The sequence below is a fragment of the Dreissena polymorpha genome, chromosome 6, assembly GCF_020536995.1.
Source record: "Dreissena polymorpha isolate Duluth1 chromosome 6, UMN_Dpol_1.0, whole genome shotgun sequence".
NCBI lineage: Eukaryota > Metazoa > Mollusca > Bivalvia > Myida > Dreissenidae > Dreissena > Dreissena polymorpha.
The window spans coordinates 86101344-86173432 of NC_068360.1; the positions used below are offsets into that span (position 1 = coordinate 86101344).

General features: G+C 35.1%; 4 protein-coding genes across 6 annotated transcripts in view; 2 read left to right on the plus strand and 2 right to left on the minus strand.

Annotated features, from left to right (window-relative positions):
* LOC127833301 (uncharacterized) overlaps positions 1-3393 on the minus strand; it is a 13750-nt gene extending 10357 nt beyond the window's left edge. The window contains exons 1-6 of the mRNA XM_052358481.1: positions 3261-3393; positions 2572-2625; positions 1634-1740; positions 961-1134; positions 539-650; positions 43-126 (exon numbers count right to left, since the gene is read on the minus strand). Coding sequence (XP_052214441.1) covers positions 43-126; positions 539-650; positions 961-1134; positions 1634-1740; positions 2572-2625; positions 3261-3299 — 570 coding nt within the window. The 5' untranslated portion in view covers positions 3300-3393. The remainder of the gene's footprint in view (positions 1-42; positions 127-538; positions 651-960; positions 1135-1633; positions 1741-2571; positions 2626-3260) is intronic.
* A 6174-nt stretch (positions 3394-9567) lies between these two features.
* Positions 9568-34233, plus strand: LOC127833307 (uncharacterized). Of its 3 annotated transcripts, none has more exons than XM_052358490.1 (5): positions 9568-9699; positions 26390-26510; positions 28344-28478; positions 30864-30980; positions 33066-34233. In XM_052358490.1, exons 2-5 carry the CDS (start codon positions 26406-26408, stop codon positions 33180-33182), a joined length of 474 nt encoding a protein of 157 aa, XP_052214450.1. In that variant the 5' UTR covers positions 9568-9699; positions 26390-26405; the 3' UTR covers positions 33183-34233. The 3 variants fall into 3 exon arrangements, with proteins under 3 accessions (XP_052214450.1, XP_052214451.1, XP_052214452.1); XM_052358491.1 differs by lacking the exon at positions 9568-9699 and adding an exon at positions 23842-24115; XM_052358492.1 differs by lacking the exon at positions 9568-9699 and adding an exon at positions 23842-24071.
* Positions 34234-46413: 12180 nt separating this feature from the next.
* On the minus strand, positions 46414-49281 carry LOC127833308 (histone H2A-like). The gene is made up of 2 exons (XM_052358493.1): positions 48801-49281; positions 46414-46633 (listed from the first exon to the last, which is right to left on the minus strand). Exon 1 carries the CDS (start codon positions 49215-49217, stop codon positions 48801-48803), a length of 417 nt encoding a protein of 138 aa, XP_052214453.1. The 5' UTR covers positions 49218-49281; the 3' UTR covers positions 46414-46633.
* A 131-nt stretch (positions 49282-49412) lies between these two features.
* Positions 49413-72089, plus strand: part of LOC127833299 (UDP-N-acetylglucosamine--dolichyl-phosphate N-acetylglucosaminephosphotransferase-like) — a 33247-nt gene continuing 10570 nt past the window's right edge. The window contains exons 1-7 of the mRNA XM_052358479.1: positions 49413-49453; positions 52500-52695; positions 65819-65939; positions 67501-67714; positions 68964-69110; positions 70313-70397; positions 70738-70926. Coding sequence (XP_052214439.1) covers positions 52538-52695; positions 65819-65939; positions 67501-67714; positions 68964-69110; positions 70313-70397; positions 70738-70926 — 914 coding nt within the window. The 5' untranslated portion in view covers positions 49413-49453; positions 52500-52537. The remainder of the gene's footprint in view (positions 49454-52499; positions 52696-65818; positions 65940-67500; positions 67715-68963; positions 69111-70312; positions 70398-70737; positions 70927-72089) is intronic.

Sequence of the window (72089 nt, forward strand, 5' to 3'; positions counted from 1 at the left end):
TAAATACGTATCTAAGTGGTGAAGGGTTAAAAAGTGTGATACCATGAGGTCAATGTCAGTAAGCTCGTAGAAGATCATGAGCTTCACTCTGATAAGGGCGTCATCAGCGGTCCGTACCTCGTCCACCTGTAGGAAAGGCATCAGAACGTCACAATGAACTACACAAACATGCTGCACTTTTAGCCCTTTCCAACTAAGAAGCAAAGTAAAAATGGCTAAATGCAACCAGCATTAAACCAGAGTAGCCTGCGACTAATTCACAGTCTGTTCAGGTTTAATGCTGTTTGCTGCTCATCAGTATCTTAGGGATGGAAATGAAGCCTTTAAAACTAGGATTTGTTATATTAAGAAAGGTCTTCAACTTAATTTTATTTTCTAAGGAACTACAAACGCCTCAAACTGCATAATATCCGAGTAGTAATGGGTTAAGCAATATTTAAAAAAAAACATCCTATAGTTTTATCCAATAATAGCTTCAAAATAAAAATGAACATTTTTTAAATAAAAACATCAGCTGTGACTTTACAATTGTACACACATTATAGTAGAACTGATCCGGTATGATCTGTAGACGTTCAAATTTATTCTGGTTTGGATTAAGTCGAGTCTTGTTGTCAGGGTCTGTGCCGTGCCATGAGAATTTGTGTAGCCTGAAAACGACAACAATTCTGAAGCAAAACAATAGCAGCCATTATTTCTTTAAAGAAGACATTCACAACATACATTTAACTGCTATTGTTACCATGTCTATAGATCCTGCCAAAAAATATAGTATTCCAGATTGAACATGATTCACATACTCAAACAAATATTTGTTAATGCAAAAATGACAAACAGTTATATAACTTTAAATATTTGTTGTTGTTTTTTTAATTTGTACATACATGGTATTAACCATTAAGAGTTGTTTCAGTTTTGTAACAGATTAATGTATGTATAGCATTCCTCATAAAGTCTTACCATTCATGGGCCATTGGCATAAACATTGTGGGTCCATACTTGATGTAACGCTTCACCTTATTGGTTGACGCGTCCTGGCTGTACACTACCAAGGCTTCATTAGCATCCAATGAAATCATGTCTTGCTTGGTTATGCTTTTGTATGCAAGTGTGTTCAGAAACATAACACATGGTCTGAAAATCAAAAGACACTATCATTATCATATCTTAATAATAATGTTATATACATAGCATATCCAATGAATATTACATCATTCTATAACTACTTCAAACAATAAGTTGGTTAACATATTGAACAAATATTAGTATTTTAATACAATATCTGATTTTAGAGTAAAAAACAAAACATCAACCACATTGAATTAAAAACATCAATTATTAGGATGAGTAGCTATCATCCCTTATTGTTTTTAGTGACACAGTCTTGAATTTGGAATTTATTGGGACATGCTCAGCTAGTTGGGCTAATGTCCGTTGGAACTAGACAAATCTTTTGCAAATAAATTATTAGGATGAGTAGATATCATCACTTGTGTTTTTATAATGGCTGTCATGCCAGGCTATATCCTCAATCTTATTTACTTACGCGTGCTAATGCTCTATGCAACCGTCTCTATGTTAACTTACCTATGGCATGCTTATGCTCTTTGCGACCGTTTCTATGTTTACTTACCCATGCTTATGCTCTATCTGACCGTCTCTATGTTTGACAACCAAGTACTCATTCTGATTGGCGGTGTACCTCTGTAGTACCGTCATACGCTCACGAAACAAAAACAGCTGAATAAAAATAGATTTATTATTTTTCATGAATAAATATTTTTCCTCCATGATTGGCCATGAAGGGATGAAATGAAACCAAATTTATTAAATAATGGTGTATGAAATTACAGTTCTAATATTAATAAAAACAACTTTTGCTAATGGACTGCTAAAGCTCTATTCAGTCTAACATATTATGATCAGGTTAGTAGAGCTGGGGTTTAAAAATCTGTTAAACACCACTTGCCCTGAAGGGATGACCTTGCTTACTTTGTAGTTTCTAACATTTTATGTTTTGTCAGTCATTCTTACTAAGACATTATTTCTTCTCAATATTAATTAGGAATATCAAGCTACTTTGATATTTTGTGAGAAAATAAAGGGCGTCAATGTTCAAATAAATCCCAACCCCGAACATTGACTGGTTACTGTAATAAACACAACATTGTATGTATTGACACAATCTTATATGTGGCCCCCAAGACAAGCACCTTATCCTGTTACAAAATAAAGTGGCAGACTAGACTAATAATTTGTTAACTCTATTGGGCGAGTATTTTGGACATCACAGGGCTCCCCCTGGCTCAAAATTTTCCTTAGTAAAATTTACCGTAGAACATCGAATTTCTTCACATTTTATCACTTTAATGAGGTTTTATGAAGAAAGTTTTAGACAAATGAAAATGTCTAATTTTCTTATTTGTAGCCATTTGGTAATTTGGCACATGGCACAGCAGGTCCTGCATTATAAGTGCCCAGATGAACATTTTAGTCACCACTTTGAGAAGGAATTGGATTTTAACACCCCTGTAGTGGATAATACAATTACAGGACTGGAAATAGACATACCCTTTTCGGACCATCTTCAATTCTTGCTTGCCCTTCATGATTATACACCAGTGCCTGCACACACAAAAATAAATAAAGCAAGTGTTGATTTTTCCGGCTTATCAGAACGATGCAAACAATATAACAATTTTATGAATAAGTTTGATGATACAAGTCAGTACAGTATTAAAGGCAAATATAGAAAAGAATTTAATCGCATGATGATGTGCCATTGTGCAGAAGAGTATGTCAGTCTCAAGAACAAAACTTGTAAGCAGCAGCAATCATATCATCGGTCTACATCTTTATCAGTCTCATTCTCATACACAGTGTTTTTTTTTGTTCAAATTTATTTCCGGTATGAAACCCATTCCGAATGAATAAAAGTATATATTTTTCGCAAATGGGACATAAAAATTCCAATAAAAATGAGTCAAAACATTTAATTTCAAATGCAGCTCTATAAGCTGAACCTTAGTATTTTTTTAGCAAAAAATCAACAACACCAATTAACCAATTCAATCAAAGAAACCCGTCCCCATTTCCAAAATTGTGAAAAAACAACACTGTTACAAGTTTATCTTCAAGTTCAATGCGTGTCACAAATGAAAAGAGGTTACCGCACCCGCACTGGCCGCAGGGAAGTATTGCGATTGTATGATGAATTAAAGTTTTTACTTTGTCTTTAACCGTTAATAACATTAATTAACCTGCTCTCCAACATTCAATGTTCTCCAGCCGACCGTCATATTGGTTCTTGTATACAAATATGTCAATATATTTAAGCGACGATTTCACAATCTTATTATTTATAGCGTTTACATGTTGTTGTTGTTTGTTTTGAAATACGCACGGTTACTTGCCTTGAGGTTACAATATACTAAATATTTTGGAGTGCTATACTCTCTCAAAACATGAACATCATTTATAAGAAGAAGCAATTCTCTGTAGGGGCACTTGCCACGGCTTTAATTTAGAATGTTTCTTTGTGCATGTGGTAGGGAAAACATTGATGTTTAACAAAAATTTACTCTTTTGCATGAAGGTTGGAGACTACATGAGACTTTGACAGATGGCGGGAAACCCTTCTCAACTGATACGAAGCCGGTAAATAGATGGCCATAAAACAGTAACCGCTGATTCGCGTCGAGTTCTTTCTTGCATAACGTATGACCCCCCCTTTTTATTGTTTAAATCATTGCGGCTTGGAATGCTCTTTAAGAAAAGGTGTGGTAAGCGGATGTCTATGCGCAAAAGTTTGACTTTATTTTTTGTTAAAGTTATTGCTTTCACATTGAATTTGTGTAGGAAATCTTTGAGTATATTGTGACCTTGACTCAATCTCCACGGGGCAGGTATAAAACCCGGAAATATCCGGAAAACCCGGAAATCTTTTAGGTAAAACCCGGAAAAGATATAAATGGTTATAAATGCATTATTATTCGTCTGATAATAATTATAACGGTACCGTTGTAAAGATGATCCTCCACAGTTTCTAACCATGTCAAAATATTATATGGCAGGGTCGTAGTCGGCCTGTAAATCGCGGACAAAGTCGGCCTGTTTTAACGGGTTTTTTTACACACGCAAATGCCGTAAAGAAAATCCGGGAAAGGTAAAAGGGGTTTTAAAAACATTATTATTAGTCCGATATTAATTGTAATGGTACCGTTGTAAAGAAGATCCTCCACAGTTTCTAACCATATATAAAATATTTTATGGCAGGGTCAGAGTCGGCCTGTAAATCGCGGAAAAAAGTCGGCCTGTTTTAACGTTTTTTTTTTACACACGCAAATGCCGTAAAAACAACCCCAAAAAGGTAAAAGGGGTTATAATGTTATTCGTCCGATATTAATTATAATGGTACCGTTGCAAAGAAGAACCTCCATAAGTTCAAATGATGTTAATATATTTTATGGCAGGGTCAGTGTAAACCTGTAAATCGCGGTAAAAGTTGACCGAAAAATATCGTCTTTGTACACAGAACAATGTCTTGAGGAAAACACGGAAAAGCTAAAAGGGGTTATAAAAGGATCCTTTTTCCAACCGACCATACATTTTTGGTCATTTGGTTATTCAAATCGAATAAGGAACTGGCATTTTCATGCTTAACAAAATATTAAAATGAACCAAAGAGACCAAAAAATCAATGAAAATCATTGTAAATGTAGGTTGGGTATAAAAAACATAAATTGTAGCACATCTCTACTCAGTTTCATTTTATGATAACCTAGTTCCTTATTCTGATTGAAAAAGGAATAAGGAACTGGTTCCTTATTCCTTATTCAAATCGATTAAGGAACTGGCATTTTCATACTAAACGAAATATTAAAATATACCAAAGAGACCAAAAAATCAATGAAAATCATTGTAAATGTAGGTTGGGTATCAAAAACATCAATTGCAGCACATCTCTTCTAAGTTTCATTTAATGATAACCTAGTTCCTTATTCGGATTGAAAAAGGAATAAGGAAATGGTTCCTTATTCCTTATTCAAACCGAATAAGGAACTATGTTATCATTTAATAAAATAAAGCAGAAATGTACTGCAATTAATATTTTTTACACCCGACATGCATTAGCAATATTTTTCGTTGAATTATTCGTCTCGTAAGTTCATTTTGATTTATAATTTATAGAAAGAACTTTCTAGATCCTTATTCGATTTGAATAAGGAACCAGTTCCTTATTCCTTATTCAAACTGAATAAGGAACTGGATTATCATCACTTAAAACTTAGCAGAAATGTATTGCAATTAGTATTTTATATATACAACCAATATGTAAATAATATGTTCATTTATATGTGGTTAACTTTGGATCAATTTCATTGCTGTTTAACTAAGAAAATGCCAGTTCCTTATAAGGCTTGAATGAGAAATAAGGAACTGGTTCCTTTTTCCTTATTCAGCTGCAAATAAGGAACTGGATTATACATAAAAACAAACGTGTTTAAATTTACAAGATTGCACTTTTATATCGCATACATGTAAAATAAAAGTATATGCTTTAGGTTATGTTGATGTGAAGTTAGTATTCGAATTCGAAAATATCAGTTCGGTTTAAACAAGAAATCCTATGCAAGCGCGAAAAAGAAACATGAATATGTAACGTAGTACGTAAAGTAAATGTATTCGAGTTATTTTGTTTTGATTCAATTCAGAAATGTTTGCATTATTTTTCTTTAAAACCCTTTAACAAATATGTAACGCGTGAATATGGAATAAGGAACAGTTCCTTATTCCTTATTCGAATTAGGAATAAAGAACAGTTCCTTACTCCTTATTCGAATAAGGAATAAGGAACTATGAAAAAGGAACCAACTTATCACTCATCATGAATTTTAATATACTAGTAATTTATAAAAGTCATTGTTATTTGCTAAAGCATATGCACATAATAAGCAGTATATATGATCCCAAGTTGCCTTCATGAATTCATGCAAATCATAAATAAAATACAAGTAACGCATGTGTAATGTCGAAGGTCTGCACATAATTACAGCACACTATATACAAAGTTAAGCACATAGTCTTATGTTGGGGCTCAGGGGGCTTAACTTGTCGACCTGATCTAGTTGATGTTATTCGTGGTTCAATAGAATATTGTTTTTGTTTCTCTGGGCCTTTATCATTCGGAAGTTCTATGGGAGGTAATTCTGGTGCATCAAAGAATTGTTCATTTTCTAGCTTTTCCTCCCTTGAAGTATAGAGTTCTGGTGTTTCTTAGATGGTCGCGATTTCTATTGATGACGCCACCAGATTCTGTTCTTACATCATAAGAAGGAATTTGAGGGGTTGCCTAAATTGTTCCCATTTCCCATATTGTGTTCCGTTCCGTTGGTTGTATGCGAACGGAGTCACCGACGTGTAATGGCTTTATGTCACTTGCATTGAGGTTGTAGTAATGCGCTTGACGTTCTTTACTTTCCTTGAGCTTTCGGTGTACGTCATTGGGTACTTCAGGATGAAACTTCGAAGACTTGATGGGTAACAGTGTTCTTGTCGCTCGATTGAACAACGGTTGCGCTGGGCTATAGCGAGTAGATTGTTGCGGAGTATTCCGGAAATTTATAAATTCTATCATAGGATCAGTGTTCGAGTGTTTCGCTTTTTACATTATGTTCTTGGCCAGTTTTACAGCATTCTCGGCTTTTCCGTTCCTCTGGGTAAATCGAGCTGACGAGTATGAGTGAGTAATGTCCCATTCATTTTCAAAAGCTTTGAACTGCTCAGACTTGAACACTGTAGCTTGATTTTACACAGGCGTTTCCGGTATTCCGTGTCTGGCGAAGTGTTGCTTAAGCTTTCTGATGAATTTTGGACGTGGCTTGTTCCAATTAATCAATTTCAAAGAAATTGCTGAAATAGTCCACTGTCACTAAGTACATGTACTCTTTGTTGTTTGTTGTGAACACGTCCGTTGCTACTTTAGCCCATGGACGATCGGGTACGTTGTGGCTGATAAGCGGTTGCTTACACTGCCTCCTACCAAACGACTGGCATGTTTCACACTTGCTTTTTTTTTTTTAACGTCTCATTGCCTGGCTAAGCCTTTATTTGTCAGTCAGCATTCCGCTGAAACATGACTGGCATGCATGTGCCCCGACCCGGGATCGAACCCGGGACCTCTGGATTGCAACGCAAGCGCCTTATCCATTGAGCTACGGAGGCTGACGTAATCCTTTATTTCATACGTTATTTTCGGCCAATAAACACTGTTGTGTGCTCTTGCTAGACATCCTTTAACTCCAGTGTGAGAATGAATATGTTCTAGCGCTCGTTTTCGCATCGATTTCGGCACCACTACGCGATCTATAGTAATTCCATTTGCATGTGAATTCATCGCGCACTGATACATATGGCTTGGCTTCTCTTGGCGTATTTGACCATCCGTTGCCTATTTGATCAATCACGATTCTTAAGGTATGGTCTGCTAGTGTTTGCTTGCATAGATTGTCTTGTTTTGCTTGAGAAAGCACAAGATAGTCCGTCATTTTTGTACTTTCAATCTCTTTTTCGTACTCCGAGTAGAACGCCGTCGAGTTTCGTTGAACCATGGCCACGATAAGATATATATACTAACAAAGTGGGTAATACTCATGTCTTCAATTTTATTGACAATGATTGTTCCCGCGCCAGCGAAACAGGTAAACATTAAAGAAGCATCTCTCCAATACACTACATAACTAGAGGTTTACAACTGTTGAATGGGGTTATAAAGTATTCTCAACAATTGGCCATGCTTATCAGCAACGGTAATAAATAATCAATTAACACCACATAATCACACATGCATGAAGAATTTGCCATCTGCAGGTCAAGAACCTGGTTTTATCCTAAGAATATAATTTAATAAATGTTTAAAGCCCAGTTAAAGCATTTATTGATTCTTAGTTTTAATTCTATCTTCTCTTGTAATTTACATAATCATGTTATCTACATAATTTTATTTAATTTTCTTGTTATTAACATAATCTTGTAATTTGTATAATTAAATGAATCATAAGAATATAATTTAATAAATGTTAAAAGCCCTAATTAAGAATTTATTGATTCTTAGTTTTAATACTGCCTTTCTTATAATTTACATTATCTTGTAATTTACATAATATAATAAATGTTAAAAGCCTTCATCCTAAGAATGTAATTTAATAACTGTTAAAAGCCCCGTTTAAGCATTTATTGATTCTTTGTTTTAATGCCATCTTTTCTTGTAATTTACATTATATTGTAATTTACATAATCTTGTAATGTACATAATTTAATAAATGTTAAAAGCCTACATATTAAGAAAATAATTTAATACATGTTAAAAGCCCTGATTAAGCATTTATTGATTCTTAGTTGTACTACTATCTTTTCTTGTAATCACATTATCTTGTAATTTACATAATTTAATAAATATTCTTGTAATTTACATAACTTGTAATTTACATAATTTAATAAATGTTTAAAGCCTTCATCCTAAGAATGTAATTTAATAACTGTTAAAAGCCCTGTTTAAGCATTTATTGATTCTTAGTTTTAATACCATTTTTTCTTGTAATTTACATAATCTTGTAATTAACACAATCTTGTAATGAACATAATTGAACAAGACTATTGCCAAGCAATATATGTCCCCTACCGGCTCCACCATTGTCAGATTATTATTTTTTATTGGTTGCCTTGTCAACCAGAATTTTTGACGTAGGAAGAAAATGAAATGACGTGCATAATGTCCATATTGCAATCTGTCCATGTTTCAAGTTTCATGAAAAAATATGAAGAACTTTAAAGGTATCGCAGGATCCAGAAAAGTGCGACCGACTCACAGACTCACGGACTGACAGACTGACGGACAAACAGAGTGCAAACCATAAGTCCCCTCCGGTGAAACCGGTAGAGGACAATAAATGTTAAAAGCCTACATCCTAAGAATATGATTTAATAAATGTTAAAAGCCCTGATTAAGTATTTATTGATTCTTAGTTTTAATACTATCTTTTCTTGTAATTTACATTATCTTGTCATTTACATAATTTAATAAATTTTGTTGTAATTTACATAATCTTGTAATTTACATTATTTAATAAATGTTAAAAGCCTTCAACCTAAGCATTTAATTCAATAAATGTTTAAAGCCCTGTTTAAGAATTAATTGATTCTTAGTTTTAATTCTATTTTTTTGTAATTTACATAATCTGGTAATTTACATATTTTAATAAATGTTCTTGTAATTTACATACTCGTGTAATTTAAATAATTTAATAAATGTTCAAAGCTCAGTTTAAACATTTATTGATTCATACTTTTAATACTATCATTTTTTGTTATTTTTTATTACATACATATGTTCTGAAACTTAACGGTAGATTGCTTCATTTGTGTTTCTTAAGCATAAATTTGGTCTTTCGATTAAAAAATAATTAATTACATTGAAACATTTTCATCAAATCCTGAAGCTTGGCAATTCGGAACTGTCGATACTGCCAGTGTATACTTTTTAATACAATTTACATCTCATCTCATCATTACATTTGCGTCTATAAACGTTTACTTGGGAACCCCGCAAAGTCACGTGATCCTCTCGAAATTTCGATATACAGGGTAGATTGAGGGTAAATTACGCTTAATTATTTGGACTAGTAGTAGCTGTACTGCGAGGTATGATATGTAAATATTTTATTTTGAGCCGTAAACAATGTTATAATCATAAATGAAAACATTAATTTTAAAAAGCAGATTAGAGTGATAGGCATAACAATGTTTGGCAATTTGGGAACTTTGAAATAATGTGTGAGCTCATATGATCTATCTATGTAATAAATATGAAATTTTCAAACAACATCGTCGTCATTGTTCAACAATTAAGAATTTATAGAAAAAATGCTTTTGGAGATTATTTAATGGTTATGAGAACATGACATAAATGTCTACGGAATGTGTGAATTCATTTTCTGAAATTTGAAAATGTTTATTTATAGTCAGCATCCTTATTTTCGGTATTTCAATTTCGACGCCATTTTTGTTTTGCCTCCGTTTGATACATAAGCGACATCCGTTGATGTTATCAAATAACCGATTTTATGGTACGCACAATTTACTACAGTTGTTGTTCCTTATGTGAAAAATAGCTGTTTCAAAGGTAAGACATGGTTGATTGGTTTGCAATTGATGTATTTTAATGTATTTTACTTAATATGCACAACGTTTGAACACTACACCCAATTTTCTTTGCAAATAAGACCTTGGGACAATACATCGATTGTATCTGCAAAAGCTCACTGTTTTCATTCATAAGTCACGTGACTTTGAAGGAACAAAACATCGTATGTATAAATAGATTTATTTTCACTACGAATCAAAGCGCTGAAGGCACTAAAGTTGTTCGGTATTGCATAATCTTATACGCAACTCAGTTTTCAAAATTATGTTATAGCTTTTTATATCGCAAGTTTGAAATGTACACAACCCATTCAAATTTATAGAGTGTGTCTTAAAGCACAGGTCGAGATGCGTGTGGACTGTTTATCCTCATGTTTATCTTAAAGAGATAACCTCGTCAAAATAAAAACAATATGTCTCTTTTTTCACAATAGGTTGCTGCACTGGCAACCATCTTTAGAATTTTGGTTTCCTTGCTCAAGAATAACAAGTCTAGAATCATGTACATGTTGTGTTATGTGTATCTAATACTGTATCTTTTTTCTTAGAATTATTGAGCAACAAGTTTTCCGACATGACAGACTTTAATGCATCATGTCTTGTTGTGAGCCGGAATTGAATCATTTCCTAGGCCTAATTGATCCACAGTCGCCAATTTGTATTCTATGTTTAATTGGATCGAGTTGTTCAAGCTTTGAAAAAGCTATTTGCCCTGCTTTTTAGCCCAACTGTAACCCTCTTTTGAAATTCAGTTTCCTGGGATTCAATCTACTGGCCCCAGGCTAACAGGCAACCACTAAACCTGTAAGTTATTCATGATTTAAGATCTAACAGTGTATTGAACTCATTCAATTTGCAAGTCTGAAAATATTAAAGGGACCTTTTCACGTTTTTGTAAATTGACAAAATTAAACGCTTTAATAATTTGGAGAGTAATGTTGTTGTAGATATATTTTTTCATCTTCATACATCTCTCATTGTATGAGCAAGGATGGCCGAGTGGTCTAAACGATAGACTTTTATTCCAGGGGCCAGTGGTTCGAGCCCAGTTGAGGGTAACTGTTTTTTGTTTTTTTAATTTAATTTTAGTTTTTTTTAATGGAGCTTTTAATATCCAATGTTTATATTTATCAATATTAAGCATTTAATGACAAACTGTGAAAAGGTTCCATTTACATGTTTACTAAAAATGCCACAAGGTAAAAATTTATAACTGATTGGTTTTTTATTTGATTTAAAAGTGATTTGGTTTCTTTGCCTTGTCAGCGAGGTTACTTTGAAGTCAATATCACTTTATCTTTTTTCAAATCATTTATAAAAAAGATAATTTAAGCTTCATTTTGGGAAAACAGGTCTTACTGCATACGCATTAATTGTCATCCCAGTACCAGAGACTCTCTTTAAACGAAAAACCATAAAATCAGAAAGGGTCGTTCTTGATTAGCTTGAGCGCATTGCACAGGCTAATCAGTTTGCACAGGCTAATCTTATTTGACATGCATTAAGCCCCGTTGTACCTAAAAAGCAGCCAGTATGTACAGATTTCAATGATAAACTTGCCAATGTCGTCGCACAAGCTGTAAAACATTAGACTGACCAATGTCATCACACAAGCTGTTTAACACTATTGATTACATACACACATTTTGCTGTCTGCAGTGTACCAGTGAAGTATAAACAGGCAGACGCGGTGGTTATCGTTCCTAGCGTTGTTAACAGCAGACTGACTTGCAAAACTCCATCTACATTAGTTGCCCGCTAGCGCGACCAACTAAAAAGGTGTATGCGTTAAATTTAATTTGAAGTCCGGATATTTTGGGGGGATATGCTAAATAAAATTGTAACTAGAAGCGTTATGCTGGTAATATCATGTTATGTTTGTTACTTATTTTCATTAAATGATTACTATTTGTAGGTTTCACAAAAGAAGCACAGGTGCTATTCATCTTCTTTCATGAACAAAGTTAATGACAAGGTGTTGCTGACAGGGGCCCTATTAAAACCGCTGCCAGAGATTAGAGGATGTTAGGTTCATCGTATATAGGAACATGAATATGATCAAAACAAAAAGACAAAGTCACAGAAATTGAGCAAAACTAACAACCTGGACCTTGTGGAACTATTAAAGCATTATCACCTGCTCTTGTCTTTGGAGGTTGAGACCGACTTCACGAAAACAAGCAATCAGCTTTCGTCATTTATACAAACCGATTGTACAACATTTCACAGTGTTGGACGCATGTGCATCCAATACACTCCATACTGGGTGTTGCGACTTTAACGATGATTTCAAAATATAATTGATAGTACGAAGGATTTACACATTGATATATATGTTTGTAGTGTACCTCCCTTTGTTAACACTGTGACTGGTGTGCAGCCTTTGCTTATTTTTTTTTTGTATTAACTGCGCGGCAACCTACCCTTTTATAACAGAAGTTACAACATTCTTCAACAGTTTTGAGCACTGCGCCGATCATTGGTTTTTAAACGCAATTTTAACTACCATCCTCCCTCTCCTCCTTTATTATTACGTTGTGTTTTGTTAGTCGATTTCATGGTGATTGTCCTTTTTGTCCCCTACCGGTTTCACCGGATGGGACTTATGGTTTGCGCTCTGTGTTTCCGTCAGTATGTCAGTCCGTGAGTCTGTCACACTTTTCTGGATCGTGCGATAACTTTAAAAGTTCTTAATATTTTTTCATGAAACTTGAAACATAGATAGATGGCAATATGGACATTATGCACGTCATTTCATTGTGTCTTGTTTTACTTTGTTTCTTACTTTGCAATGTATGTCCATAATATATTTAGTCCTTACATAATATATATGTTGATAGTGTATGTCATGCTATATTTCTTGCTTGCATACATGTGGATATTATCATTATTCTCAGGACGCTGTTGTTCGTCCAATTTTATCATTATTTATTGACTTGGTTGTTTGTCCAACTTTATGAGACTATTTTGTCTATTGTTAATGTTTCCTGATCAATAACTGCTTGGCATTAGACAAGTAATAAATGCCGGTTGGCGCTTCTGGGCAAGCCTTTTTCAATCCATTTATTGATAAGTTTTTTTTGTCCCACAAATGAAGTAGGAAATTTGGAGAGCAACAATATTAAAGTCTTTATTGAAAACATCCTTCACGAACAACTGATATATTGATTATATATGAACTAGACCTTTTACAGATCATTGAAAATGCAGTTAAATTACATTAAATCATTGATAGAATAAATATTCAGATTCATATATAAGAGACTATGTCTTGATGAACAAGATGTTTTCAACTTGCGCATCATAACGTCATTAATCCATTTATTCCTAGCGTCTAGAAAAAAGGCCTTGGCAAACAGCGTAGCATCAGGGTCTGCGCTGTTTACGTAAAGGAATTTCTGTAATAAATATTCTAAATATAGAAATAAATATACTAGACATCCCTAATTTTGGAAATAAATTGATTCAATTTAGAATGATGGGAGAGTCCACTAGGCATAAATGGGTTTATCGCAGCAGAATTTTAGCTGCTGTACTCATTGAAATAAACCATTGTATTGCACAAAGCGCTGTTAACCCATTTTCGGTGACAAAATTTCAAGGAATTTCTGTAATAAATATTCTAAATATAGAAATAAATATACTAGACATCCCTTATTTTGGAAATAAATTGACCCAATTTAGAATGATGGTAGAGTCCACTAGGCATAAATGGGTTTAACGCAGAATTTTAGCTGCTGTACTCATTGAAATAAACCATTGTATTGCACAAAGCGCTGTTAACCCATTTTCGGTGACAAAATTTCACGTTGCATGAAACATAACGGTATAAATGAATGCAGTACACATATAATTTTTTAACAAGAACACATGCTTATTAAATAAAGTAAGTCTAATGTATCGCACATTACCATAAGCAGCATACAAATCTGTCTTTTATGCACTAGTTGAAATTCTTAACAAAAATTATTTTAAAAAGTTATTCGGAAAAAAGCACCACTTACCGGTGTGTTTACGTCCATTAACGTTTAATTGGGAACCCCACAACGTGATCCTGCACCCCGTGAACCTTGTCTCAAAAACTAATATTTAAGATAGAAATTATGAAAAACTGAGTAACTTACCTTTCGCGTGTGGTTTTGTTTGCCTCTGTTATTGAAAATCCATTATAGCGCAGCGTATTGATCTCAACTGATGTCACTGCACGAAACCCATTGTCGGACACCCCCGGTCTATTCATTACGTTACTCTCGTGATGTATGAGCGGAGCGTAATCAGCAGCCGTGGGTATCCGACGATGCACGAAACCATAACAGGGCGCAAGTTTACTCGGGATCCATAACCCCAATTTCTGGGTAGAGGTCATATAATGGAGAGCTTATCTGTGCTTTTTGGTTTAATTTGTTGCTGTCTGATCCAAATTGAAGTCTCGAATATTTTCTTTTAAATGTGCTTGATTGAAATAACATTCTAATTTTATGTTTATTCAAATGCATCTGGAAGATGCTTCCTGTGTTGTAACCGTTTTTTTTGTCGTTAGTTTCTTTAGATTTATTTTTCCGATGTTAAAAAAATAACACGTACTTAAAGCGGATGTTTTTTCCCGCATTTACAAAAAATATAGTCTTAACCCTTATCCCCTCACGGTGTAAGTAATTTAACGTTTGTTTTGTTGAAATATGATCTCGTTATGACTTTGTTAGTATAGAAATGTCTAAGGAACCCGTATAAGTAAATGTTTTAGCCAATAATGTTTCGTACCCTGATTTCGTACTTATCGTTTCGCTCCTTTATTTTCATAATATGATGCATTACTTGACTATCATTGTATCGTTTAGAATTAATAATAAGGTTTTAATGTATTTCTTTTCTCTTTGTATATTTTCAGCTTTTTACCATACAACATTCGATGTAAAATAAAGGGTTAACTGAACTGTTATGTAAATTCAGCAATTGGATCAATTTCTACCCTATTGAGGAATCCTTTGTAGACAAACAAATCAATAAATTGTGTGTTAAAAAAGCAACAGGTTATGAGAGACTTTCATCTAAATTGGTCAAACCAGCTAAGCCATCTATTGTCAAACCACTAACAAATATTATTAATACATCTTTTAAAATGTCATCATTTCCAGATAGTCTTAAAACTGCACAAGTAACTTTAATCCATAAAAAGAAAAGCACTGTAGACAAAGGTAACTATATACCGTTCCAGAATCGATAAATTGACTGCCACCATATTGTCAGTCACGTGACTGTCCGCCATTACACTGCTGCTAACTTCCCTTGTCAATTTAAAACGCACTTTTTACCAAAACACGCATTTAGCGCACTTAAAAGTGCGTTAATTCTGTGTTTTTTGTTAATATATGCGTTTTCAGTGTTCAAAAGTGCATTTAAGTGCGCATTTTGTGCGTTTTTTGCTTTTCAAGTGCGTTATTTAAGTGAAACAGTTTGTTTTTGTGTGTGTTTCTTCATCTGTAAGTGCGCTTTTGCGTGTAGATGTGAGCAAAATGTGTTTTTTTATCTAAGAAGTGCGTCTTTTATCTAGGAATTGCGTCTTTTATCTAAGAAGTGTGTTTTAAGATTTACAGATGTGGGTTTATTCTCACAAAAGTGCGTTTTTCTTTTTGATGTGCGTCTTTTTTAAGCATAAGTTAGTCTTTTATTTCATTAGTGCGTCTTTATCATATGATCGGTTTTTAACGGATGTACCTAAAAAGACACATGTTTAACACACTTCTTAAAAAGTGCGTCTTTAATAACCGTTTAGCAAATGTTGTACAGAAATTGCCCAAGAAACAAAATTGTTGCAGGCTCTAACAATTTATTTGCATCAAATGAATAAACATAGGCATATACCTCAGTAACCTGTTATAATATAAGGTGCAGTTTTAATTCAAAGCGGTTACTGGTTGTGCATATGAACCTGTTTAATGTTTATATACTTATAATACAATTTCAATGCATATAACATTGCTTTCTTTTTAATCTCAAACATTTCTAAAAATTTCCACCTAAATCAGACTGTGGGTAACTAATTAAAAATATTGAAAGTGTCAAAAAATTATGTGGGCTTGATAGTATCAATTATATTTCCTCAACATAAAAAATAAGTATATGAACTTTCTTATACTGATATTTATACCCCAATACAATTAATGTCTACCACATTGACTATTAACATACATTTTAAAAGGTAATTAAAATAATATTGATAATATTACTATTATTTGCTAACACCATTCAGCATGTTATATTAAAATATTCACAATTAAATATAGTATGCTAATGGTGCTGTGTATTATTCAATAAATATTTTGGTGTTGAAGTGTGCCTATCAGTGGATACATGTATTTCCCAGATTGAGTAATTGGCTGAGACAGTAGATCAGATAAGAGATTAGCATCATAAACATAAATCCCTATCAGTGCTCCATCTAAGCCTAACAAAGGGGTGTTGATAGACTTTTGATTGGTTGAGGTACCATCTATTTCGAAACAAGCGACTTTTGATTTGTTGAAGTGCAGGAAGCTATTGAAAACAAACTTGTTTCAGCCACTGACTTTCTTTGAGTTAAAATTTAAGGTATCATACAATTTTGAGCAACATTAAGACATATAATTCTAGTGTTAATGTCTTGAAATACTTTCAGCGTGAAGTAGTGTGTGATGAAAACAAAGTGTATTTACTACAGTCCACTCTCGTTATCTCGACATCGGATATCTCGATATTCTCGATATGTACAATTTGTAAATCAACAATATGTTTGTTGCAAAGGAGATTCAAAGTGGGTGGTAAAGACATATAAAGTGATATGGTCTAGTTCAACAACTGCCTGTACTTTGGAATACTGAAGAACAGTCTGTTGTAACAGGTTTGTATTTTCAATTCTGCAACCCCTTTTTTATTAAGTTATATAAGTTATAATATAAGGTGCAGTTTTAATTCAAAGCGGTTACTGGTTGTGCATATGAACCTGTTTAATGTTTATATACTTATAATACAATTTCAATGCATATAACATTGCTTTCTTTTTAATCTCAAACATTTCTAAAAATTTCCACCTAAATCAGACTGTGGGTAACTAATTAAAAATATTGAAAGTGTCAAAAAATTATGTGGGCTTGATAGTATCAATTATATTTCCTCAACATAAAAAATAAGTATATGAACTTTCTTATACTGATATTTATATTAAAATATTCACAATTAAATATAGTATGCTAATGGTGCTGTGTATTATTCAATAAATATTTTGGTGTTGAAGTGTGCCTATCAGTGGATACATGTATTTCCCAGATTGAGTAATTGGCTGAGACAGTAGATCAGATAAGAGATTAGCATCATAAACATAAATCCCTATCAGTGCTCCATCTAAGCCTAACAAAGGGGTGTTGATAGACTTTTGATTGGTTGAGGTACCATCTATTTCGAAACAAGCGACTTTTGATTTGTTGAAGTGCAGGAAGCTATTGAAAACAAACTTGTTTCAGCCACTGACTTTCTTTGAGTTAAAATTTAAGGTATCATACAATTTTGAGCAACATTAAGACATATAATTCTAGTGTTAATGTCTTGAAATACTTTCAGCGTGAAGTAGTGTGTGATGAAAACAAAGTGTATTTACTACAGTCCACTCTCGTTATCTCGACATCGGATATCTCGATATTCTCGATATGTACAATGTGTAAATCAACAATATGTTTGTTGCAAAGGAGATTCAAAGTGGGTGGTAAAGACATATAAAGTGATATGGTCTAGTTCAACAACTGCCTGTACTTTGGAATACTGAAGAACAGTCTGTTGTAACAGGTTTGTATTTTCAATTCTGCAACCCCTTTTTTATTAAGTTTATTGAATTAATTATGATCATTATCATATTTATGTATTGTCACTGGGAAATGTAAATTGATGAGTAAATGCAATGCAATTTTAAGGAAAAACAACACCATTTGAATTATTATGGCTGTATGTTATGGTTATTGTCATCTTAAATGTTATTTATACCTATTTTTGGTCATTAATGAACATATTTTTTCCCCATATTAAATGAGAACTGATATATTTTAAATTTAAAGGTTAAACCCCATGGTGACCGTGAAATTTACATTGATTAGAAGATCCTTTGGAAAGAATGTGCATCATCGCATCGCCTGCCAAAAAAGGGAGCAAAAGGGAGACTACCTGATGTATTGACTTGAATACCAGGTTTACCCTGCACAAGCTGGCCAACATGAGGAGATCAGGAGTGGGAAAGCCACGCCCTCTCCTTGACCAAGAAAAGCTGGATTTGTTAAGAGGTAAAACTATACAGGGTACTGGTTATTGCATGTTAAAGGCGTCACACTTCCGACCAGTCCACACAGCCAAATGAGACCACGTATCTTGGTACATTTTCAAACAGTATTTTCTACCAAACGTATTTATTTATAAAAAGCGTTAAGTCACATGTGATCAGGGGATTAAAATTGCAAAAAAACCCAAAAACAACAAGCAAACAAACTAGTTTTGATTTGAATTTATAATTTTTATAGCAACGAGATTACCATAACAGCAATGTTCAACACTTACATTATAAAATATCTTTCAGGACCTGATCAAATGAGATCATGCACGAGACACACCGGGCAAAGGCCATGACAATATAATAGTTGCAAAGAAGTTTGACCGGCTGGTGGCAGACGTGGACAGAAAGATGAGAGCCGCACTCCGCCGCCTCAAAGAAATGACAGGCCTTGATTGATTCTCATCTTTTTTATGTATATAGATGTTCCTGTGTATATACTGTACATGTTATTTATTAGTATGCTATTATGTTTTGTTTATTTATAATCTAATTAAGTTTATATTTATTTCATCAAATTGTCATTGATATTTAATTACTCATGTATCTTAACAAATGTTGGTGTACATTAAAGTATAAAATTGAATTATCTTGTAATTATTTAAAATACACAAATATATTTGTGTATAATTTTTGGTTTTTATTGCGTATCTGAATTAAAAAAAACTTTTAACAGCATATAATTAAATCAACTGTTAAGGCAAAAGATGCACCTTTAACGCACATGTGTGCTTTTTGTGAGTGCGTTTTTGACTGCCATTCATGTGCGTAAATTGTGCGTTTTATGTAGGTTAAAACTGCGCTTTAAATCGTGTTAAATGTGCGCTTTTTAAAATAAAAAAGCGCACATTTAACTCGCTGAAAAGCGCAGTTTTAACCCACTTAAAAGCGCACATTTTACACACATAAATGGCAGTCAAAAAAGCATTTATAAAAAGCGCACGTTTAACCCACATAAAAGCGCACATTTGACACACATGTTTGTTTTTATGTGGGTTATAAATGCGCTTTAAGTGAGTTAAATGTGCGCTTTTTAAATAAAACAGCGCACATTTAACTCGCGAAAAGCGCTGTGTAAATGACATGATTAATATTTTATGTAAATCTGTCACCATTACAACATGTTAAAACTATCGCAAGGGAAGGATCCCCGATAATGTTGAAGAACTTCAGGTCTAATCCTTTTTCCATTTTGTATGTATGGACCAATGTATATATTTGTATAATGTCATTATCTGGAAATAAGATATGTTTAAAGTCAAAAGCGCTGTTTTAACCCACTTAAAAGCGCACATTTTACACACATAAATGGCAGTCAAAACGCACTTATAAAAAGCGCACGTTTAACCCACATAAAAGCGCACGTTTACCCACAAAAAGCGCACAGTTTTTTGTTTGTTTGTTTTTGTTAAAAACTCACTCGATAAGAAAAGGCGCACATAAAACGCAGTGCCAATACCGCCACGTTTAACGCGCGCAAAACGTACTTAAAACGTACATTTCACACACTTTTTTGAGAAGACTTGTGCGAGTCTGCGATTCCAAAAGCCAAAGACGTAGAGAATACCCGCTTCACCGTTGTCGGATAAATACATTACTTAATAAATTAATGTGAGGCGATAATCACATTTTTGTTGTTATAATGAGTGTTTGAAGTTGAGATTGATTGTTACAAATAAAATGTTTAAGATGCTTTTGTGTTGTTTTTTTTTTTGTCTGTCATCAAGTGGTAATCATCGGCGAAAATTTGCCGGTTCAGTCGCTCATATTATGTCTTTGATTAGACTTGTTACTTTTAACGTTTCACAAACAATTCACGCATGTATTGTTGTGTTGATTTTAATAGCCGCAACATCAAGCAGATTATATTTTAATTAATACTTATAAAAGATTCTCGCGCAATTAATTACCGCTAATTGTTTGTTATTGGTCGCAATTGGTAAAAATCTACATTCCAAAATCAAAACTTATTATATTAAGTATGACATTTTTGATACGCCTTCCATTATTTTTCATGTTCTAACTGATATCAGAGATAAAAAAAATTTGGTTGAATTTATATTATTTTTTTGAGATTGAATTTTTTCACGTTAAAAAACAAGCTTTTTATCATAAGAGAGTGATATTGATCTAGACGATCTTTATGTGATCATACGGAAGATGAAGAGAATGTGATCTATGTGATATATCTAGTTAAATAGATTTTCATCTTGGAATCATTTAACAGCTATAAAGCTAAAAATACTAAAAAATGTATTTTATAGGTCTTTGAAGTAACGCAAAACATATGGATAACGACACCAAATGTTAAGTCAGTTAATCCACACACAAAAAATCCGAAAAAAAAACCACCTAAATAATATTTTAAAAACATATTATTTAGTGCCAAACGAATTTATTAATACATTTATTTGCAACTTTAAAAACGCGGCATTAGCATCAAAGTAAAGATTATCTGAAGACTGAACGGCCGACAATTTGACACAGCAAAGAGCTCTATGCATAAGCCGGTATATTTTTTGGCAGAAAAGCTTCAATAAATTACAATAGATATACATCTTATTATAAAATTATAATTATCAATGGCATGAGTACGCTAGTGTGATAAACAAATGAGTGATAGAAAGTATAAGGAGTGCTTTGAAAATAAACATACTACAAGGACCTATTAAAAGAAAAGGGCATGACAGTATTTACATGTAATTTTAATTTGATGGGTTTTGTACATAGAATGACGCTATTGAGGAATATACAACTGAAAAAACACATCTTCACATGATGTTAATTGAACTGTGTACTCATGTATATTGAAAACTCGTTACTAGTGAGTATGAGTGACAAATATCTAACATTTTAACACACATATATTTATATACATATATTTTTTAAAAATATGTTTTTACCTCTGGTGTCAAATGTAATTTCTTGTTTTTATGATATCGTTCGTGCATTTCCGTAACATCAAATCTTCATACGGAATGACGTAGTTTTAATTAACCGATACCCGCTAAATACGTTTAATGTTTTTACGTAAATTTTATAATTTTATAAAATACTTTATTTTTTCATAAATAAAATGGGCTTGTATCTTTACGGTGTACAATTTCTGATATTCTATATTGGACTTAACTTTTAATTTGTAAAATATGTAACATATAAAATTTACGCAACTGTTAAGTATGTCGGAGATAAATTATCTAACCAAATGACTGCTTAATACTACCTGAAAGATGAGACATGGTGGCATCATTAATTGTGTTTAATGACCAGACTGTCATCTGCCACCCAGTGTGGTTTATGACACCAAGTGGTTAGTTAAGACAATATCTGATCAAAACGGATAATCGGATTATGCAGAACAAAGCGGCAATTAAACACTGGAATGCAAAGGCATACACGATTTTAAGATTGATGCAAAAAATCAAATGAAATATATTGCATTTAATTTTATTAATGCTTTTTTAATGTGTCAATGTGTTAGTTTTCCTAGACAACCAAGACCATGTAATGACGGCCTTAGAATTTAGAAAGAAATTCATCCGTTGAATAATCGGTGCTCTCTTATATATGTTACCGATTGTTAAGCAGCAGTGTAATGGCGGACGCGGAGAGTATTCAGGGGAGATAATTATGTAATGACTTAATTCTGGAACGGTCTATAGACCAATGAGTATCCTACCAGTAATCTCAAAAATTTTTGAAAGTGCAATAAATGAACAACTATCAGATTTTCTTTCCTCCCACTTTAATAGTTACCTATCAGCGTTTAGACCAGGTTACGGATGCGAGAGCACTCTTCTTAAAATAATTGAAAACTGGAAACTTGCATGTAACCAAAACAAATTTGTTGTTGCAGTCTTAATGGATTTATCTAAGGCGTTTGACTATCTGCCACACGATTTTCTTCTACTAAAATTGAAATTGTATGGTCTACCAGAATCTGCTTTAAACTAAATACATAGCTACTTAAGCAACAGAAAGCAATGTGTCAAAATAGGTCCTCTAACTTGTGATTTTAAAGAACTACATAAGGGTGTTCCACAGGGCTCCATATAAGGACCTGTCGTTTTCAACATCTTCAATGACATTTTTCATTTTGTAAATAATGGGAGTTTAAACAACTATGCAGATGATCAGGGCTTACTCTGCCATTCGCCAATTTAGCCAATGGCTACAAAATGACCTATTTGGCTTAAGAAAATTCTATTTGGCTACAACCTTTTCTTCATTAAAACCATTAAAGTAGCCCAAAATAGAAGAATTAAGCAATAGCAAGACAAATTCGGCTAAAAAAATTGAGCCAGGGGAAGCCCTGGATGATAACACACCGTCTCATGCGGATTCTGATATAAAAAATGTGGTAAAAACGCTAGAAAAAGATAGCATGTCTCTTATAAATTGGTTTCAGAACAACCAAATGAAAGCTAATCCTGATAAGTTCCAGGCCATTGGTAATAAAACCAAAAAAGAAAACATAACATTTAACCTTGATGATATTAAAATTCAATGTGATGATAGTGTGGTACTCCTCGGCGTCACTATTGATTTCAGACTCAAATTTGATGTACATGTTTCAAATATAGGTAAAACGGCTTCAAGACAACTTATTATATTAAAATGAATCCGAAAATATTTGTGTAGATAAGAAAAATTAAGTATATATTATTCTTTCATCCTGTCAAATTTTAATTACTGCCCTCTTACTTGGCACTTTTGTGGGGAGCATAATACCAAAAAGATTGAAAAGATACAGGAAAGGGCCCTGCGTTTCATTTACAGTGATTGCAATTCTGACTATCAAACCCTTTTATCTCGGTCCAAAATGCCCTCTATTAAATTAAGAAGTATGAGGACTATGGCACTTAAAGCCTTTAAGATTATTAATAAACAAGGACCAACATACTTACATGATCTCCTTAATAAGAAAAACAAAATTACTCTTAGGTACACTGGAACAGCTGATTTACCACAGGTGAGAACCACTGGTTATGGCACCAACTCCTTCCGCTCCTATGCTGCCAAACTATGGAATAAGCTCCCTCAACACTAGGGATGAAAGTAATTTCAATCAGTTTAAAAGCCTGATAAGCTCATGGAGTGAAGAGAGTTGTACCTGTACTTTTTGCTTTGACCATGCCTAGTTACATTTCATGCACCCTGTTTATAAATTCAGTATCTGAGTTGTTCTGCCTTTCTTTTTTATACATCCTATGTTAATCTGCTAGATTAGTTCATTCTCCCTTGTTTGTTTTATGCTTAGTTTTTTATTTTGCCTTTTATTCTTTTTTATGCAGGGGCTGGGTCCGCACTCCCTCTTGTAGGTATGCCGAAAGGTTGAGTACCCACTCCCTTTCATAAGACATATTGGGAATAGGGACGCTCCAAACCCCCAGCTCTGAAAAGATCTTGTCAGATGAGGGGGCGGGGAGAGCCCCTGGCATCCCTGGGGGTCTCCATGTTGCCAGGGGAGGTGCTCTGATTGACTTCAGGATACCAGAGTGGAGGCTCTGCTCCTGTTGTGCATGTATGCTATTCAGGATATGAACACACACTCACATTATATCTTAAGTGAGTCTATGTAATACACTATGTATTTATGTATGTGCTTTGTGAGGTAGATGCTGATCAGTTCCTCGCAGATCTGATCTGAGGGGATAGTAGTTTTTATGCTCCCCGAAATATTTTCGGTGGAGCATTATAGTTGCCAGTTTGTAGTTCCTTCCTTCCGTAACACTTTTTTGACAGTTTCTCATAGCACCTTCAATACTTTACCGATCTCTTTCATATTTGGCATGTATGTACCTTGCATAGACCTCTAACTTTTAATGACGTTTGAGGTCACTGGGGTAAAGGTAAAGGTCCCTGAGGCTAATAATAGATTTTTTAGGTGGTTATTAACACATAGATTGACAAAGCGCATCATCGGTGAGCATCCATCAGTTTCACTGATATTCTTGTCTTAAATCCATTTTGTATCTGTTGCATTTTTTGTGCCAATATTTATGCCTACCTTCGAAGAAGAGGTGGTATATTGTTTTGCACATGTCTGTCGGTCAGTCCGTCGGTCGGTCTGTCGGTCCGTCCACCGAATGGTTTCCGGATGATAACTCAAGAACGCTTACGCCATTGATCATGACTTGCAAATGACCCCTATTGATTTTCAGGTCACTAGGTCAAAGGTCACGGTATCTCGACACAGAAAAATCGTTTCCGGATGATAACTCAAGAATGCTTATGCCTAGGATCATGAAACTTCATAGCTACATTGATCATGACTCGCAGATGACCCCTATTGATTTTCAGGTCACTAGGTCAAAGGTCAAGGTCACGTTGACTCGAACCTGTAAAATGGTTTCCAGATGATAACTCAAGAACGCTTACGCCTAGGATCATGAAACTTCATAGGTACATTGATCATGACTCGCAAATGACCCCTATTGGTTTTCAAGTCACTAGGTCAAAGATCAAGGTTACGGTGACTCGACACAGAAAAATGGTTTCCGGCTGATAACTCAACGCTTACGCCTAGGATCATGAAACTTCATAGGTACATTGATCATGACTCGCAGATGACCCCTATTGATTTTCAGATCACTAGGTCAAAGGTCAAGGTCACGGAGACTCGACACAGAAAAATGGTTTCCGGATGATAACTCAAGAACGCTTACACCTAGGATCATGACACTTCATAGGTACATTGATCATGACTGGCAGATGACCCCTATTGATTTTCAGGTCACTAGTTCTTATTCAGTTTTTATCCTCATTCTCTTAAGGCAGCTTTTATACATTTATAAGTCAAGATCAGCAGGTACAACACATATTTTTAATCGTACAATGTATTTATGTTCTTTTTTTAAAACCTACCTTAGATCTTTCATTTCAGTATACGATACTCTTTATGTTTTATAGTTATTTATTTATTCTTATTGAATTTCGCACATGCTAATTGTTACATGTTACGTTGTTATGATATGTCGGTAAATAGCCATACATAGCTAATGTTATATTTTTAGCTCACCTGATTGCTTTTGTGACCGGTCTTTGTCCGTCGTCAGTCGTCCGTCCACATTTGTTCGTAAACACTCTAGAGGCCACATTTATTGTCCGATCTTCATGTCAGAAGCTTTGTCCCAATGAAATCTCTGTCGAGTTTGAAACTGGGTCGTGCCGGGTCAAAACTAGGTCACTAGGTCAAAAAAAACAACAACTTGTAAACACTGTAGAAGTCACATTTCATGCCCAATCTTCATGTAACTTTGTCAAAATGTTTGCCTTAATGATATGTTGGTTGAGTTCAAAAGTGGTTCCGGTCCATTGAAAAACATGGCAGCCAGTGGGCGGGGCAGTTTTCCTTATTTGGCTATAGAGAAACATTGTAAACACTCTAGAAGTCACAATTTTTGCCCAATCATCATGAAAGTTGGTCAAAACATTGGTTTTATTGATATCTCGGACGAGTTCGAAAATGATCCAGATCGGTGAAAAAACATGGCCGCCAGTTGGCGGGGCATTTTTCTCTATATGTATATACTAAGTGAAAACATGTGAACACTCTAGAAGTCACATTTTTGGCCCAATTTTCATGAAATTTGGTCAGAACATTTGTTTCCTTGATATGAGAGTTGAGTTTGAAAATCGTTCCGGTCAGTTGAATAACATGGCTGCCAGGGGGGGCAGTTTTCTTATACACTTAAACTTTGTACATGTATTGTTGTATTGTATTGTATTGTTTTTCGTCTTGGCAGTGACTCTTCCTATTATGTCAACAAATATGAATGCATTTTATTCTCATTGATGCAGAACTTAATATTATGAAGTGAAAATTTTCTTGTGTTGTAGATAGAAAAGTAGAGTAATGCCTCCCAAAAGACCACTACTAAAGCGTCGCAGGAGCTCCTATGACTTTTTTGAGCTAAACACACCAAAAGAAGAAAGGAAGGAGTTAAGGGATAAGTGGAAAGTATGTCCGAATACTCTACAGAAACCTAATTACCATGCATATCCAGTAAGGATAAATATAAATTAACACAGAATAAGTTTCAATCATTTCTGCTATATTTCGCCTAAAGAGGCTTTTTCAAAGTCTGTTTTAACAAATTAACTACATTTTCTTTCTATTTCTTAACAACACAACAATTTTATATTGACGTTAAAAAACAAATAAACAGGAAATGACGTGAAATGGCCGTGACGCAAATTAGCGCCAGAAACACATGCATGTACAAATTCACTGTAACAATAGTGATGATAATAAAAATGTAATAATTTTTATAATGAGATAATTAATCATAAACTCATTATGAAAACATCTATTATAATAATAATAAGAAGAAGAATAACCAATAATAATAATAATTCAAATGATAAATATTAATAATTATAATGAGATCAATAATTGTATTAATAACGTCACTAATATTGTATAATCACAAGTATCATTATTAAAAAAATACATATATTTTACTTCTTACAAAAATACAACAAATGATTACAAAAAATTAAATAAATAAAAACCCTATTAATTATAATTATAAATCAATTATCAAATAAATAAGAACTATAGTACTGCTTAAAATGATAATTCATGTTTGTGTTACAATAATTATTATAATAACATTAATTATAATAAAAAATAATATACAAGTAATACTATTACTAACAATAATGCCAAACTTCATTATCATTAAACTTATCATCATCATCATCATCATTACCTAACTATATCATCACATTACTTATATGTATTAAGACTCTTATAGTTATCATCATCATCATATTATTAACAATTGAAAATTCTTGATTAATTGAATATTATTCTTGTGATACAAAACATGCACCAGTATCTGACATTTAATTTCACTGTCTATATTCTTGCCATAGTATTTCGGAGGTTGATTTCGTATTCAGTCCATTGTGAACCTCTGTTTTGAGTTTTTGGATCCATGACAATTCTTTTAGTTTTCGATACGATCCCGAATCATCCCGAATACACTGGAGTATGCTGACACCCATGTCGTCCATACTATGTTCGAGGGAGTTGAAATGCTCGGCGACTGGTATTTCCCTTTGGAGTCTGACATCCGCTACAAAGACTGAAAGAACACGAAGCGGATGTCAGACTCCTAATTTGGTTTGAAGTTGTGTCTAAATGATATCTAGGTCAAGTTCAAATATGGATCATGCCGGGTCAAAAACTAGATCACGGGGTCACTTAGTGCATTTCAAGTTCATACCCAGGGCATGGTTGCTCAAAACTTGGACGGCTAATTGAGCTAACAGGTGTTAATTTTTTGGATGACTTCAGTACTTACATTTCTAAATATATTATGTGCTATTTGTAAACACATTTATTTGCTCGAATAATTTGAAAATGTCTTATAAAAGTATGGCTTTACAAAATAATTGTATTTGGGTCTAAACTTAACAGACTGGCGTTTAAAGTTTTGAGCAACAAGGCCCCGGTAAGTTTGAACTCAGTAAATATAATATTGGAAACACTTGTATTGTCAATTTAAATGCTCTTGTTAGCAAATTAACAAATTCAATGTCCCAATTTTTTAAAAAACTATATGATTTTCCCCCATCCAAAGGGCCTTGGCCATTCCTAAAATGACACTTGAATATTTATCCGTTTAATATCCAGGCTCAGTTTTAATCTGGGTTCATGCCTCCTGAAACTAGGCCACAAGGTCGAAACCACAAAAAACCTTGTAACCATTCTTGAGGCCAAATTCATGGAAACAACATTTTTACGACTTAATTTTTTACGAAATAATTCATTTTTTCCTTCCAGTTAATGTCACCAGAGGAAAAGAGCCCTTATCAGATAATGGCTGAGAAAGAAGATGAAAACTATAAAAACAAGCGGTCGTCGGGTAAATATGTAATACAATCCACTGGCAGTGGCAAGGAGAGGACCAATGATCATGTAAGGCCCATGTCCCTATAGTTCCTATTTTGTGGAGTACTGCCGAGCAGAACACAAAAAGAAGAGAGAATGTGTTTTTGCAGAAATACTGATAATTTAATGTATAAGTGGAAGGTGCACCTGTCTTTCATTAACATATTGGTATATATTGTTTTTTTTAAGTTCACTATTTCAAAAGAAAAAAAACACACATAAAAATAATTGCACAAACATTTTTACGTCGTAAATAGAAAACAAATTGTTAAGTTAAATTAACATTAAAAAACGGGGTAGAAAGACCGGCTTAAATTTTTTCTTTAACGTTTTATTCTCTATGTGCTCATTGTGAGCATTTATGGTTAACCAGTGTCAATAATTGTGCATTGAATGTCATCAAATTGTAGCTTTATTCTAATCTCTAGGCTACATTGTTACACGTATTACCTACAATTCGTAGAAAAATCTTATAACCATGCTTGAAGCTACATGTATGACTTCATCTTGATGAAACTTGGTCAGAATGTTTATCTAAACACTATTTTAGACCCAGTTTCATTCCGAGTCACGTACATCCAAAAGAATATAAAAATGCAATTTCGCTGTTTTTGTCAAATTTGGGGCCAAATTTTTGTCTATTCCCAATCTCATTATGTTTATATTTGACCTAAATGAATGCCCTAAATTCCCATTTGAAAGTTTCATTTTTTATGTCCCCCTGTATATACTGGGGGACAAGTGTTTTTGCCCTGTCTGTAAGTTTGTTGGTTTGCGTCAAACTTTAATATTTGCCATAACTTTTGCAATATATAAGATAGCCACTTCATATTTGACATGCATGTGTATCTCATGGAGCTGCATATTTTGAGTGGTGAAAGGTCAAGGTCATCCTTCAATGTCAAAGGTCAAATATATGGGTCAAATCGTCAAACTTTAACATTTGCCATAACTTTTGCAATATTATAGATAGCAACTTGATATTTGGCTTGCATGTGTATCTCATGGAGCTGCACATGTTGAGTGGTTCAATGTCAAGGTCATGCATCAAGGTCAAAGGTCAAATATATGGGGGGGGGGGACATAGAGTTTCACAAACACATATTGTTTTACATTTGTTTCAATTCCCTATTCAGCTCTGTAAGTTAAACCTTAGAAAGTATAATATTGGAAGCACTTATATTAAAAATTTTATAGGATTTAATATCAAAAAGAAAAAACTCATTTTCCAAATTTTGTCAAAACAACAGGATTTTTAGCTCACCTGATTACTCAGGTGAGCTTTTGTGACTGGTCTTTGTCTATCGTCTGTCTGTCTGTCTGTCCACATTTGTTCGTAAACACTCTAGAGGCCACATTTATTGTCCGATCTTCAAGAAACTTGATCAGAAGCTTCGTCCCAATGAAATCTCGGTTGAGTTCGAAACTGGGTCGTGCCGGGTCAAAAATTAAATTAATGGCTCAAACAGGATGAAACTTATAATGTTTTTATTGACAATATAAAGGCCAAGTTTGATTATAGGTCATTCGCATCCAAAATTTTAAGTCACCAGGTCAAATCATAACAATCATCACATAACCTTGTAACCAATCTGGACTCCGTATTTACGATTGAACCTTGATGGCATTTGTCCCAATGGTTATCTTGACTTGTTATATCTTGGCCAGGTTCTAATCTGGTTCGCGTTAGACTTTAAATTAGGTCACCATGTCAAATGCTAAAAAAAGTGTACCACTCTAGTACAGATATGTATCACATACTCTTGATGAAACGTGGTCAGAATCTTCATGTTGACAGTATGAATTCCATGTTTATATCCGGGTAATGTGGGGGTAAAAAAGACAAACACTATTTTCAGGTCAAGTCTTCAACAACCTGTGTTTCGTGAACTCATGTGAGCACTTTAAGGCTATTAATAATAAATGGCCCTCTTTTTTTGACATACGCGAGTTTCTTCCTATAAGCAAAAATAAGTGCCATGACAAAAATCTTCCAAACCTCTATGCAAGTTTCCAGACTCCGCGAATTCCAGGAGACAAAACGGACAAAAATGTTACTATGTCTGGAAAACATGTTGGCACTGTCACACACAATGTATGCTAAGAAATTTGAGATGTTTGCATGTAGCAAGTTTGAGTGTGTGACATTTTGACCAAATGTCTGAACAGATTTCAATTTATGTGTCTGTCAGTTTATCCAATGGTTTCAAAGAGTCTGAGTTCTGTGTGTAAATGTTTATTTGGCAAATTGAAAATAACAAAAAGTGAGTGAACTTAACCTGGAAAACCAAAATAAAATTACGGTCTGCACTAAAAATAAGGTTCAGTCCGATTAATTGAAACAATATTTGTACGCCCTGTAAAAATTGAAATATAATATCATTAATATCATTAATGCACTGGGCCTTGCAGGAGATGAAACTCAGGAAGAAGAGACCTCGTGATGTGGCTGAGACCTATGCCCAATCATCCTCATCAACCGATGTCCCATCATCCAAACCGATCGGCAAAGGCAAGAGAAGGGCCAAAGTAAGAGCCATGTTTGTAAAGTTCAAGCTCTCACTTTGTTCACTTAGGGACAAATTTCAAAATTGAAAACTATACAGCTTTGGACTGAAACATTTTTTCATGCATTTTTAAAAGTAACTTGTCGCAACTCATAGGTATTCCATAGGCGTGGAAATACAATAATTGTATACATGTCCATCTACAAGTGAAACTGAAGAATCAACTTATCCGGTTTTATTATACTAAAAATTGATAATGTGTAATTGTGTAAATATATTCAAGAAACAATATAATAAACAAGCAAAATGTTAGTTTATTTCGCCCATTTTGAACCACAGCTCCTTGTATCAAACTTGACTTTTCACTTGTTAATTTAGTACAACCTAAAGATTTGACATTAAAATGTTTAGATCCGCAACACATGACATGGAGATGTAATGCAGTTGAATAGCTCATGTATCAAACACGGTTAACACGGTCAAAAAATCTTATTTTTATTATTGTTTTCACTGCGAATATAAAAGATTAAAACTGTCATGAAAATAAACATGACAAAAAAATCATGATGTAATTGTTTTCTTCATTACTCTGTAGGAACAGAATTATTGACTGACGTTAAATGATTTTGTATATCTTAAAAACTATGTATTCAACTGAAATGAAAAAATCAGAACAATTAATTTTACGCATTTTCTAAAATGCTTTCAGAAGAATCGGTTTGCCAAGTAGTGATTGTGTATTGCAATAATTATGTTTGATATCATTTACTTTTCTAATTGTCTGCAGAATAGATGAAAAAGTTGGATATTTTGATCCCTTATATTCATTGGAAACTTTCAATACTTGTTTTCTATCAACAAGGTAGTATATACATATAAACCTGGTATGTTTATTGATAGAGTTGTCTTATCTGTCCATTTTTATTTGGAAACATTGTCATAAAATTGAAACCTAAGTTTCTATGGTGCTGACACAATTCTGCAGACAAGAAGAGATTCCTCTCTTGTGGGATGTGTTATCCCTTAGACATTTTGTTTCAGGTAAAATTGCCAATAACCTGAGAATATCAAGTTATTGAAACTTTCTAGATTGGTATATTATTGAAGACCTTACTTTGTATTGCATACGGAATGAATTGGGTCAATGGCACTGTCACTTGACAGAGAAGAACAGTTTCCTCTCCGGTACTGGAACAAGGATTGAGATATTCCTACGAAACTTTACATCAAGAGTAAAACAACTTTTTTACTTAAAAGTGTGTATCCTTTCGGGCAATTAAACCTTATCATTGTAAACTTTAGAAATCTGATGAAAAATATTTTTTATATTACCCGGTATCAACTTTTAAAATCTCTTGAAGTTTCCAAATTGTAGGCAGAAATATCTCTTGAAATATCTGATTTTATGTTAATGACACCGGCAGCAGGGGGTGGGGGGGGGGGCAAATTTATGATACTGCTGCCTGTGGTTAATGACAAGCATTTTAATCAACTTGATCATTACAATCTTTTAAGCATAAAAATATGCATACCGGTATGTACCGAGGGTGATAAAACTTTGATAAGTCAGGGGGGGGGGGGGGGGGTCAAAGTCACTGTTATGAAATTTGAACATGTTACCGGTATTTTCCACTTTGTAATTACAGGGGTGAGAATGTTTAGGGGAATTTTGAAGTATCCTGGACCATTTTTTAAGATCGATTTAAATTGGAGGAGAGAATTTTAGTGGGATAAGGTAACTCCAAAGACGATTTGTAATTTGAAGATACCATCTTTGTGAAAGTGACTAGTTATATGCAGAATTATTAAGATCATTGAACTTGCAATTTTAATACTGGCTAAGATGTTCATATTTTTCTTCAAAATTTTCGATGTTCATTTTTTTCTTCAAAATTTTCATTCTCAGCCCTGTAAACTAGAGAACAAATTTATAATTGTGTTATTGCCTCTATTATACTAGCAGGTAAACAGAATTTGTTGTAGAAAAATTACCAACATTTTTAACTTATATAAGTTTGTATAAGAACGGTTTAGCATGCTGTTCTCCAAAAAAATGTCTTCTCGTAGGCAATAGTCAGAATATTTTTATTTTGGTTTTTAATTTAAGGACGGAGGTGCTTGCGGAGGTGGTGGAGATGGTGGCGCAAGCCTATCCAAGAAGGCAAAACCTGTAGCGAAAGTTGAAGACATAGAGGAAGAAGGAGAAGAGGAGGAGGTGGCGTAGCATAATCGTCAATGTTCATATGACAATCCAATCTGTTTGCTTTATAGTGTATTGGAAAATTCCGTATTATTCGAATTTGGTCATAAAACTGCTTGAACATTCATTTATCACCCATAATTTGGCGATATATCTATGGCTTTCACAATGATTTGGTATAAATGTAAACCATCATGAGACGACACACATGATAACTTAGTAAATTGTCTCCTTAGCTCAAATGTCAAGGTCACACTTAGAGGCATAAGGCCATAAAACTGCTTAAAAATTTCTTTCTCAGCCATAATTTTGCAATATATTGATCGATTTCAAAATAACTTGGTACAAATTTAAACCATCATAAAAGGACTTGTCCTTTGAAACACCCAACCTAAGTTCAAAGTCACACTTACAGATCATTTGTCATTAAACAGCTGGTCCGGATTGGACCTTTGTCATTCATCATGCAATTTTTAACTGACTTAACACAAATCACCACCATAAGGTGACGCCGTGTTGTGTGTGTCATCATTCTTTTACCTCAATGGTCAGTCACACTTAGAGGTCAACAGTCAACTTTGGCCATTAAATTATGTTTAGTTAGTGAAATTTTGACACGACAGCGGAATGTAGGAGCATTCGTGCCTTATTCACACATGCCTTGTTCTGTTGAGAATTTTAACAGATTTTGTCATTTATTATTTGAATACTTTTATATGATTGTCAGTAGAAATGAACATACCAATGTAGTCAAATTGGTAAATACAAAATTGAGAAATCTGAATACATGTACTCAAAAACAAAATGCAAAGCACTTTATAGTAAATTGTGTTTTTTTGAAATGTTTGCCTAGTGTATATTTTATATTCAATGATGAAAATGAACAATGATACAGTACAAACATTTCTTTATGCAAATTCATTATATTATTTAAATAAGACATAATTAATGTCCTAAATCTATGTTACTTTTACTGCTTTACAACTTGACACTGCAAAATTTCTTATCTTAAAATAATGAACAAGCAATATACATATAGCAATAATAAACAACTAACCCGTCTGATTGAAATTGATCTTTTTGTGTTTGTTAATTTTTTTTTTAAGTGTGGTTTGTTTCGCAAGCTTGCGGTTTACAATAAATGTATTATTATATTAACTCACTTTCAGTATAAAGTTCGTACATGGCAAAGCTCTTGGGTTTTACCGAAGGAACGTGCCTGGTTCTTGGTTGTGACGCAAAATAAAATTATACAGGGGTACCAAAATAGAACACAAATGTTACCGAACTTCCTTCTGTGAATAAGAACTTACATGGGCGTACTTTCATTCAGCACTGCTAATCGCTGAGATTTACCCCCACGTTGCTTTTGTTCATATTTCAAGCAATAAGTTGGTTATTTTCCTAAGATTTCGAAACATCTGGAAAACAAGGAGTCAATGGCCATTAAAAATAAATTTTGAGAATTCAACAGACATTTTCGCGATTTGAACAATAAGTCGTGATAAGTCTGTATATATTTATTGCGGTTTTGATATCTGTTTAAAAGCATTTTATTTAATACTTAAGCAATAACACCGTCTGAATGTAAAAGAAAAGCTTTTCAGAAACATTTGAATCAAAATGATTCAAGGCAAATGATTGGCTCGAGTCAACGAAGAAAAATTGAAAAATGCTTCCATCATTAAGCTGCTTCAAGTGAAATCCATTCTGCCCGATGCCAACAAAAGTGCAATTTGTTACAAAGATGAGGCCGTCAGTTTTTTGTTTGTTTGATAATTAAGATTGTAATAGTTCTGAACAATTCTTGTATATTTCCTTTGACCAAAGGGCTTGGTTATTGCGCGCGCAACTCCGTCTCAGTATGCTTAATTGAAATTGTTTTGACATTGATGCAGGAGCCTGCTGTGTTACGTTTTGGTAATCTTTTTGAAAATATGACCTTGAACCGCGATCATATTCTTGGGCTTGACACCATTTACATTCTGCTCGTCACTTATGTGAAGTTTGTTTGCTTGTGAACAGTCTTTATCTTTGTTCTTTACCTTATTCCACTCTTAGGAAATAGGATAAAAACTATTCTTATATTTAACTTAAATGTGTGATTGTGCATTACGACGGTTGCCGACTAGACGATTGTAAAAGCAGCCATGCAGTTGCACACAAAATGTATCGCACATACAAATGTATATATGTTTGTAGAACACAATTTTCACATCACGGATAACGAATGTTGCACTGCCATCAAAATTACCCCAGTCAGAAATTGAAAAACATTGGTAACGAGTTAAAGATTTGTGTAATGACACCGCCTTCAACCATTTGTAGTTCGGACACTCTAATGGAACCGTATTTAGCAGACAATTGTGAAGCGAGCCGACCGATTTCGTGAGGCCGCCACCGATCGCACATAGCGCGGCCTCTCAATGTCGATGAGCCTTCCGAAACCCTCGGAAGGCCACTTACAAATTACAATATAATTAAATGATATCCCTCAGGCTGCCTGCCTTTTGATTAGAAAATTAAAAAGTGATCAAGTCGCCACGAATATTAACAGTGCGACTAACAGGGGCCCGTTTCCTTCAATGAAGCTTTTGCATTCAATTAACCTCTAGCTATTCGTCACCCCAAGGCCCAAGTTGAAACGTCTACCACCTCGTACGACTTCCGTAGACTCCAACCCTCTAAACTTGCAACATGAACTTCGCAGCCCGGGCAGCACCATTTGAAGTCAACGTTATTATCCAAATGCTCCAGAAAATGTTCTCTAGAGTACCGTACCCTTTCTTCAGATGTTGTCCCGCTCGCACCCGCAGGAGAAGTGACCAACTTGCCTATTTGCAAGCCTTTATATACTGGCTAACAGAGCGCCACAAAGCCGACGGAAAGACACGATCCGGAAACTACCGACGTTACTTAACTTCCTTCGCTTTTGACAAAGCTTACCGATTGCCCTCCGAACGGAGATTACATACTTTCAATTCCTCCTACACTGTTACAGAAACGAGCCGAATATATATGTAGGATTTTATTAGAAACATTCCTAATATTATATACTATACACATGGTTAATAAATCGTTTTTTACACGAAAATTAAATTACTGTGTTATTTGATTAAGGGGCCTTTTCACAGATTTTGCCATGTTTTGAAGTTAGTCAGTAAATTCTTTATATTGATGATTGTAAACGTTTGATATAAAAAGCTCAAGTAAAAAATCAAGAATATTTTTTTAAGAAAAAAAAAGCTAACCCCAGCAGGGCTTGAACCACTGACCCCTAGAGTAAAGTCTACGACTTAGACCAGTCGACCATCCTTCTGTTTACAATTTTGGGCGTATTTTAAACATTATATAAGCAATCCTCGTAGTTTCACAAAATACAACGACAACAGCAGAACTCTTCAATCGTTTCAAACGCTTTATCATTTTCGAGTTTTAAAATTGTCAAAATATGCATATAATGGCTATTTTAGAGCATGGTAAATGTTCAGTATTACAGTTTCCTCACAAACATCATAACGAAAACGAAAATTTGCGAATCTGAAACAACTTTTTAAATTGTGTCATTTTACCCAAACGTGAAAAGGCCCCTTTTACATCTCAATTATTGTTTGCTTCGAAAAGATTAACTAAGGTTATTTTAATGTAACCGTGAAGGAGTGTGAATCGTCTAATTCGAACCCAAAACCTTTTCGTCACACAAGTGAATCCAAATGCTATTGAACTCCGCAAGAAACAAGAGCTGTCTCCAAAGGATGACATATGTCCCCGAAAAACGCTTTGAAAGTTATGCAAGACAGCTAAATAACAGAACAAATTTTCGAAACCTAAATGCCGACCCTAACTTCAAGGTCATTGGCCACATGGGTCAAGATTTGTGTGCGTATGGAAAGGCCTTGTCCATATTCACATGCATAGCGTATGTAGGGTGCAGCCCTTCCTTAATCCCCCACCCCCAAACGGCCTCGGGGCGTCTGAAAAAAATCCTGTGGAAGCCCTGATTATGAAGGTTTCATCTGAAGCGACATAGAAGTTATGAGCATTTTTCGAAACCTAAACGCGGACCCTAAGTTCAAGGTCAAGTTGAAATGGGCCAAAATCTGTGTGCGTATGGAAAGGCCTTGTCCATATACACATGCATTCCAAATATGAAGGTTACATATGAAGCGACAAAGAAGTTATGAGCATTTTTCGAAACCTAAACGCAGATTTCGAAACCTAAACGTGGACCCGAAGTTCAATGTGAAAGGGGTCAAAATGTGTGTGCGTGTGGAAAGGCCTTGTCCATATGCACATACATTCCAAATTTAAAGGTTACATGTAAAGCGACATAGAAGTTATGAGCATTTTTCGAAACCTAAACGCAGATTTCGAAACCTAAACGCGGATCCTAGGTTCAATGTCAAAATGTGTGTCAGTATGGAAAGACCATGTCCATATACACATGCATACCAAATTTAAAGGTTATATCTGAAGCGACATAGAAGTTATGAGCATTTTTCGAAACCTAAACGCAGATATCGAAACCTAAACGCGGACCCTAAGTTCAAGGTGAAACGGGTAAAAATCTGTGTGCGTATGAAAAGGCTTTGTCCATATACACATGCATACCAAATATGAAGGTTACATGGGACATAGAAGTTATGAGCATTTCTCAAAACAGTGTGACGGACAGACAGTGCGATCACTATATGCCCACCTTCGGGATCATAACAATCGATATCGCAAATAGGTGGTCAATGAATGTTCATTTTAAAATAATTGTCAAATGACATTACGAGGTTAAAAATACTACATTAATGTAAATTAGGCATGTTTAAAACCATTAAACATAACTTCACGTATTCATGTCGTAGAATCGCTGTGTTCTTGTGCATGCATGCTTGATTCATTTAAGGCCGTACGCGGCAGTTTAGTTTCACGCAAATATTTTTTTACTGAAACACCGGTTGCGAAATAAGTGCCATATATTTCGGATATTTGGATAAAAAAGAAATTAAACAGTATTAGAAAGAAAGAACAACAAAACATCCTTAAAATGAACGCAAGGCAGCAGTATCATAAATTTGCCCCCCCCCCCCCCGAGCTTACCCCAGGGGTTCCAGATTGTTAAATGTACACCTATTGTGGATGGTTTGACTTTTCAACAACGAATATTGACAAAAATACACAGTTTGAAAAAATAACCCTCGTATAGGTACATGTATTTTGATATATGTTTACGTAATTCCTTTAGAATACATTATTTTCACAATAAATATTGGCTTTGATCTAAATATAATCTGAAAAATACGATTTCGCGATTTCTTCAAAGATCGAAGAGCCTTTTTACCAGTTTACTTATGGATACCTAACAAGAAATATCTTTCAAAAAGATATACGGCGTTGATTGTGGTTGCAGTTAATGAAAGGTAAAGACTTCAATGAATGAGATCAAAGATAGCGAATGTCTTTTTCTGTGCAGTTCTTAGCTGCAGCAAACGCAGTACGGGATGATACGCGGAGTTTTCGCGGCTTATTTTACATTATTACATATTGCTGGTCATAAACGTATAGATACAAAACAGAAAACCAAAAGAAGAATGGAAGTGAAATTAATTAATATGAGTCAACCGGCCACACGCGAAGTATCCGTACATATTTTAAATATTTATACGCGCGTTCTTCGAACAAACCTGTTTTAGTGGTTTGTCTGGCGTTGCTATTTGATTCGATTATTAACAGTATCGAGAATCATTGCGCTCATGCTTAATTCATTAGTCAATATGATGGCATAATTCTTGTTAAATTAATTAAAAATAATATTTATCATGGTATTGTTGTAAAACACATTAAGAATCTATTATTGACATACCATATGATATCGCTGGATATCTTCATTTAACATCTGTCTGGTCTAAAGAAAATTCCAGTTCACCTAGTTCACGCTATAGCGTCTTTATTATGTAACGATTATTTTCCTGGCCGCGAACTCCGATCAGCACATAGGGTAGAGACGCAGTTATGACCTGTATGTAAACTCTGACATTCACACACAGTGGCCGCAAATTGACCCGCTATACCTTGCGAGTTGAAATGCAATGCATTTAAGTGAGTCTTCGCTTCCACTGCTCTCTATACTTACTATACAAGAATATGGAAGTTAGTACTAAATATGAGAACATAGCCTTTAAATGCAAACGTTCTCGCGCTGAAAATCTTCTGAAAATAAAAGATGGACGCACAAACTGTATTGATGTCGAGATTGAGTGTTAAACTGTTCTATCTATAAAGCCTTTTCATTAGATATAAAATTGTTTCGTGCTAGACACGCAGTAAAACAGTGTTACAAAGACGCGCAAAGACGCGGACATGTTTCCAATGTTCTGGTCGTTTTCTCAATTCAGCCAATGCAGTCAATGAAGTGTATTCATCTGTACTTGGCGCGGGAAGTTTTATTTTAATTCTATCGGACTCTAACAAAGGTCAGGCTAAGGTGAAAAGCTGGCGTATACAGCTAACGCCGAAAATCAAAGTACTGAAAGTACTGGTTTGACGATGCTTTTAAAGAGGATGGATATATAGAAGATATTTGTTGGATTCGGTGGCATATCGATTTTCCCAGAAAAAATGCGAAAAATATCGATATCTTCACTGTTATTTTTCACTGTTTAAAAAACTGTCGAGATCCAGAAAGTGCTTCATTCACATTGAATATATCCTTCGAATTCCATTAATTGTTGCATTACTAAATAGCAAAACAAGCCGATTGAAGCTGCAAGAAAGTTTTGACAGGAGTGTTATTAAGTCTCTTATGGGCGAAGCCATAGAAAGTGATCCATTCACATCGAATATATCCTTCGAATTCCATCCTTTGTTGTCATTAGCGGAGATTTAGTGAATAAATAATTCATATATCATAAATGACAGCTTCTAAATAGCGAAACAAGCCAATTTATGCAGTAAGAAAGTTTTGACTCGAGACTCTCATGGGGGCAGCCATTGTTGAATGTTGAAACACGAATGACAACTCTGCTAGGAGAATGTACTCAATGACGAGCAATCTCCTACGCAGTGGCGAATGCAAAAGGGAAGTAACTGAAAAATCGAGTTATCTCAATCGGACTGGCTCGGTCTTTTACATAGGTCGCCATTGTGAGAAATTTTTCTACTGGTTATGAAACCTTGGACGACGCTGTTCCAGCATCGTCAAAAAGCAATGGCGATATTTTTCTCAGCCACATAATTGTTAATAGTTTGATATCACAAAATGAAAGTAAAAGTAGAACTGTCAAAAATGACAACCTGTCAACGTGTTGTTTTTGCTGGCACGAGAGGGCGATTACACTCAATGTGTTCACATTTTGACCATAGGCTTTGTCAATGACCTTTATACATGTAGTATGGGTAGCTTTGATATTATTTATTGCTATCATGTAACTGCATGATTGTGTATATGTTTACAATACACAAAGCATAAATAATTATATAAATATACTGATTGAGCTTATAATAATCCGAGAACTATAGCCAGGTCAATTAAGGACTTAAAATACAATTTTGTGTCCTGATTTCATGAAGAAATGACCATGCATGTCCTAGATTTCAAATTCAAGGCCCTGGTGTGACACATTGGTAGCATTACCGTTAAACTGTTACCAGGCTTATGAAATTAGTTTTTATTGAACTATCTAAGGAAATCTAAATCAGGCACTGATTTTTCTTGTTTTAATACAGTCATAGATCAGTTGTGGCCTCTGGGTAATGACCAGTTTTTGCTTACTTGTCACACCCTTAAAACTTTCCACACGTCTATAATAGCAAATCTGGATTTAGGTGATCTTCAATGGTACATTTAAACTTTAGCTCTGTTACAAGAGTGCTGGTAAAGTCCAGTCACATATATAAATCTAGGCCATGTCAAAATCAAAGTGTCAAAGACAAATGAAACATCCGTTCATTAATTATTGTCCAGTTGTTTACTACTGCTGTAAGTTTTTATATAATATGACTGATGAACATCATGTGAGAGAAAATGCACATTATCATTGTAAATCAGGTTTAGCAACCTTTTAGATAACAAAGAATGCTAGTTTTCGATGTCGCTTCTGGGGATCAAACCCGTAGGGCTTTTAGGAAGATTCTGAAATGTTCGATCCCTCGAGAGCAACAAAACCAAAAATTAAGTCAAATATTGCCGACTCGGTTTTTTGAGTCGGTTCATGAGGGATAATGGAGCTTGATTGGTCAGTGTCGGCTCTGGTACTACTTACATGTACCCCGGGTACTCTTAAGTATACTTACATGTACCCTGGGTACTCTAAGTATACTTACATGTACCCCAGGTACGGTAAATAAACGTAAATGTACTCGGTCCATATTAGACTGTACCCGAGTTGTATTCGCGCCCAAAATCCGATGTCGGCTCAACCGATTATCTTAAACACACTTCTCTTCAAAAACACTGCATCAACATGCTTTTTGAGTATGTGTTCCGATAATATAGAGGCCATTCTACAGAAAATTGACATAAATGTGTATATATAATTATTTCAAAAAATAGTCGACAACGACTGATTTAAGGTTAAATTTTCCGGGTACATTTTAGTATATTTACCGTACCCGGGATACATGTAAGTATACTTAAGAGTACCCGGGGTACATGTACGTAGTACCCCAGACGACAATGAACAATCGAGCGATACTGGAAGGTGCAACATCTCTCACGCCCCCTAGATCGCCTTTAGCAGTATTAAATTCTCAACAAGAAAGTGCTGGAGTCATTGATCCCGAGGGACAAGAAAAACAATTGATTAATGTTCGAAATAAATAATTTGATTAATGACAATTCTGTTATTTGAGCCAGGTCACAGGAAAAGCGCAGTCAAATCAGTATCCAATTAAAGTATTTGTTATTGTCAGAAAAACGCTTTTAAGCAAACAGCTTTCAAGCGACTGCTGGCTGATCTAGATCCAAACTGGCCACAATCGCCTTAATGTCTCTTTTACTGTAACACAGTTCATTTAACTTTAAAATGATAAAAAGTACTTACACTTAGAAAGAGTACTAACCAGTAAAGAGTTTGAAATCAATGTTGAATCTCAGGAAAGCTTGGTGATCTGCAAATCCCCGATGAAATGTTGATATCGGGTATCATAGTCATTCAATAATTCGCAAAATGCTCGAATACAATTTATAAAGCACAATGTGACTTATATTGATAACTAAAAATACCAGTAATCAGTATGCCAGTTTTGCCGTGTCAAGATGTTACGATCCAGAAAGTCCTTCATTCACATCGAGTATATATCCTTCGAATTCCAACAATTGTTGTCATAAGCGGAAATTTAGTGAATAAATAATTCATATATCCTAAATGACAGCTTCTAAATAGCGAAACAAGCCAAAGTAAGAAAGTTTTGAATCGAGACTCTCATTAAGGCGGCCATTGTTAAATGTTGAAACACGAACGACAACTCTGCTAGGAGAATGTTATCAATGCTTCTACGCAGTGGCGAATGCAAAAGGGAAGTAACTGAAAAATCGAGTTATCTCAATCGGACTTGCTCGGTCTTTTACATAGGCCGCCATTGTGAGAATTTTTTCTACTGGTTATGAAACCTTGGACGACGCTGTTCCAGCAGTGCTCCAGCTAGGCCTAAATCGAATGGGCGCCGCGCCCTGCCCTCCCGAACCTCCGCCCTGCCCCCCCCCTCAAAAACATATGATAATTCATAAATCTCTTATTACATTATTATTAGTTTAATCCTCATTGTAGACATTATATTTGAATGGTTTAATAATAATGTGAATAATACAATTATTTATAACATATAAATTAACATGCAATAGGAAGCATTTCAGAAACACCCGCGCGCTCGAACGTGCCCTTTTCACAAAATACTGCGCGTCGAAAGTGCCCTTTTGACAAAATACTGCGCGTCGAAAGTGCCCTTTTAACAAAAAAGCCCCCCTGCCCTTTTGAAATCCTAGCTGGAGCACTGTCCAGCATCGTCAAAAAGCAATCAGTTGTCGTGGATCATTGGTTAAGGCGATGTACTTATAATCTTTTGGGATTTTTCCCGCAAAGGTTCGAATCCTGCCATGACATCGCATACTTTTTGCGACGCGTATTATTTCTTTTCTAACGTAATTTGATTTAATATAGCATATAAGCTATGTTTATTGTTAAATATGTTGAAATTTTTATGCACATCCTTCAATTTATAAAATAAAAACAACGTTATGGCTAAATTGTAGTGCTCACACGGGTCAAAAATAGTCTTCGGGTCGGCGGGTCAAAATTAAAATACCCGAAAAAATTCGGTCGGGTCAGAAGTTAATTAAAATAAAACTAAATTGTCATAGCATGTTTTAGCGTTCTTAAATATTCAACTGTTTGTCAAGTATATTGTTTTTAATAAAAAAAATTGTTTTTATTTATTTAATTATGATTTAATACTGAACTGCTTAAAACTATTAAGTTAACGCAACGTTGTTGAACTTTATTAGCATACGTATTACTAGGAATAGCGATCAAAAGAGAATGTACAGGAAAAACAACCTGTCAAGAAAAAATAAAGTTGGTCTAATTTCGAGGAGAGAAGCAAAAAAAAACTTTCACTGTAAGCTCTAACTGCATTTTCTACGTTGAAGTAAATATATTCTATAATACAAGCTTCGTTTTTAGCTCATCTATTTTTTGAAAAAAAATTATGAGCTATTGTCATCACCTTGGCGTCGGCGTCGGCGTCCGGTTAAGTTTTACGTTTAGGTCCACTTTTCTCAGAAAGTATCAATGCTATTGCATTCAAACTTGGTACACTTACTTACTATCATGAGGGGACTGGGCAGGCAAAGTTAGATAACTCTGGCGTGCATTTTGACTGAATTATGTGCCCTTTTTATACTTAGAAAATTGAAAAGTTTGGTTAAGTTTTGCGTTTAGGTCCACTTTTTTCAGAAAGTATCAATGCTATTGCATTCAAACTTGGTACACTTACTTACTATCATGAGGGGACTGGGCAGGCAAAGTTAGATAACTCTGGCGTGCATTTTGACAGAATTATGTGCCCTTTTTATACTTAGAAAATTGAAAATTTTGGTTAAGTTTAGTGTTTAGGTCCATTTTATTCCTTAAGTATCAAAGCTATTGCTTTCATACTTGCAACACTTACTATCATAAGGGGACTGTGCTGGCAAAGTAATGTAACTCTGACTGGCATTTTGACAGAATTATGTGCCCTTTTTATACTTAGAAAATTGACAATTTGGTTATGTTTTGTGTTTAGGTCCACTTTATTCCTACAGTATCAAAGCTATTGCTTTCATACTTGCAACACTCATTAACTATCGTAAGGGCACTGTGCAGGCAAAGTTATGTAACTCTGACTGGCATTTGGACGGAATTATGGGCCCTTTATACTTAGAAAATTGAAAGTTTGGTTAAGTTTTGTGTTTTGGTCCACTTTACCCCTAAAGTATCATAGATATTGCTTTCATACTTGGAACACTCGCAAACTATCATAAGGGTACAGTAAAGGGACAAGTTGCATAACTCTGGATGTCATTTTTACGCAATCATGGCCCTTTTTTGACTTAGTAACTTTGAATATATGGTTAAATTTTGTGTTTCGATCCACTTTACTTCTAAAGTATCAAGGCTATTGCTTTCAAACTTCAAATACTTGCATGCTATCATGAGGTTACTGTACCTGGCAAGTTGAATTTTACCTTGACCTTTGAATGACCTTGACTCTCAAGGTCAAATTATTAAATTTTGCTAAAATTGCCATAACTTCTTTATTTATGATTAGATTTGATTGATACTTTGACAAAACAACTCTTACCTGACATACCACAATAAACTCCACCCAAACCATCGCCCGTGCCCCCCCCCCCTATTTTTTTTTTTTATAGTATCTCACAACCACCACACCCTCACACTATACCCCCCCCCCCATTTTTTTTTAAACGGTTAAAAAAACAAAACAATTTATTTTGCGTATTTTATGTTTGAAATACCGTCCAACCATCGCACCCAAGAATCCCCCCCCACCCGAATCCCCCCCCCCAAATTTTTTCTTCTTTTTTTTTTTTTTTTTTTTAAGATCATCTCACAAATAACCACCACACCCTCACACTATACTCCCCCCCCCCCCCATTTTTTTTTAAACGGTTAAAAAACACAAATATTTATTTTTATTATTTTATGTTTGAAATACCGTCCAACCATCGCACCCAAGAATCCATACCCCCCGACCCCCCACCCTTCCCGATTTTTTCCCCCTTTTTTTGGCATTTTTGGAAGATAATGTAATAAATGTCCACACCCCCACACAATGCACCCCTCTTCACTCCACCCCTCCCTCCTTTGTGATTGAAAATGAGAGTCCCTTCACCTATAAAAAGAAAATAGATGAGCGGTCTGCACCCGCAAGGCGGTGCTCTTGTTTTATAAGTCACCATTTTGGGATCTGAATAACAAATTAAAGGAGCAGTCAACCAGATTGTCGAAGAAAAGCAAAATTTGCATTAAAACTGCTGCGTACGTCCTTAAAAAAAATCCATATTTCAGGGATACCCCCACATTCCACTGGTCACAAAACTAAACAAGAGCTGACATATGCCCCCTATAAACGCTTTGATAGAAGTTATAGCATTTTTCAAAACCTAAACGCAGATTTAAAAAACCTAAACGCGAACCCAAAGTTCAAGGGGTAAAAAATTGTGTGCGTATGGAAAGACCATGTCCATATACACGTGCATACCAAATACGAAGGTTTTATCTCAAGGGACATAAAAGTTATGAGCATTTTTCGTAACCTAAACGCAAAGTGTGACAGAAAGACGGTCAGACTATATACTCTCCTTCGTGAGCATAAAAACAAGCTGTGTATTGTTGATATTTGAGGTACCGAGACGATTGATACACGCAGCACCGTCTTTTGATAGCTATTGTGAATGAACAAGATGTTTTATGGAAAAAATTCACCTTAAGTGTGACCTTGAACTTTGAAGCAGGATTAAGGATCTTTCACGTGAGACGTTGTCCTAGAACTTTTACATATAAACTATACGTCAAAATACAACAAAGTTATTGTGGAGACAAATGTTTTGCAGGTTTTATGGTCAAATTTTACCGCAAAGCGATACCTTAACCGTCTAGTCTAGAATCCCATATAATGTGTTATACACCAGTGGTGAATAGGTCAGAACATTTGGCGCCTTAATTGTGGCAAATTATAACACACATCAAGGTAATATCAACAAATATTTTATATGAAAAATATTTATTACAGAATAATGAAACACATGATTAACCACATAAAACAAGCAAAAGTTTGTAGAAACAGTCACGAGTGAACACAGAAATGAGAGTTCCTTGCATCCATAAGTGAAGTTACACACTGGTCTAGAAGGACTAGGGTTTCATATTCTTGAGGGGATGAGAAGATGATGAATGATTGATGAGCTGATTGGAAGTGTCGTCTATCTGAAAAATACAGATAAATCATAGATAATCCAGAATGTTCATGCTATCATGTAGTTGTCTCTTGACAATAGAATGAATGGAACTGAAATAAAACTTGGCTCCACTGCAAAACACTGGGTTTTCTGTCAATGCAAAAAAGGCCATAAAACAGACCTGGGTTAAATGATTATTATATGTCCAATATATTTCATAAACATCTAACAAATATATAAGTTTATTATAACTATAATTTATGTGATTCTTCCCTCAAATGGCAAGGAATAGACCTGGTGTGTCAAATTTCGTTAATTAATATCTCAAATTTGCGGTTATAGGTTTTTTCGCCCTAGGTTATCCCAAGTCGTTTCGTCCTTACAAGTGGGATGTTTTGTCTTTATTTAATTCTAATATAATTTTATGGTTTTGTAAATGTTTGTTTCGATCTAAATGGTATTTGTTTAACATATATGGGTAATAAATGGTATTTGTTTAACATATATGGGTTATTACATTTACAATTACAAATTTGATTATTGCGCAATTATTTGTTTGATTTTAATTGCAATCACTTAATGGAAACAATGATACATTATGTTACAAACTAGTATCACAATTAGTTTTGCAGAGATATGATGCGTTGATTTGCCAATTCAAATAAATTCGGGACCAATTACAATTATCAAACAAACTAAGATAGAAAGACGCATGATCAGATGATTAGCAAAATAATAGCACAGCGACATTTGTGAAGATATTATAAAGGCTTTATATTGTTATTGTTACAATGACATTGTCATTCGTGAATTTAAATATCAACACGTTTTTATTGCAAGACGAATCGTGTATTTCGTGTAATCAGATATTCACACCTTACCAACATGCCATCACTTGAAACAGTAATGAAGATAATATAATACTATATTAAACAAGATCTCATTCAGCTTGTGAGATAAAGATAAATCCTTTTAAATCCGTTTATGTATACAAACTAGGACGAAACGATTCACAAACTAGGGCCAAACGACCCATGGCGAACGGGAAATAGGGCGAAATATCGGCAAACTGGAATTAGGGCAAAACAACCCAGATATCAAATTTGCCCAGACTCCTATCCCTAAATTAATGGTTTTCAGCCTTATATAACAGGGGCCAGGCCTTTTCCGCCCTATGCCACAGGTCCGAAATTCAGCCCCATTCCCAATGCAAATCTAGTTGTGTTTTCACCAATTAAAAAATAATCCTAATTCCACAAAAAAAAATTATATCTTTTTTTAACCTTTAAATATATATGTTTACCTGACCCAGTGTAGAAAATAGAAAAATATTGCATAATTAAATTATCTGTTGCCTTGAATTTGTTTTAAAAACAGTAAAATATGTTAAATTGATACAAGATTCTTTTCACCTCAAGAAAGGCCAGGCCTTTTACCCAAAATCAGATAAAAAAAACCTGCACTTATCACACATGTTCATAATATTTTGTAAAATTTTGATATGTTATCAAAACAGTCGTTATTTACCAGGTAACGGCTTCTTTGAAATATAAGAAATACTATTGACATACGATTATTTTTCCCAATAGAGCAAGATTTGTGATTAATTTTTTTCCCAAAATGGGGTTTTTCACGACACGAAATTCCCAAAATTTCAGTGTGGTGTTTTCCCAAAATGGAGCGGAAAAGGCCTGGGGGCCTATTACAGGCCCCTTCCCAATTATTAAAAACATCTAAAACATCTTTTTGAATTAATTTTCTGATCATAAGTGGTATTTCTAGTTAGTATAGGAGATATTTTATCAAGAAAAAGCATTAGAATTTGATTGTTTTGAAGAAAAGTGTGCATTTCATCCAGTATTGCCATGGAACCAGTTTTTGGTTAGAAATTCAATTACATTATTTTAAAGTTCATTACCCCTTGTTGCTTAAAAATTCATAAAAAATAGAATTTTCAAAGTATTCCATTAAAACAAAAAGAAAATGCTTTCTAATACCTTAAATATTATTCCTGCAGGCATTTGACATCAATTATGTTTAAAAAAAACTCGGGGGGAGGGTCCCGGGGGTGTGGGGAGCAAATTTACGATACTGCTGCTTGTGGGCACATCTCGTTAACTTTTACATACCGTATAAATACACGTCTAATGAACGTTTACAAAAAACCTTATCTAGTATTTGAAAGAACCGTTTACCTAATATTCTTGGCTCTGGGAGGACGCCTTCGCACCACCCTTGGACTTCGCTTCCCCGGTTTTCTTGGGCAACAAGACAGCCTGAATGTTGGGCAACACACCACCCTGAGAAATCGTCACGCCGGAAAGAAGCTTGTTGAGCTCTTCGTCGTTTCGGATGGCCAGCTGCAAGTGCCGAGGAATGATCCTGGATTTTTTATTGTCTCTGGCGGCATTGCCCGCCAATTCTAGAACTTCGGCGGCAAGGTATTCCAACACCGCGGCCAAATAAACTGGGGCACCAGCTCCAACACGTTCGGCGTAGTTTCCTTTCCTGAGAAGCCTGTGGATTCTGCCGACTGGAAACTGTAATCCGGCTCTAGAAGACCTGCTCTTAGCCTTAGATTTGGCTTTACCACCTTTTCCACGACCAGACATTTTGGAATCCTCTAGCTACGTACCGGGCGTCACGAAGTTCTAGGCGCAAATGATCCGAATGGGATTTCCCGCATTTTTATAGATTTGTCAGCTGACTTTATCAATAGCCAATCAACAACCGATGCTAAAGCGCATCGCCCAATCACCTTTAGTCATGCATGATAGATTTAAAAAGTCTCGTATGAATTGTGTACTTCCGGGTTATCATCTCGCGAGATCTAATATGGTGGACGACGTAGAGGTTACAATATACCAAAAGATTTCCTACACAAATTCAATGTAAAAGCAATAACTTCAACAAAAAATAAAGTCAAACTTTTGCGCATAGAGACCCCCATAACCATACCTTTTCTTAAAGAGCATTCCAAGTCGCAATGATTTAGACAATAAAAAAGGGGGGTCATGCGTTTTGCAAGAAAGAACTCGATGCGAATCAGCGGTCACTGTTTTACAGCCATCAATTTACCGGGTTCGTACCAGTGGATGAGGGTTTCCCGCCATCTGTCAAAGTCTCATGTAGTCTTTAACCTTCAAGCAAATGAGTGAATTTCTGTTAAACATCAATGTTTTCCCTACCACATGCACAAAGAAACATTCTAAAATAAAGTCATGGCAAGTGCCCACACAGAGAATTGTGTCTTCTTATAAATGATGTTCAGGTTTTTAAAGAGTATAGCATTGCACTCCAAAAAGATTTAGTATATTGTAACCTAAAGGAAAAATATGTTCTGAATGAAATGTGTTTTTCTTGCATATTATTATCTTCCTATTCATATTGCACCAATATATTAAGTTTGGCTGGATTATCTGTCCATTTGGCCATTTAAGATCACATTTTCACATGCGGGTGTTTTCGGTCCGAAGAAGGCGATTTAAGGGCTGTTAAAGCTTAAATGTCCCTTTAAGAGTTAAAGCTGTTGTGTTCAATATCTGCAACAAAATACCAAAACAAACCATATGGACAGGCACGTGGGGCTTATGCGGGGTGGGGAAAGAATGAACTTGTTAGATATTTTCACTCCAAGCAATTTTGATAATGTCTTTTTTGTGTGTGTGTTTTTTTAAATACCCCCAAAAATGTCAATTTCACAGCAAAAATATCCAATTTCATCCAAGACAAACAACAAATAAGCAAAAATGAGAGATCAAAGATACTTTGAAGTGTAGAAATCAATAAGCTTCCTATAACCTGTTGTTTCACACTTATAAAAGAGTGAAATCTTGAAAGCGCCTTGTTGCTCGGAGCCCATTTATTTACCAGTCGCAAATGGTATATTCTAGCATATAATGCCATGGGTGCCTTTAAACTGCAGCAGATGGTCAATATGCTCTGCCAGCTGTCATTCAGAGGTTCAAGAGAATACAAAATTTCATATTTTGGGCGCAAAACAAGTACTTTTGACTATTTTAATGGTGGCAATCTGGTCAAAATGGGCGTTAATAATTGAGCGAAAGACAAAAATGCTCATTTTGGGGGTTTAAACTAGAAGGAAAGGTTAAAATGAACAAGATACATATATGTTGGAGAGCATTATAAGCTTAGAAATGAAGTTCTATGAAGTAACAGGGGCAGAAAGGCAGCTCAGATCAATGCAGGCTTCCTGAAAGAGGTTTCTAGTACATCTTCTGGGGACACAGCTTCCCGCAGAATTCTCAACACAACACATATCATTGATCCATGTCACCTTTGTATGCAAAGACAAGCAAATAAGGTCAATACTTCCCATAAATCACTGAATGAGAGAAGCATGTACCAAATGAAAAACTAAACTGGTTGCTGAAAGTGCCACATTTTGGCAAAAAGATCCCTCTAAGGTAAATGATGAAGGGGACACTTGCTACAACAATCCTATGTTTAAGTCAGACGCCACATCCTTTCAAGCCGGGACCATGACTGTAAGCATATTGTGAGAAAACAATACCAAACACAAGCTAATTGTAGGGTTACAAGTAGCATATCAACTCAGATGCACTGCATACATGCTTAGGAACAAGGATAAACCTGTTAAGTGCCAACTTCTGCTGCCAACAAAGCGCGAGCTTTACGTGTCAGGACGCGGAACTATCCATACAAACTGCACGGGGAATTGCATGGCGGCAAGGGTTTGAGTGACCACAAACCTGATTATGACAGTATTTCACACCTTAAGCATCATAAATATGCTTATTTGCTTGCGTACATGATAAAAATTTAGCATTATTACCTGTTTTACCATCAACAACCCTTATCCAGTGGCCCTCGGCTTAGTTGCAGACATTCCTCTACCTGAAAAAGTCAAAATTCCCAATAAAAAATAGATATAAAATGGCAAAAAACATGCATTTAAGTATTTTTAGTGTATTTTTATGAATAATATGAAGTAATAAACCTTGTTATGTTCATGATTGTACTAAATATGAAGGCTGCCTCAATTAAGTGTCTGCTGCACTGTCCAAACTGTAAAAATGTCCGCCATTCCATGTCGGTGAAATGGGGCTCTGTTTGAATGTTCATGCTTTATGCACTAGCTATTGTTGCCTTACTGGATCACGGAGTTCCAGGCGTTGAATTCTGACTTCATGTAGCACACTAACGCTACACGGTCAACCAATATGCCTTTGAATTCAAGTCGGAAAGCAATTTAGCCCTTATTTGGCTATATCAGGGTGGGGGTAAACTTGAAAAACAACTATTCCAGGTCAAATTATCTGAATTCATGCATTTAAGGCACTTATTTTCTTCTCTTTTGTTAAGAAATGACCAAAACTCAGCTTTCCCAGTCATATCTTGCACTTGCAGATGATATTTCATTTTTACCTAAAGCTAGTTTAGGTTACAATATACCAAAAGATTTCCTACACAAATTCAATGTAAAAGCAATAACTTCAACAAAAAATAAAGTCAAACTTTTGCGCATAGAGACCCCCATAACCATACCTTTTCTTAAAGAGCATTCCAAGTCGCAATGATTTAGACAATAAAAAAGGGGGGTCATGCGTTTTGCAAGAAAGAACTCGATGCGAATCAGCGGTCACTGTTTTACAGCCATCAATTTACCGGGTTCGTACCAGTGGATGAGGGTTTCCCGCCATCTGTCAAAGTCTCATGTAGTCTTTAACCTTCAAGCAAATGAGTGAATTTCTGTTAAACATCAATGTTTTCCCTACCACATGCACAAAGAAACATTCTAAAATAAAGTCATGGCAAGTGCCCACACAGAGAATTGTGTCTTCTTATAAATGATGTTCAGGTTTTTAAAGAGTATAGCATTGCACTCCAAAAAGATTTAGTATATTGTAACCTAGACACTTTTTGACGAAACGCCGGGGAAATTCGGAAAATGGAGTCGAAAGAAACCGTTTATCATATTTTGATCAACGCAGTTATGTCTTGTATAGGATTCTTTGTTTGTTTAAGCATTATACCAAAGTTTGGAGACATGTTTTTGAGAGCAGACTTGTCTGGAGTTGACATGAGTAAAAGAGCAAAAAATAAAATGTAAGCACATACTCATGATATAGTCCAAATTTTTGACGCTCTTAAATATTAAGCTACTTTTTATATGGGTAATATTTGGAGCGTACAAAGGGTGAAAGACCAATTATGTGGTGGGTATTTTTTGTTCTTTGTCTATATTGTTGCGCAAGGATTTTGTGCGCAACATTCAAGCCCCGATATAAGACACTTAATAACAACGGATTGCAATAATATTTACATACCTGTGTAGATAATTCATTTCTCGATAATGTTCCGTAAAAATTATGTAATGACACTTTGAATTTTGCACGCCTGAGCAATTTAAATCCAACCACTATTCAATTTTTCAATATCTCTCGATTCGCTCGCTGTGTAGATATAAATCGATAACACGACCTCGATGTAAAGCATCTGGTTTAAAGTGGAAGAATAAACAGCGTAAAATACAGTTTGCGTTCGTCTGTTTTGGTGCAGCGCGTTAAATAGTAAACCGATGTTATACTTTTCTGGATTAATTTAGCATTGTTTTTTTTCTAAATTGACAATTAAAAAGTTCTGAAATAAATTACATCTTTTATTTTTATACTGTACATAAATAATATTGATACAGATCGTACAGTATACCGTTCTTTGTAACGTAGAATGTAAGTACATAAAACAACACAGACAGAGGTGCGAAAAAGACATGCATAAACACTTCCTGAAACTTAGAACAGTGAATAGAAACTGCACCATATCTGTTTTGAACATATGCTTATTAAATCGACAAAGTTTAGCATACTAGATCTAGTTACGTAAAAGTCGGTGTTAAAAGCTCATGTTAAATAAAATTACGCGTACACGTTACACCGTAATGCCTTCTTCTGATTGGTTCATATTTAAATCAGTTTCATGACATGGCTACAGGTCAGTGATTGTTTTGCGATTTAAGCAGAAGTTTAACTGAAGAATTTATGCCTTTCTAACTTCGAATCGACGATATTTGATGTAAAAATGAACTTCTGAATTAAAACTGAATGAGTTGGTAATGTTATTTTGCAATTTTACGCAAATTGATGAAAATTTAAACTTTCTGGTTTCCACCACAAAAAAGGTCCTTCAACGATTAGACGTTCCAAAGAATTTAGCCCATATAAAAAGTATCTCTAAATTCTTTGCGCGTCTTATAAATGAGACTAACTCATGATACTGACATAGGTTAACTTACATATCATTTTATTTTACCATTAAAATAAAAATCTGCTTGAATTTTGAAACTGTTGTTTTAACAGACGAATGCAGATTAAGTTTGAGTCATTGATTCTTAATTTGTGTTACATAAAATTAACACCAAATAATAAATTTGCAAAATAAAAAAACACAAACATTTCTCTAAAGCTAACTAACAAACATCTGAAACATTGGCTTACAAGTTACATCAGATCTGCTCTTTGCATACAGTGTCCTCATATACAGCTAAGCAATTATTTAAATTATAATAAATTTTTATCAATAAGTCCTTCCTCCGGTATGCTTGCAGTATAAACACTTAATTATTGTAGTATAAACACTTAATTATTGTATGCAATTTTTTATTGCATTATGATTATTGTATTTTCTTCTCATTATAAAATGTGTTTTACCGATCTATTATACAGCTAAGGCTAAAATACCAAATCTAAATATATGTAAATTAACATGTTCTTGTTATTTTAGTGTAAATATGTTGCATTGATGAAAACATATTTTTTATGCCCCCGGTAGGGTGGCATATAGGCTAGCAGTTGAACTTTCCGTCAGTCAGTATGTGTGTATGTCAGTCTGTCCGTCCATCTGAAAAAAAACACTTTAATGTTGGCCATAACTTTTGCATTATTGAAGATAGAAACTTGATATAAAATCTCACGGAGCTGCATATTTTGAGTGGTGAATGGTGAAGGTCAAGGTCATCCTTCAAGGTCAAATATCTAATGTATGGCGTCTGTCTGTCCGTCCAAAAACTTTAACATTGGTTATAACTTTTTCACTATTGAAGATAGCAACTTGATCTTTGGCATGCATGTGTATCTCATGGAGCTGAACATTTTGAGTGGTGGAAGGTGAAGGTTATCCTTCAAGGTCAAATGTCAAATATATGGCGTCTGTCCGTCCGAAAACTTTTACATTGGCCATAACTTTTTCAATATTGAAGATAACAACTTGATATTTGGCATGCATGTGCATCTCAAGGAGCTGCACATTTTGAGTGGTGAAAGGTCAAGGTCATCCTTCAAGGTCAAATATCTAATATATGACGTCTGTCCCTCCGTGCAAAAACTTTAACATTGGCCATAACTTTTTCACTATTGAATATAGCAACTTGATATTTGGCATGCATGTGTATCTCATGGAGCTGAACATTTTGAGTGGTGAAAGGTGAAGGTGATGGTCATCCTTCAAGGTCAAATGTCGAATATATGGTGTCCGTCCGTCCGAAAACTTTAACATTGGCCATAACTTTTTCACTATTGAAGATAGCAACTTGATATATGGCATGCATGTGTATCTCATAAAGCTGCACATTTTGAGTGGTGGAAGTTCAAGGTCAAGGTCATCCTTCAAGGTCAAAGGTCATTTTTTAACCAGGTTTTCCGAAGGAAAAAACTGGTTATTAGATTGGCGAATGCGGGCGGGCTGGCTGGCTGGCGGGCTGGCGGAATAAGCTTGTCCGGGCCATAACTATGTCGTTCATTGTCAGATTTTAAAATCATTTGGCACATTTGTTCACCATCATTGGACGGTGTGTCGCGCGAAATAATTACGTCGATATCTCCAAGGTCAAGGTCACACTTTGAGTTCAAAGTTCAAAAATGGCCATAAATGAGCTTGTCCGAGCCATAACTATGTCGTTCATCGTCAGATTTTAAAATCATTTGGCACATTTGTTCACCATCATTGGACGGTGTGTCGCGCAAATAATTACGTCGATATCTCCAAGGTCTAGGTCACACTTTGAGTTCAAAGGTCAAAAATGGCCATAAATGAGCTTGTCCTGGCCATAACTATGTCATTCATTGTTAGATTTTAAAATCATTTGGCACATTTGTTCACCATCATGGGACGGTGTGTCCCACGAAAGAATCACGTCAATATCTCCAATGTCAAGGTCGCCACGACTAAAAATAGATTTAAAAAAAAAAAAAACTTACAAAGGGGGTTAATTTTTTTTGGTCATTTCAAAAGTTCAGTTTGAGTTTTCTCCCTTTATCAGATTTTGTTTCACAATGAAAACCTGGTTTTGTGACAATTTTGTCCCTTGTTTTTTTTATAATTCAAAGCAGCGTTCTCATGAAGCTGCACATTGTGAGTGGTGGAAGGTCAAGGTCATCCTATAAGGTCAAAGGTAAAAAATAAATTAATTTCAAAGCGGCGTTCTCATGAAGCTGCACATTTTGAGTGGTGGAAGTTCAAGGTCAAAGGTCAAAAATAAATAAATTGTTTATTTCAAAGCGGCGCAATAGGGGGCATTGTGTTTCTGACGAACACATCTCTTGTTATATCTGCAGAACTGGTCCTGTTGTTTGCCATACAGGCAAACAGTCTCTGTTGTCATCTTTCCAGCCATTTCCTTGTGTATCTAGGAGTCTTTTAGATGGACCCATTCCCAAAGCAAAATTGAAAAAAAAAATCAAATTTGAAAAAGAATCCCCATTTCCCAAAAAGTACTTTTCTTTTTGTAATAAAGAATTTAGAAATGTCTTAATAATAATTATATCTCAATTTTATTTCATTTATACACCTTCAGTATAAAACCATCATTTAAACCATTTTCTCAATTCAATGAACTTTTCGCCTGTAAAACATTCAAAATCACAAAATTGCATTTTTCCCAATAGGCAAAATGCCTTTCTGAACATTTACATTGAAATTCCAATGAAATGAACGAAAAATGTTGCTATGACTAGTTTGATTTAGAACTTCAATTTAATTCCACAGAAATAATCTTTTTGCTGACTTTCCAAAACTGAACTAAAAATAAAATGTCTCATTTCAAAAATTCGAATATAAATATTATATTCTAACACTTCAATGAACTGTGAACATAATTGATAAAAGCACATAATTTGAGGAGTTAAATACCAAATCTTATATAATAAATTATTCCTAAAATGTTAAATGCAACACAAAAAAGAAAGTGAAATAAATAATTGAATATAAACCTTTTTTCCAAATTTGCATTAAACAATATTATTTTGTGTGAGGTTTGATAATTTAGAAAGGTGTAGCATTATATACAAATTATTAGTTTAAAATTCAGTTTTTGCATATGATACGTAATTTGAATCAAATGTTTATAGAGACTTATTATTTATCTGTTATGGTAGTTTTGGGTGTGTTCTTTTTAAAAATGTTGGCTTCAATTGCACAAAAAGAAAACATTGAATGAAAAACATTGCTTTCATTTGCATTAGTATGATAAGCATAATTATCATAAATATCTCTTCACATGTCTTCCTGTAATGCCTTTTGATCCTTAATCCCTACATGGGCATGTGAAAACATTGTCATGGTTGTTAAGTGTCATAGGTGGCAGACCGTATGGTGATAGTGACCTATTGTGTTCACAGGATGTTGCATAATAGACTGTCACTTCTATCAAGCATCATGCATTGTGTACAAACTAATATGATTATAATCAGGTACCTTGGAAGCTGATATAATCAGCATGAAATTGCTGCGATTGTGCTGCATGCTGTTTCCAGATCACAGTCTTTGTTTTCTGGTGTTATTTTAAAATGCATGTTTTTGATTGATTTTAATTACACTATTTTTCTTTAAATTTTTAATGTTGTTATTATATTTTTTTCTTAATATTTCCGAATTGATACATAATAATAGTTTAAATGATATCATCATATTGCAAAAACATTATTTTAATTTCATACTTTTAAAAAATCAATTTGATATGATCGTGGTAAAAAAACAAAACAGATATGGCCGTCTACATAAGTAAAATCCAAAACCACCATTATGGTAGCCAAGGCAGAACATCACCCAAGAAAAAAAGAGGAAAAGCTGTACTGGGCATCCACATTCTCTTCCCCACAATTTCTTATCATCAAAGACAAGAGTATTCTCTAGGTCTTTGTTATCATCAACATATTACAGCATAATCAAGTGTAAACTCATTATTATATCATCAGTATATTTTAAGCTCCACTGGCCAAAGGCCAGCGGGGCTTATGTCATGGTCCTGTGTCCGTCGTGTGTGTGTCCGTGCGTTAACTTTTTCTTTAAACATCTTCTCCTAAACTACTGGTCCAAATCTGATGAAATTTCTCAGGAATGTTCCTGTGGTGAACCTCTTTCAAATTTGTTCAAATTATGCCCCTGGGGTCAAATTTAACCCTGCCCCGGGGGGTCAAAAAGTCGAAAATTTGCTTATACAAGGCCTATTTTGTGCAAACTTTAAAAATCTTCTTGTCCGTAACCATTGGGCCTAGGGCTACCAAATTTGCTATGTAGTGACATCTTATAGTCCTTTACCAAGTTTGTTCAAATTATGCCCCTGGGGTTAAATTTGACCCTGCCCTGGGGGGTCAAAAAATTGAAAATTTGCTTATATAAGGCCTGTTTTGTGAAAACTTTAAAAATCTTCTTGTCCGTAACCATTGGGCCTAGGGCTACCAAATTTGCTATGTAGTGACATCTTATAGTCCTCTACCAAGTTTGTTCAAATTATGCCCCTGGGGTTAAATTTTACCATGCCCCGGGGGGTCAAAACATTTAAAATTTGCTTATAAAAGGCCTATTTGTGCAATTTTTTAAAATGTTCTTGTCCATAACCGAATGGCGTAGGGCTACCAAATTTGGTATGTAGTGACATCTTATTGTCCTCTACCAAGATTGTTCAAATTATGCCCCTGGGGTCAAATTTGACCCTGCCCTGGGGGGTCAAAAAATTGAAAATTTGCTTATATGAGGCCTATTTTGTGAAAACTTTAAAAATCTTCTCGTCCATAACCATTGGGCCTAGGGCTACCAAATTTGGTATGTAGTGACATCTAATAGTCCTCTACCAAGTTTGTTCAAATTATGTCCCTGGGGTCAAATTTGACTGTGCCCTGGGGGGTCAAAAAATCAAAAATTTGCTTATATAATGCCTATTTTGTGCAAACTTTAAAAATCTTCTTGTCCATAACCGTATGGCATAGGGCTACCAAATTTGGTATGTAATGACATCTTATAGTCCTCTACCAAGTTTGTTCAAATTAAGCCCCTGGGATCAAATTTGACCGTTCCCCAGGGGTCACAAAATTGAACATATGCTTACATTGGGCCCATTTTGTGCAAACTATAAAAATCTTCTTGTCCATAACCATTGGGCCTATTTCTACCAAATTAGGTAGGTAGTGACATCTACCGGGGTAATAGTTCTCTACTTAGTTTGTTCAAATTATGCCCCTAGGAACAAATTTGACCTTGCCCCAGGGGTCACAAAAATGAACATATGCTTAAATAAGGCCTATTTTGTGAAAACTTTAAAAAACTTCTTGTTCTTAATTATAGAGCCTAGGGCTACTAAATTTGGTATGTAGTGATATCTAATAGTCCTCTACCAAATTTGTTCAAATTATTCCCCTGGGCTCAAATTTGACCCGGCCCCGGGGGTCACAAAACTGAACATAAGTCGTTTACCAGTGGAGATTACTGCGGCCATTTGGCTGTGACCAACTACAACATCAACATCTTGTAAACATGAGATAAAACCCTGTCATTTAGTGCCATTTTAGGTCAGATGGTTACTGCTTACAAAGGCATTGAAGTAAGACAGTGCTCCAGCTAGGATTTGAAAAGGGCAGGGGGGCTTTTTTTGTCAAAAGGGCACTTTCGACGCGCAGTATTTTGTCAAAAGGGCATGTTCAAGCGCACAGGTGTTTCTGGAATGCTTCCTATTGCATGTTAATTTATATGTTATAAATAATTGTATTATTCCCATGATTATTAAATTATTCAAATATAATGTCTACAATGAGGATTAAACTAATTACAATGTAATAAGAGATTTATGAATTATCATATGTAAAAAAATGGGGGCAGGGCGGAGGTTCGGGAGGGCAGGGCGCGGCGCCCTTCGATTTAGGCCTAGCTGGACCACTGTAAGAACATGTGTTGTGAATATTTTTCTTATAAACTGAAAAAAGTCGGGTTTTATTTAAATAAGTCGAAAGTGACCATATATCCGGATGAAAATATTTTGGATGACATGTTAATTTCATGTCTTTTTTGTAGTGTTAAAACCAGTTTAATAATATATTATTGATTTTAAAAAACACAACTTCCATGAACATAATTATTTCAAGAAAAGTCAATATATGATACTGCACGGTAAACTCAAACTTTGTATCCAAGAGAAGGTGTTGAAATTAATGAAGTGCAATGTTCTTAACTATCTTATATGCAGCTTTTTAATAACTAATGATTCATTGTTTCTTTGTGAATCGTGACTCATGAATTTTTGATATGATTGTCAATTGCTCAACAATTCATATATATTTCTTACCATTTTTAGTTTTTGTTAATATAAGTTTTGAATTGATCTTAAAAGTCAAATGTATTACTTAATTAAATACATTTATAAATATAAAGAAATAATCTTTAGATTATCATAATATTCTAAGGCCTCTTGGTCTTAGGGATGTGTGGGTTGATGTGCAATTTCTCTTTTTATCACAATTATTTCTACCCTACCTGATCATTTCCTTCATATTCCATTTTAATTCAATTGACGTCTGCAACCTCTTTCAAATTGGGAAAGTCCAAAATGTGTTGTTTGGTAAAGGGGTAAGGCATTTTGATTCCTATGGGTTTTGTGAATCTGTTTCAAATCAGATGCGTAGATTTGATCTTCAGCATCTAAAAATATGTGAAATAGAAAGAACGACAATATCTTTTGGAAAGATAAATGTACCTACGTTATAAGCAAAGGACCTGTGCAACAATTCCCGGGCTTTTAAGTCTGTTTAGTTAACACGGTAGTAACTTTTGGCATTTATAAAAATGCTCACCCTTCCAACTTTAAGCGCCCAGTGGGACGAGAGATAGAAAGAGAAAGTCACATGCTTGAGTACATTTCAACCCATGCGCATTGCACGTTTTTTTCGCAAAGAAAAACAGTGGAGCAATACAGGGCCATCATGGCCCTCTTGTTATAAGCATCATGTATGTACAAAGAGCAAGCACTAAATTATTATCCCCCGCCATAGGCGGAGGGATATTGTTTTGGCGTTGTCCGTCCGTCCGGAGCCATATCTTGGAAGTGCTTTGGCGGATTTCATTGAAACTTGGTATAAGTATATATGGATAATAGTTTGATGCACGCAAAATGGCATTGTACACCATCTGTTAAAAATAACGGAGTTATCTTGAATCTTGAAATCTTTGTATCTTGAAAAATTGCTTTTTTAAGTTTCAAATATAAAACTTTGGTGTCCAGAAGCATATTGGCGGGGGATATCAATTCAACAAATTTGCTTGTTTTGGTTGTATTTTAAGTTCAATTTGAGCATTTTCAACTGACACTGTTTAATTGACATTATAATACATTTTACAAATGGACAAACAAGGAGACAAAAAATGTAAAGATCTGACATATTTTTAATCAGGTTTTCCGAAGGAAAAAACTGGTTATTACATTGGCGAATGTTGGCGGGCGGGCGGAACAAGCTTGTCTGGGCCATAACTGTCATTCATTGTGAGATTTTAAAATGGCACATTTGTTCACCATCATTGGACGATGTGTCGCACGAAAGAATTAAGTCAATATCTCCAAGGTCAAGGCTGCCACGACTAAAACAAGGGGGGTAACTTTGAACAATCAGTTCAGTTTGAGTTGTCTCCCTTTATCAGACTTTTTTTCGAATTGAAAACCTGGTTTTGTGACAATTTTGTCCCTTGTTTAACAATATTTTACTGTCATTCAGAAGGGTGTGGATGGTGCTGTTCACGATGTAATGGGAATAGCCATATTAGTTTTGTAAGGTTAACATAACAAGTCAATTAATATTTTTGATTTTCGACTTAATATTGCAATCCTAGGTCATGCAATTGCAAAAGATGTTTAGCTCATCTATTTTTTGAAAAAAAAAAGAGCTATTGTCATCACCTTGGCGTCGGCGTTGGCGTCTGGTTAAGTTTTGCGTTTAGGTCCACTTTTCTCAGAAAGTATCAATGCTATTGCATTCAAACTTGGTACACTTACTTACTATCATGAGGGGACTGGGCAGGCAAAGTAAGATAACTCTGGCGTGCATTTTGACAGGATTATGTGCCCTTTTTATACTTAGAAAATTGAAAATATGGTTAAGTTTTGTGTTTAGGTCCACTTTATTCCTACAGTATCAAAGCTTTTGCTTTCATACTTGCAACACTTATTAACTATCATAAGGGGACTGTGCAGGCAACGTTATGTAACTCTGACTGGCATTTGGACGGAATTATTGGCCCTTTATACTTAGAAAATTGAAAATTTGGTTAAGTTTTGTGTTTTGGTCCACTTTACCCCTAAAGTATCATAGATATTGCTTTCATACTTGGAGCACTCGCAAACTATCATAAGGGTACAGTAAAAGGACAAGTTGCATAACTCTGGTTGTCATTTTTACAGAATTATGGCCCTTTTTTGACTTAGTAACTTTGAATATATGGTTAAATTTTGTGTTTCGATCCACTTTACTTCTAAAGTATCAAGGCTATTGCTTTCAAACTTCAAATACTTTCATGCTATCATGAGGTTACTGTACCTGGCAAGTTGAATTTTACCTAGACCTTTGAATGACCTTGACTCTCAAGGTCAAATTATTAAATTTTGCTAAAATTGCCATAACTTCTTTATTATGCCCCCCTTCGACGAAGAGGGGGTATATTGCTTTGCACATGTCGGTCGGTCAGTCTGTCTGTCGGTCCGTCCACCAGGTGGTTTCCGGATGATTACTCAAGAACGCTTGGGGCTAGGATCATGAAACTTCATAGGTACATTGATCATGACTTGCAGATGACCCCTATTGATTTTGAGGTCACTAGGTCAAAGGTCAAGGTCACGGTGACCCGAAATAGAAAAATGGTTTCCGGATGATAACTCAAGAATGCATACGCCTAGGATCATGAAACTTCATGGGTAGATTGATCATGACTCGCAGATGACCCCTATTAATTTTGAGGTCACTAGGTCAAAGGTCAAGGTCATGGTGACCCGAAATAGTAAAATGGTTTCTGGATGATAACTCAAGAACGCATATGCCTAGGATCATGAAACTTCATGGGTAGATTGATCATGAATCGCAGATGACCCCTATTGATTTTGAGGTCACTATGTCAAAGGTCAAGGTCACGGTGACCCGAAATAGTAAAATGGTTTTTGGATGATAACTCAAGAACACATACGCCTAGGATCATGAAATTTCATAGGTAGATTGATCATGACTCGCAGATGACCCCTTTTGATTTTGAGGTCACAAGGTCAAAGGTCAAAGGTCAAGGTCACGGTGACCCGAAATAGTAAAATGGTTTTCGGATGATAACTCAAGAACGCATACGCCTAGGATCATAAAATTTCATATGTAGATTGATCATGACTCGCAGATGACCCCTATTGATTTTGAAGTCACAAGGTCAAAGGTAAGGTCATGGTGACACAAAATAGTAAAATGATTTTTGGATGATAACTCAAGAATGCTTTTGCCTATGATCATGACACTTTATAGGTACATTGATCGTGACTCGCAGATGACCCCTATTGATTTTCAGGTCACTAGGTCAAAGGTCAAGGTCACAGTGACAAAAATCGTATTCACACAATGGCTGCCACTACAACGGACAGCCCATATGGGGGGCATGCATGTTTTACAAACAGCCCTTGTTTATGATTAGATTTGATTGATGCTTTGACATAACTACTCTTACCTGACATACCACAATAGACTCCACCCAAACCATCCCCCGTGCCCTCCCCCCCCCCCTCCGAATCCCCCCCTATTTTTTTATTTATTTTTTTTAATTTTTTTTTTAAGATCATCTCACAAATGACCACCACACCCTCACACTATACCCCCCCCAATTTTTTTTTTTTTGAAACGGTTAAAAAACACAAATATTTATTTTTATTATTTTATGTTTGAAATACCGTCCAACCATCGCACCCAAGAATCCCCCCTCCCACCCCCCCCCTGCCCCCCTTCCCCGAATCCCCCCCCCTAAATTTATTTGTTTATTTATTTTTTTAAGATCATCTCACAAATGACCACCACACCCTCACACTATACCCCCCCCCCACCCCACCCCCCCCACCCCCCCCCAAATTACGGTTAAAAAACACAAATATTTATTTTTATTATTTTATGTTTGAAATACTGTCCAACCATCGCACCCAAGAATACCCCACCCACCCTTCCCCCCACCCCCCGAATTTTTATTTTATTTTGCTTTTTTTCCCGCATTTTTGGAAGATAATGTAATAAATGTCCACACCCCCACACTATTCACCCCTCTTCACTCCACCTCTCCCTCCTTTGTGATTGAAAATGAAAGTCCCTTTGCCGTTAAAAAGAAAATAGATGAGCGGTCTGCACCCGCAAGGCAGTGCTCTTGTTATTTTTTATGGCTACCAGTTCAAAGGGTGAGAAGTTGGGGGGAAAAAAGAGCTGGATGCAGCACTCTGTAATTGTGCTCTAGATGTTTGGATTGTAGGATAAACAGCACCTGGGCAATGGTCACCCTGCATGTTGGCATTCCTGGACAAACGGCACCTCTGAATTTTTTTTACCTAGACAATTGGCACCCAATTAAATTTTCAAACCATTCTATCAGCACCCAAATTTACAACTTTGAAAGAAGGCGATTGATAAAGCCGTCAACATTTTGTTGGACTCTGTCAGACTGATTACCGTAATAACTCTAAACTTTTGGAAAACTACAAATAATTTAATATGTTTTGTGCCGAAATATTAGATACAAAAAATATTAAAGAACTACAGGTGTCCGAAAATTTAAAGAAGAAAATAATGTAACACAAAATTAAGAAACACTCTAAAAGTTGTGCATGGACAAACAGGACAATCAGATATGGCTATGCAATATGGATATAGTGTACATGGTATCAACCGCTAATATCACCTGCTTGTAAAATACCACGCAGTATAGTATAAATTACTTTTATATATGTTGGCACTTTATTTAAAATAATTGTACATGTTTTATTTTTATACAGAAAGTTATTTTAAGACTATACTTTACCCACGGGTTCAAAGATGAGCATTTTATTAAAAGATACTCTTGTATGAACTTGTAATTAGTGCAAGGTAATGAAAATCTGCAAACTTATAAACTAATTATGGACCTAAATCTGTAATTTAATTGTTTAAAAATGTTATCAAACCAATACGAAGATAAGCCCATACTTAAATGATTTGATAACAAAACAATTTATTGATGGGATTTTTTAATTATCTCTTTTAACACAACAATTAGCAGATTAGACTAATAAGTCAAACAGAGAAATGACGGGCTTTATCAATCGCCTCCTTTCAAAGAATGCTTTTTTCACAGCAAAGTCAAATCAAATCAAATGTCTTTGTTGGCAAAAAAAAATAAATTTGTCATAGCCTTTAATCAGGTACCAATTGTCAGGTTTGAAAATTTCATCGGGTGCCAATTGTCCTGGTCTACAAATTTAATAGGTCCCGATTGTCCAGGAATGCAAAAATACACATGAAGCCGATTGTCCATGTGCCATTTGGCGGGACCCTATCCTATGATATTGTCAACCAATGTCAAATTTCAGTTGTCATTAATAATAAAGAAGTTAACAGTCTAGCGTAGCTCCAGAGCAGTCTGGCTAGCTCCAGAGCAGTCTGGCATAGCTCCAGAGCAGTCTGGCATAGCTCCAGAGCAGTGTGTTCAGGAGCTACCCTGTCTGCTATAAAGTAACGCAAGGTATTGTGGTATCATAAGCGGTCAGGTATGATCCTGACCAGCTTTTTTGAGTGCGCAAACGGCATAAGACCTGATTTGGCATGATAAGGTTCATGTGAACTATTATGGTTACTGGTAACATAAGGTTTACTGGCTCAAAAATTTCTTAAGGGGATATTTGATTATAAGATCATTGTTTTCATATTTCTATTTGCAGTCCTGAGGCTATGGGTGTGATCTGTGGGGCGGTGTTCCTTGTGATCATGTTTCTCTTCATCCCTGTGCCTTTCTACAGACACCTGGCCGACCCCAACAACAAACAGTTCCCGCATCACGAGGTTTGTGCAAATAGAACTTGAAATTCGTTGATTATTCACTTGCATATTTTACCAAAGTGCTTACTTGTTCAGGGCTTTTATTTCAGTATTGGATTTTTCTGTCATAAAAATTCCGTTCATAAAAATTAAATCCTGTATAATCAAAAATCCTTCCACTTAACTGCTTTTCCTGCAAAGATAAATAAATAAGAAGTCAAAAGCACCATATGAAATAACACTATTTCATGCACAGGGATGGTCATTCATCGTAGGTGAAGAATAGTCATGTTTTTTATTGGAACCATTTTTATGCCCCCGGATCGAATGATCGGGGGTGTATTGTTTTTGGCCTATCTGTCTGTCATTCTGTCACTCTGTCATTCTGTCCCAAAACTTTAACCTTGGTTAAAGTTTTGCGATAACTTTTGCAATATTGAAGATAGCAACTTGATATTTGGCATGCATGTGTATCTCATGGAACTTCACATTTTGAGTGGTGAAAGGTCATGGTCAAGGTAATCGTTTATGGTCAAAGGTCAAATATATTGCTTCAATGCAGCGAAATAGGGGGCATTGTGTTTCTGACAAACTCATCTCTTGTTTAGCCTTGAAATGTTTTTGTGTTTTTTAAAAATGTTAACCTTTTTATCCCCCGCCATAGGCGGAGGGATATTGTTTTGGCGTTGTCCGTCCGGAGCCATATCTTGGAAGTGCTTTGGCAGATTTTATTGAAACTTGGTATGAGTATATATATGGATAAGAGGATGATGCACGCCAAATTGCATTGTACACCATCTGTTAATAAGGGATTTATGGCCCTTTGTATCTTGAAAAAATGCTTTTTGTGTGTGTCCGGAGCCATATCTTGAAAGTGCTTTGGCGGCTTTCATTGAAACTTGGTATGAGTATATACACAATGTATATGGGTAAGAGGATGATGCAGGCCGAATGGCATCGTTCACCATCTGTTAAAAACGGAGTTATGGCCCATTGTATCTTGAAAAAATGCTTTTTTGAGTGTCAAATATAATACTTTTGTGTCCAGGGCCCGTATTCACCAACCAATTCTTAGACTTAAGAATAAAAAATAGACTATGAACCAAGAAAATGTGTTCAGTGTTTGAATATATACAGGCCTCCACTGTTGATTATGTCATTAACAAAATGTTCTATATAAAGAATAATATAGATAGAGATGTTTACCGCAGAGTTTGACTCAAAATTAAGGAAATTCTTGAATATTCTAATATAAAGAATTTTCTTTATTCTTAGACTTGAGTCTAAGAATTGTTTGGTGAATACAGGCCCAGAAGCATTTTGGCGGGGGATATCAATTCAACGAATTTGCTTGTTAAATATGTCCTTCATCTGCACCTTAGCAAAAATGAAGCAATAGCAAAGAATGAAAGCCTGTAGGTTTTAATCTATCACATATTTTGGGGCATTTTAGTGTATTTAAAAAAAAATATCTTGGCCCAAAATTATATACAATTTCCATTTAGCATAACAACAAATGTCAAGAATCCAATTGAATCAATAAACCCTATAAAGTACTTTTGCAATTAACTGTCTATATTTTCAGTACATAGAATACATCGCAGCGCTGTTATCCATCTGCTGCATGATTTTCCTCGGGTTTGCTGACGATGTGCTCAACCTAAAATGGCGACACAAACTGTGGCTGCCCACCATGGCTTCCCTCCCTTTACTCATGGTCTACTTCGTCAACTTCAACTCCACTGTCATCATCGTACCAAAGCCATTTAGGGATTTCATTGGATTGGATGTTAATTTAGGTACACTGTACACAAAATATTGTCTGCGTACTATTTTTCCATCCTGGCCCAGTGTTCACAAAACTTTATTGTGACATTTTATTTTAAAATCAATTTAACTTGACAACAATTTATTGCAATGACATTGATTTAATATGGGTTGTTATATTGATGCAAACAATTGTTTGTGAACACATGTTTGTGAACACAACATGAAAAAAATAGAAGTTACAAAATGAAAATAAATGTCAAATGTAATGGAAATCGATGTTAAAATGTTTTTTGAAAAGGGGCCTGTACTAAGCAAGTCAGGGAATAAGAGAAAAAAAGAAAGGAAGCCAACATCAAGGGACTCAATTAGTTGTTATGTAATTGGTATTTTTATCATCTTAAAGTGAAATTAAATGTTGATTAGTAGTACAAACTAAAATTGTTGAATTTGAATACGGGCTATTTTATTGTGCAAAAAAGGTGTTTTTCATTCTATTTAATCATGTTAAAAACTCACAATTTTGACAAAACGGTGCTAATTTGTTACTATCGCCATGCTAAGTGTCTTGATATATTTTTGAGAAAAAAAACGGGGAAAAGTTAATTATCTTGTCAAGCTTACCAGGGGCAATTATGATTTTATATTATGTTGTACGTTGATGTATTTTGATCATTTTAGCAGTTTGGGAAAACTGAACTAAATGCATCTGTGTAAAGCTTTTATGGAATTTTGGGTTAAAAAGAAGTCTTTCTAAACAAACATCCAGTCTTGTGGGAAAGCACAGGCTAATCTTGGATGATACTTTATGCATGCGCATTAAAGCCTTGTTTCCCTATAACATGGCTCAATTATACCGCCCTTCTGTATGACCAAGCATTTATAGAAATATGGAAGAGGGTCTCTGAATAGTAACGGTTCTAGACTCACTTCCTATTGTTTCGTGGATTTTTTTTAAAGCTGACGTAAATTACTAAAATTTATGCAAATTTGTATGAGCCTCACTCTGAGAAATCAGAGTTAATTGCACTTGGGTAAAGTATCATCCCAGATAAGCGGATGCAGTACCCACAGGCTAATCAGGGACGACACTGTCTGCCTAAACGCACAAAAATGTCCTAAAAGCGGAAAGAGTTTTCCCTGATTATCCTGTGCACTTATCTGGGACAACATTTAAAACACATGCAATGAGGGCCCATTTTCCCAGATAAAGGCTTATTTGTGTGTGATTTGTCTGGATTTGATTAATTTTGTATTTATTATTTCGCTTATTCCCCGCAGGTGTGCTGTACTACGTGTACATGGGGATGCTGGCGGTGTTCTGTACCAACGCCATCAACATTCTGTCCGGGGTGAACGGCCTGGAGTCAGGGCAGAGTCTCATCATAGCCCTGTCTGTACTGGTCTTCAACTTCACAGAAATATCGGGTAAGTGTTACAGGCCTTCATTAAATGAGCATTGTTCTGGGAAAACAGGGCTTAAGCCATGTACGTAAAGTATAGTCCCTGATTAGTGCATTTTTTGTTAAGAAATTACTTCTTATAAGCGGAAAATTACATAAAAAGTGTCATACCTTATCATCCTGTGCAGACTGCACAGGCTTATCTGGGATGGAACTGTACACACATGCATTAAGCTGGTTTTTACCAGTACAAGGCTAAAATAATTTTCAATAACAGGGATCTCATTGAAATTAATTAAGAGGTGCAATTTGTTTCAATTGCCCTTGCCAAGAAGAGTTGTTCTCCCCTTGACTCCAGAGAAGAATGACCCTTCAAAAAAAAGATTTTAAAGTACATGAAAGTCAGATTTTCATAACAAGTCCTTTCTGTTGTTCTTTGATCACAATTTATGTTTTAAACTAAATATTGCCATGTGGTTAATGAACAGCAATTAAAAAAAAACTTCATTTATTATGCCCCCCCCCCTTCAAAGAAGTGGGGGTATATTGTTTTCCACATGTCAGTCGGTCGGTCAGTCCGTCCATCAGATGGTTTCCGAATGATAACTCAAGAATGCTTAGGCCTAGGATCATGAAACTTCATAGGTACATTGATCATGACTGGCAGATGACCCCTATTGATTTTCAGGTCACTATGTCAAAGGTCAAGGTCACAGTGACTCGAAACAGTAAAATGGTTTCCAGATGATAACTCAAGAATGCTTACGCCTAGGATCATGAAACTTCATAGGTACATTGATCATTACTGGCAGATGACCCTTATTGATTTTCAGGTCACTAGGTCAAAGGTCAAGGTCACAGTGACTCTAAACAGTTAAATGGTTTCCTGATGATAACTCAAGAATAATTAGGCAAGGAATCATGAAACTTTATAGGTACATTGATCATGACTGGCAGATGACCCCTATTGATTTTCAGGTCACTAGGTCAAAGGTCAAGGTCACAGTGACAAAAACGTATTCACACAATGGCTTCCACTGCAACTGACAGCCCATATGGGGGGCATGCATGTTTTACATTAAGTTACAATAAGAAAAAGATATTGTAGATTATAACATCGCAAAACAATTACAGAGTAACATTATTTTACTATTTGTGTATTTAATGTAAACAAAAGAAATGTTGAGCCAGTCATCTTAGACTAATGCCTGTTGGTCCTTTTTGCAGGTGACAGTGGCCAGGCCCATGTGTTTAGTCTGTATTTCATCATGCCTTTCACTGGGGTGTGTGCTGCACTACTCTATCACAACTGGTCAGTGAAATATTTACTAATTTTATGCATATATGCTTTAACTTACCTTTAGTAAAGTGTAACCATCTAGGAGTATAAAATAGCCTTGAGTCTGTGTAAATTATGGTAAAATTCATGATAATCTATTCATGTATGAAATATTTTAAAAGTATTGTAAATGTTTTGTGAATTTCATTCAGTACACAATAACAAATTGATCTACAAAATATATTTGGCTTAGACAAATTGACATGCCTGTTTTGCATCAAGCTAGATACTGGTTTTAGCAAAGTTTGTATAAAGAATTACTTAAAGTACACCCTACACTTACACAAAATTAAACTATCAGCTTCTGTTATAGGTACCCATCACGTGTGTTTGTGGGGGACACATTCTGTTATTTTTCTGGGATGACGTTTGCAGTGGTTGCCATTCTCGGCCACTTCAGTAAAACCATGCTGCTGTTTTTCATCCCCCAAGTGATCAACTTTGTGTACAGCACACCTCAGCTGTTTCGATTTATTCCTTGCCCCCGACACAGGCTACCTCAGTAAGTTCTGGATTTAGTATTTTAGAGATTTGCTTTAAGCGATTTGCTTGTTATGCCCCCGGTAGGATGGCATATAGCAGTTGAACTGTCAGTCAGTCTGTCAGTCTCTGCATCAGTCTGAAAACTTTAACATTGGCCATTACTTTTGCAATATTGAAGATAGCAACTTGATATTTGGCAAGCATGTGTATCTCATGGAGCTGCACGTTTTGAGTGGTGAAAGGTCAAGGTCATCCGTCAAGATGAAAGTTCAAAAAACAAATTCCAAGAAAAGTAACAAGCTTTAAAGGGAGATAATTTCTTGTTTATCTCATTTTGCAGGTACAGGTCATTTTCAATAGGGAAGTAATATTTTTAAAAGGTATAAAAAAAATTAAAAAAATTAAAGCAGCGCAGTAGGGGCATTGTGTTTCTGACAAACACATCTCTTATATTTTGTTTGTTTGGTAAAAGAATAAGTGTGCAAATGCTTCCCTTTTGTTTGTGTAATGATTTTGTATAAGTGCCACAACATTGTGTGGGCATCATTTGGGGAGTTTAGATATGAAATGCTCAATGTAATATAAAAAACACTATTTTTTATTTAAGTCACCTTGAATTTGTAAATTTATTTGATTTTAAGTCTACAATTATAGTGTCTATTGTGTATTAAAGCAACATCTACATATATCCATTGTCCATGTACTTGGAAGTTCTACAAATCAATTAGAATGCTTTAAATAGTGTTCCTCCATAGAACCTTTTGTCATAATTTTTAGCTCACCTGAGCGATAGCTCGAGGTGAGCTATTGTGATCACTCAGCGTCCGGCGTCCGGCCGTCCGTCCGGCCGTCCGTAAACAATTTGTAAACATCTTCTTCTACTAAACCATTGAGCCAATTTCAACTACTGTGAAACCATTTATTTTCGTCGGCACAAAATTTCGCCCTTTTCATAAAAATGACTATTTCGTCCGCTCTTAAATTCGTCCATTTCTGGTTTTGAAAAAAAAACGTCCGATTTGTTTGTAATACATGTAATACGCGGTTGCGAAAAAATCGTGCTGGGGAAAGAGAGGTGACACTTGGTAGTCACTTGCAGGAGGTGGGCCTTGTTTGGCATATGCCAATTAACAAGTCTGTTATTTTAGGTGATAGTAACTCAATGCCCCAGATAATTATTTG

What these genes read in the sequence shown, in the direction of transcription:
- LOC127833307 (XM_052358490.1), top strand. Translation starts at nt 26,406, where the DNA reads ATGCCTCCCAAAAGACCACTACTAAAGCGTCGCAGGAGCTCCTATGAC. An exon ending in AGGAGAGGACCAATGATCAT is followed by an intron (nt 28,479 to 30,863) that starts GTAAGGCCCATG and finishes TGGGCCTTGCAG; the next exon opens with GAGATGAAACTCAGGAAGAA. An exon ending in AAGGCAAGAGAAGGGCCAAA is followed by an intron (nt 30,981 to 33,065) that starts GTAAGAGCCATG and finishes TTTTAATTTAAG; the next exon opens with GACGGAGGTGCTTGCGGAGG.
- LOC127833308 (XM_052358493.1), bottom strand. Translation starts at nt 49,217, where the DNA reads ATGTCTGGTCGTGGAAAAGGTGGTAAAGCCAAATCTAAGGCTAAGAGC.